This window comes from Cololabis saira, chromosome 10 (assembly GCF_033807715.1).
Source record: "Cololabis saira isolate AMF1-May2022 chromosome 10, fColSai1.1, whole genome shotgun sequence".
NCBI classification, from domain to species: domain Eukaryota; kingdom Metazoa; phylum Chordata; class Actinopteri; order Beloniformes; family Belonidae; genus Cololabis; species Cololabis saira.
This window is the reverse complement of record NC_084596.1, coordinates 2,882,032-2,944,531: the sequence shown is the minus strand read 5'-3', so window position 1 is coordinate 2,944,531 and position 62,500 is coordinate 2,882,032. Positions and strand designations below refer to the sequence as shown.

At 42.9% G+C, this 62,500-nt stretch overlaps 3 protein-coding genes and 5 non-coding genes across 8 annotated transcripts in view; 4 read left to right on the top strand and 4 right to left on the bottom strand.

Annotated features, from left to right (window-relative positions):
• The window catches only part of LOC133451747 (sickle tail protein homolog), a gene marked incomplete at its 3' end in the record, with an annotated part of 30,143 nt that extends 26,787 nt beyond the window's left edge, over positions 1-3,356 (bottom strand). The window contains exons 1-2 of the mRNA XM_061730888.1: positions 3,196-3,356; positions 631-838 (exon numbers count right to left, since the gene is read on the bottom strand). Coding sequence (XP_061586872.1) covers positions 631-838; positions 3,196-3,298 — 311 coding nt within the window. The remainder of the gene's footprint in view (positions 1-630; positions 839-3,195) is intronic.
• A 5,300-nt stretch (positions 3,357-8,656) lies between these two features.
• Positions 8,657-20,258, bottom strand: LOC133451746 (uncharacterized). The gene is made up of 2 exons (XM_061730887.1): positions 19,859-20,258; positions 8,657-9,132 (listed from the first exon to the last, which is right to left on the bottom strand). Exons 1-2 carry the CDS (start codon positions 20,160-20,162, stop codon positions 8,657-8,659), a joined length of 780 nt encoding a protein of 259 aa, XP_061586871.1. The 5' UTR covers positions 20,163-20,258.
• Positions 20,259-34,782: 14,524 nt separating this feature from the next.
• Positions 34,783-34,855, top strand: trnat-cgu (transfer RNA threonine (anticodon CGU)). The gene has a single exon. It is a non-coding gene; the product is annotated as a tRNA-Thr (tRNA).
• Positions 34,856-39,980: 5,125 nt separating this feature from the next.
• On the top strand, positions 39,981-40,062 carry trnas-uga (transfer RNA serine (anticodon UGA)). Its single transcript has one exon. It is a non-coding gene; the product is annotated as a tRNA-Ser (tRNA).
• A 2,361-nt stretch (positions 40,063-42,423) lies between these two features.
• Positions 42,424-42,505, top strand: trnas-uga (transfer RNA serine (anticodon UGA)). Its single transcript has one exon. It is a non-coding gene; the product is annotated as a tRNA-Ser (tRNA).
• A 1,819-nt stretch (positions 42,506-44,324) lies between these two features.
• On the bottom strand, positions 44,325-44,398 carry trnat-agu (transfer RNA threonine (anticodon AGU)). Its single transcript has one exon. It is a non-coding gene; the product is annotated as a tRNA-Thr (tRNA).
• A 261-nt stretch (positions 44,399-44,659) lies between these two features.
• On the top strand, positions 44,660-44,731 carry trnap-ugg (transfer RNA proline (anticodon UGG)). Its single transcript has one exon. It is a non-coding gene; the product is annotated as a tRNA-Pro (tRNA).
• Positions 44,732-51,207: 6,476 nt separating this feature from the next.
• Positions 51,208-54,727, bottom strand: LOC133451790 (C-C chemokine receptor type 3-like). The gene is made up of 2 exons (XM_061730935.1): positions 54,554-54,727; positions 51,208-52,478 (listed from the first exon to the last, which is right to left on the bottom strand). Exon 2 carries the CDS (start codon positions 52,463-52,465, stop codon positions 51,380-51,382), a length of 1,086 nt encoding a protein of 361 aa, XP_061586919.1. The 5' UTR covers positions 52,466-52,478; positions 54,554-54,727; the 3' UTR covers positions 51,208-51,379.
• Positions 54,728-62,500: the final 7,773 nt, after the last annotated feature.

The following is a 62,500-nucleotide window of genomic DNA, read 5'->3' as shown; positions in this document are numbered from 1 at the left end:
GGCCTCGTGGGAGGCTAATGTGAGCACGTTAGCGTCGCTGCAGGCCTGATTATTTCTGCTGCAGCGCAGCAGACCCTCCCTGTAGCTGCTGCTGCACAAACCCGGAAGACTCTCTAGCGTTTCATCAGCGTCCAAAGCTGCTGGAGTCAGAGTTAGTCTGTTAGTCTTTTACAGTCAGTTATGATCTTTTAGGCTGTATTATAAGAGGGAATGTGCATGACATCACAGCGGGTTTCGCCCACTGAGTGGCAGAAAGACTTTCTGCCAGAAATTCGTGATACATTTTTTAGTCCATACCGCCCATCCCTGATGCTCACCTGAGGTCGTCCAGGTCGTCCAGGTCGTAGTACAGGATTGCTCACCTGAGGTCGTCCAGGTCGTCCAGGTCGTAGTACAGGATTGCTCACCTGAGGTCGTCCAGGTCGTCCAGGTCGTAGTACAGGATTGCTCACCTGAGGTCGTCCAGGTCGTAGTACAGGATTTCCCTGATGCTCACCTGAGGTCGTCCAGGTCGTCCAGGTCGTAGTACAGGATTGCTCACCTGAGGTCGTCCAGGTCGTAGTACAGGATTTCCCTGATGCTCACCTGAGGTCGTCCAGGTCGTCCAGGTCGTAGTACAGGATTTCTCACCTGAGGTCGTCCAGGTCGTCCAGGTCGTAGTACAGGTGTCGGCCGGTGTCTCGGATGCAGATGGCCATGTTGGGCGACTGCAGCATCTTCATGGTGAGCTGATGGGGGAAGGCGAGGACGAACAGAGCCCTGACGGAATCCAGACTGCTGATTTCAGGAGGCATCTGGACCTGCATGGTCTCCTCTCCGTACTGCAGGTAGAGCACTCCTGAGATCACGAGAGGAAACAGAGTTAGAGTTAGAAACACAACCCTCACACGCTGAAGCATCATCACACCTGAGATCACGAGAGGAAACAGAGTTAGAGTTAGAAAACACAACCCTCACACGCTGAAGCATCATCACACCTGAGATCACGAGAGGAAACAGAGTTAGAGTTAGAAACACAACCCTCACACACAGAACCCAGAACAGGTCAGTAACATCATCATCTCACCTGAGATCACACACGCTCTTAAAGTGTTAACCAGTTCAAAAACAAATATTAAAAACATGATTTTTACAAGGTGCAAAGAGGAAGGGGTTTAGCGGCCATTAGGGACCATTAGGGGCCTTCAGGGGCCTTTAGGGACAACTAGGGACCATTAGGGACCATTAGGGGCAATTAGGGACAATTAGGGACCATTATGGACCTTCAGGGGACTTTAGGGGACTTTAGGGACCATTAGGGTCCAACACTCCCCCCAGCTCTTCTGGACGGAGTCTGAGGTCTCAGATTTGGAGGTGCTGGTTCTCATCCCAGCCGCTTCGCACTCGGCTGCAAACCGCCCCAGATGTTTTTTAATTCGGAATTAATTATTCCAAATTAAATAATTCCGAATTAAACTGTTTTCCTCTGCGTTTACATGGAAATAGTACCGGTAATTCCTAATTGAGGTTTACATGGAAAACACGTTTGATGGTCTTTCTCCAATTCCTCTCCAGGTCTGGGGGTTGGGAAGGTTCTGATTGGATAGGGGGGGGACCGGAAGTTAAACTATCCATCCATCCATCCATCCATTGTCCACCGCATTATCCGAGTCCGGGTCGCGGGGGCAGCAGTCGGAGCAGGGATCCCCAGACTTCCCTCTCCCCGGACACCTCCTCCAGCTCTTCCGGGGGGACTCCAAGGCGTTCCCAGGCCAGCCGAGCGACGTAGTCACTCCAGCGTGTCCTGGGTCTTCCCCGGGGTCTCCTCCCGGTGGGACATGCCCGGAACACCTCACGAGGGAGGCGTCCAGGGGGCATCCTATACAGATGCCCGAGCCACCTCAGCTGGCTCCTCTCGATGTGGAGGAGCAGCGGCTCTACTCCGAGCTCCTCCCGGGTGACAGAGCTCCTCACCCTTTCTCTAAGGGAGCGCCCAGCCACCCTGCGGAGGAAACTCATCTCGGCCGCTTGTATCCGGGATCCCGTTCTTTCGGTCATGACCCAGAGTTCATGACCATAGGTGAGGGTGGGAACGTAGATCGACCGGTAAACTGAGAGCTTTGCCTTTCGGCTCAGCTCCTTCTTCACCACGACGGACCGATACAATGACCGCATTACTGCGGCCGCCGCACCGATCCGCCTGTCGATCTCGCGCTCCGTTCTCCCCTCACTCGTGAACAAGACCCCAAGATACTTGAACTCCTCCACCTGAGGCAGGAACTCTCCCCCGACCTGGAGGGTGCAAGCCACCTTTTTCCGGTCGAGAACCATGGCCTCAGACTTAGAGGTGCTGATTCTCATCCCAGCTGCTTCACACTCGGCTGCAAACCGCCCCAGTGCATGCTGAAGGTCCTGGCTCGAGGGAGCCAACAAGACCACATCATCTGCAAAAAGCAGAGATGAAATCAAGTGGCTCCCGAACCGTACCCCCTCCGGCCCCTGGCTGCGCCTAGAAATTCTGTCCATAAAAATAATGAACAGAACCGGTGACAAAGGGCAGCCCTGCCGGAGTCCAACACGCACCGGGAACAGGTCTGACTTACTGCCGGCAATGCGAACCAAGCTCCTGCTCCGGTCATACAGGGACCGTACAGCCCTCAGCAGAGGGCCTCCGACCCCATACTCTCGGAGCACCCCCCACAGGAAAACAGGGGAAGTTAAACTACCGGAAGAAAAACAAACTTAGCCACTACAACTTTGAAAAGATCCCAATTTTGATGTTTCCTGTTTTCCATCTGTTCTTTTAATGATTTCTATTTCTTAAATAAATGGTCTCTGCTCTTGACCAGCGTTTACTGCTGCTGCATCTTGAAACTTTGTTTGGAAAATCAGCCCAGTGGAATATAAGATCATGGAGACAGACGGGGGAGGGAACGAGCAGAAAGAAAGACCGGAATTAATTCAAAGAGGAATGAGTGGATACATGGTCGCTGAATTATTCTATTCAGATTTAAAATCGGAATAAACCAGCCACTTCGGAATTGAGTTTAATTCGGAATGGCCATTTTCATTCGGAATGTAGGTGTTTACATGGTAATTTTGACTCGTATTAAATCGCATTTATTTTAATTCTGAATTAAAGAGGAATTAAAGTTCCCATGAAAACGCACTGAATGTGATGTCATCAATGGTACATGTGTGCATGTGTTTGCTTACCCAGCATCCTCTGGGTGTGACAGTGGGACTGGGCCCCTGGGAGACTGGCCCTGGCCCTGCAGCCCCTCAGGAAGGGCTGGAGCTGCAGATCTCCATCACACATGGTCTCCAGGTCCAGGTCTTCCTCAGAGCCCAGCAGCCCTGGACAGGGCTGGTTCTCGGACGACTGAACACACTTTACCTGGAAACAACAAACACCAACATCACATGACAGGAAGCAGATGGAAGCTTCTTCAACATCTAAACCAACACATGTAGGACACACATTCTATTTACTTGAGTAGGTTTTGGGAAATGTTGTACTTTTAGGAGTAGTTTTGAATCACTATACTTTTTACTTTTACTTGAGTAGATTTGTGAAGGAGAAACTGTTCCTCTTACTCCGCTACATTAGGCTACGTTGAGCTGTTACTTTTCTTTTATCCCTTTTATCCCTTTTATCCGCGTACGCGTCAATCTCATGACATCACTGGGTGATTCTTTGGGAGAAATGTTAGTTTTTGCATGTTTTGTCACATTTACACAGACTCAAACACACACAGAGTTTCTATGAGTTCATGTTTGTTCTAGTTCTGCCTGGTTAAAAAAGAAAAGTACAAAGGCTGGAAATTTTGTGCTACTTGTGCTTAATTTATTTTTCTATTCTGTTACTATTTTATTTATTTTATTATTTATTAAAGTACTTGAATTTACTTTAAGATTATTTTAATTTAAGCCTATTTTTTTATTTTTTATTAATTTTAATTTATTTTATTGATTTAATTTGCCTGAAGATGATTATTTTGTACTTTTGTCTGTTTGAATGGTTGTGTTAAAAAAATAAATCAGACGTTACTCAACAGTTATTCAGTACTTGAGTAGTTTTTTCACCAAGTACTTTTTTACTTTTACTCAAGTAATTATTTGGATGAATACTTTTTACTTCTAGTTGAGTCATATTATTCTGAAGTAACAGTACTTTTACTTGAGTACAATTTTTGGCTACTCTACCACCTCTGACTATCTATCACAACACAAGTTGTCCCTAAGCACTTTTCAGAGACCAGAGCATGACGCCCGATCAATTATTACATAATCAATAACTGGCTAAAACTCCCCTTTAGGGGGGAAGAAACCTGGACCAGGACCTGGATCATAAGGGGGTAGAAACCTGGACCAGGACCTGGATCATAAGGGGGGAGAAACCTGGACCAGGACCTGGATCATAAGGGGGGATTTATTTGAAATGAAACCAAACCAAAGTGCTGCTGAGCCGGATTAACAACAGAAACAAGAGTTTAAACGTGACGAAAATCCAAAATCTGCCAGATAGAGGGAGGAACGGTACAGTTAATTATTTATTAATGAGAATTAAAAGCTAATTTAAGATTATTGTTGTCAACAGCCATATGAATGTTAAAGTCACCCACTATGAAGAATTTATCTGTACTGATCAATAAACCAGAAATAGATAAGCACCAGCAGGGGGCCGGTACACTACCACTAACACAACTGGTACCAGCAGGGGGCCGGTACAGTACCACTAACAGAACTGGTACCAGCAGGGGGCCGGTACACTACCACTAACAGAACTGATACCAGCAGGGGGCCGGTACACTACCACTAACAGAACTGGTATCAGCAGGGGGCCGGCACACTACCACTAACAGAACTGATACCAGCAGGGGGCCGATACACTACCACTAACAGAACTGGTACCAGCAGGGGGGCCGGTACACTACCACTAACAGAACTGGTATCAGCAGGGGGCCGGTACACTACCACTAACACAACTGGTACCAGCAGGGGGCCGGTACACTACCACTAACACAACTGGTACCAGCAGGGGGCCGGTACACTACCACTAACACAACTGGTACCAGCAGGGGGCCGGTACACTACCACTAACACAACTGGTACCAGCAGGGGGCCGGTACACTACCACTAACACAACTGGTACCAGCAGGGGGCCGGTACACAACCACTAACATAACTGGTACCAACAGGGGGCTGGTTCACCACCACTAACAGAACTGGTACCAGCAGGGGGCCGGTACACTACAACTAACATAACTGGTACCAGCAGGGGGCCGGTACACAACCACTAACAGAACTGGTACCAGCAGGGGGCCGGTACACTACCACTAACACAACTGGTACCAGCAGGGGGCCGGTACACTACCACTAACAGAACTGGTACCAGCAGGGGGCCGGTACACTACCACCAACAGAACTGGCACCAGGAGGCCTGTAGTCATTGAGAAATGTTATATGTAAACCTCCATGCTTAATTAAACATGGAGGTTTAAACTAACTCACTAACAAATATACACTCTCTCTCACACACACACACGTATACACACTCTCACACACACACACACACACACACACGTATACACACTCACACTCAAACACACACACACACGTACACACACACACACACACTCAAACACACACACGTACACACACACACACACACACACACACACACACACACACACACACACACACACACACACACACAACAAGACTCACATTTGAACTTTCTGGATTAAAACAGACCTTTCACAGTTAAATACCTGTTTTTTACTGCGACTAGCAGCTTTCCTGAACAGATTTTAGTACTTCTGTTATTTAGCAGACGCCCTTTCCCCAAAACGTTTCCTTTAAATATGTAACTTGTGACTTAAATAAGCAGAAAGTGTTTGTTTGGTTCAGTCAGGTGTGTAAATACGGAGCCCTGAAGGTGGCTGTGAAGGAACTGACATGGAGTCACTAATACCGGTTTACCTGCTGCCTGACATGGATAGGCAGCAGCGACGCAGGTGCAGGTGAGGCCAGTTACAGGTGAGGCCAGGTACAGGTGTGTTCATGGTGCTTACCTGCAGGGGGGGGTCAGCTCTGAGGAGGGTGGCTCAAATCCAGGGCTGCAATCCTGCTTCAGTGTCCACTCGAGACTCTGGACATGTTTGTGTCAGAAGCCAGTTTGCTTGCCTGAACGAGGCCCCGCCCCCTCCCTCAGGTGGTGTGACAGGCCCCGCCCACTCTGTCACCTTCAGCTCCAGAGCTGCCAGTCAATCCAGCTTTACCAGTCTGACGGGACGAAGCTTTACTGCAGCGAGTTGGGACGCATCCTGTCACCCGTCCACAAAGACACTGGAACCCCGCAGCAGCCCCCCCCCCCCCCCCCCCCCCCCCAGCCCTCAGGATACGCCCCCCCCAGCACCTGGAGAAGTGGCAGACCTCAGGAACAACATGGATGGATTTATGGATGGATGGTTTCAGTCCTGCACAGATTCAGTTTGTCTTGTTGTTCAGAAACTCTGTTGGAAGCAACAGTTCCTTACTGGTGCCATTCATACGTTGTATTTTGTCTTGAATATTCAGCAGACTAACCATAGAGGCCTCTGCCCAGCCATGGGTTAGGGTTAGGGTTAGGTTAGGGTTAGGTTAGGTAAGGGTTTAGCTTTAGGTTAGGTTAGGGTTAGGGTTAGGTTATGGTTAGCTTCAGATTAGGTTAGGTTAGGGTTGGGTTAGGGTTAGGGTTAGGTAAGGGTTTAGCTTTAGGTTAGGTTAGGTTAGGTTAGGGTTAGGTTATGGTTAGTTTTAGATTAGGTTAGGTTAGGTTAGGGTTAGGGTTAGGGTTAGCTTTAGATTAGGTTAGATTAGGTTAGGGTTAGTTTTAGATTAGGTTAGGTTAGGGTTATTCTAGGTTAGGGGTAGTTTTAGATTACATTAGGTTAGGGTTAGGTTAGGTTAGGTTAGGTTAGGGTTAGGGTTAGGTTATGGTTAGTTTTAGATTAGGTTAGATTAGGTTAGGGTTAGTTTTAGATTAGGTTAGGTTAGGGTTAGGTTAGGTTATGTTAGGTTATGTTATGTTAGGTTAGGTTAGGTTTAGGGTTAGGTTAAGGTTAGATACTCCATCACTCCCAACCGGGGTAGAACATTTCTGACTGAGAATCATGATCTCAGTTTGTCTCGGTTCACTTTAAATCATAATTCAGTGTGGTAAAACTCCACGTTGTTATTATTAGGGCCTGAGCACTTACAGTGCGAAAGCGCTATTGTATCTGTAGGAATTTTTTCTTTCTTTCTTTCTTTCTTCTTTCTTTATTCTTTCTTTTGACGAAAGGGTTTTTTTTTCCCTAAACGTGCCCCAAAAGTCACCAAATTTTGCACGCAAGCCAGGTCTGGCAAAAAAATTGATATTTAATGGTTTGCATTAATGGGTGTGTAAAAATGGCTCAACAGCGCCCCCTAGAAAACTTTGTGCCTCAAGCCCCACAATATGGTTTGACGTACATGCACGAAAATCGGTACACACCTGCATCATGGCACAACATAAAGAAAAGTCTCTACGTGCCATGGCCGAAACTGAACAGGAAGTCGGCCGTTTTTAATTAATCGTGTAATTTTGGCAAAATTTATGCCATTTCTTCAGCCGCTTCAGAGCCCGAACCGTAACGTGCACCCAGGTGTGTTATACATCAAAATGTGTGTCTCCATCCTGCGACAACGCGCATTACTTTTATCAGTTAAAAGTGTTACCGTGGCGACGCTAGACTCCAAAAAACGCGCCCACCCTTCATCTGGTTGGTTCAGACAGAAAAAACTTTGTGCCTCAAGCCCCACAATACGGTTTGACGTACATGTACGAAAATCACTACACACCTGTATCATGTCACAACTTAAAGAAAAATCTCTTGGCGCCATGGCCGAAACCGAACAGGAAGTCGGCCATTTTGAACAATTTGAATTAATTGCGTAATTTTGGCGCAATTTATGCCATTCTTTTGGCAGTTAATACGGCCCGAATCGTAACGTGCACCCAGGTGTGTTATACATCAAAATGTGCGTCTCCATCCTGCAACGACACGCATTACTTTTCTAAGTCAAAAGCGTTACCGTGGCGACGCTAGATGCCAAAAAGGCCACCCTCCCATCATCTGATTGGTCCATATTTGATAGTTCTCCAAAAGTCACCAAATTTTGCATGCAAGCCAGACCTGGTGATAAATTTGATATTTCATGGTTTGCATTAATGGGCGTGGCCTAACGGCTCAACAGCGCCCCCTAGAATACTTTGAACGGGTTGTGATAGACATGTGGGTGGTGTCATCGGACTCGGTATTGAGTCCTTGACCTTCATTGGCCTGAATTAGCCCCGCCCCTTCTTCTGATTGGTTGATATGTGATACTTCTGATTTTCTGCAATAACTTTTGAATGGTTTGACATAAAGACTCGTGGGTGGTGTCATCCGCTAAATGTCCAGACCTGAAGAATCTACATGCAAGTCATACAAGCTTCCACTGCAGCCTGAACGTGCACAAGGGTGGAGGACCGTTCATCGCTGCTTGCAGCTTTAATTTATATTGTTTTTACAAATATATGTCTTTTTTTTTAACACCGCTCACTTCATGTATCACCTTATCCTTCAAGAGCTGCATGTTTGGTGAAGGAACGCGATTGAAAACCACCAATCTAAGGCTGGTGATACAGGTGAGCAGGGCAGCAGCCCAGTCCAGGTGCATGCTGGGTACCGCAGGTGTGTCTCACCTGGTTCTTCATGAGCTGAGATCCCGACAGCAAGCTGGTATGATGGGGGCTTTGTTCCCTCAGGTGTTCCAGGACCGCCTGCTTCTTCCTCACCACATCACACTGCTGCAGGATCAGCTTCTCCAGGTTCTCCTCGTCATCCCTGCCGGCGCCAGACGAACATGGAGCCGGACCACCACCAACGCCAGACGAACATGGAGCCGGACCACCACCAACGCCAGACGAACATGGAGCCGGACCACCACCAACGCCAGACGAACATGGAGCCGGACTACCACCAAAGGAGGAGTCAGAGTTACCCTGAAGACCGAGGTTGGAGATCTGCTTCTTCAGCTGGGGGTCTGATCTGAGGTCCTCTGGAGCCGAGGCAGAGGAGGAAGATTCTGAGATAATTCCTTCATCTGTGGGGATGGGAGGAAGGAGAAATGAGGCCAAACAGATACATGAAAAAGGCGTATCTACAGTGAACGAGGACAGAAACAACACCTTTGGATAGGACGACAAAGGACTCGTCAAATTCAGCTAACAGGACACATCTGAGCCTGATCCGGGTTACTTGTGGCACAGATTTGATTTGATTTGAAGATTTTATTTCGAACATATATATATACTGGTTCGAGTCACGAATTACCTTCTTATGGCCTCAGATAAGGGATTAGTATCCATACTGGTTCTACTGGACCTCAGTGCTGCTTTTGACACTGTAGATTATGGCATTTTACTGCACAGGTTAGAGCATGTTGTTAGGATTAAAGGGACAGCTCTATGTTGGTTTAAATCATATCTATCTGACAGGTTCCAGTTTGTTCATGTACATGAGGTTTCTTCAGAACAGTCAAGGGTCTGTTATGGTGTTCCACAGGGTTCAGTGCTAGGGCCAATCTTGTTCAGTCTATACATGCAGCCGTTGGGAAGTATAATCCAGAATCACGGCATACACTTTCATTGTTATGCTGATGATACGCAGCTCTATTTGTCTATGAAGCCGGATGAAACAGAACCGTTAGTTAAACTTCAGGCATGTCTTAGGGACATCAAGGACTGGATGTCCAGAAATTTCCTGCTTCTAAATTCAGATAAAACAGAGGTTATCATTCTTGGTCCAGAGCATCTTAGGAAGGGACTAGATGGTGTTGCAATGGCTTCCAGTGCAACTGTGAGAAACCTTGGTGTTGTTTTCGATCAGGATTTGTCGTTTAAACCATATGTCAATCAGGTTTGTAAAATAGCATTTTTCCATCTCCGTAATATTGCAAAAATTAGGAAAATCCTCTCGCAGAGTGATGCAGAAAAACTAGTTCATGCGTTTGTATCTTCTAGACTGGATTACTGTAATGTGTTGTTAGCAGGATGTCCAAGTAATTTGCTGAATAGGCTCCAGCTGATCCAAAATGCAGCAGCACGAGTGCTGACAGGAATCAGCAGGAGAAACCACGTCTCTCCAGTGTTAGCGTCGCTCCATTGGCTACCTGTAAAATTCATAATCCAATTTAAAATTTTATTACTTGCATATAAAGCCCCAAACGTCTTAGCTCCGCAGTATTTACAAGATTTGATAGTGCCTTATGTTCCTGGCAGAGCTCTCCGCTCCCAGGGTGCAGGTTTACTCGTAGTTCCTAGAGTATCTAAATGTAGATTTGGAGGGCGGGCGTTCTGCTATCAGGCACCATTACTTTGGAACCAACTTCCAATCTGGGTTAAGGAGGCTGACACCACCTCCACCTTTAAAACTAAACTTAAAACATTTCTGTTTAGTAAAGCCTATAGTTAGTGTTTAGTAAACCTCTAGCTGGTGTTGGTAAATCTCTAGGTAGTGTAAACTCTAGTGTGTTAGAGTCAGTAGTCATAGTTGCAGCTATAGAACAAGACTATAATAGTTAGTCTCAAATATAGCTTGGTGGTAGATATGCTGCTATAGGCTTATGCTGCAGGGGGGACCGACATGATCCACTGGGCGGTGCCTCTTACCCTTCTTCTCCTCTCCTTTTCCCTTCCTCTCTTCTCCATTTCCATTTTTATTCATTATAAATATCTCATAGCTATCATTTTTGTCCATCGCTCCTGTAGTTTCTCTTGCCGGCCCCCCTTTTTTCTCTTTTGTGCATGTTTGCAGGCTGGAGCCTCGGGAGCTGCGTTCTGGCCTGCGGTCCCGGTTCCCCCTCCCATCCCCGGTCATCCCGTTGCTGCTTCCACCTGCCTACGTGGTTCTTGGTAACTGTACCAAATATTAATGTCCATGGACCACTGGTTCTTGGTAACTGTACCAAATATTAATGTCCATGGACCACTGGTTCTTGGTAACTGTACCAAATATTAATGTCCATGGACCACTGGTTCTTGGTAACTGTACCAAATATTAATGTCCATGGACCACTGGTTCGTGGTAACTGTACCAAATATTAATGTCCATGGTCCACTGTTTCCTGGTAACTCTACCAAAGATTAATGTCCATGGACCACTGGTTCCTGGTAACTGTACCAAATATTAATGTCCATGGACCACTGGTTCTTGGGGTAACTGTACCAAATATTAATGTCCATGGACCACTGGTTCTTGGTAATTGTACCAAATATTAATGTCCATGGACCACTGGTTCTTGGTAACTGTACCAAATATTAATGTCCATGGACCACTGGTTCTTGGTAACTGTACCAAATATTAATGTCCATGGACCACTGGTTCTTGGTAACTGTACCAAATATTAATGTCAATGGGCCACTGGTTCTTGGGGTAACTGTACCAAATATTAATGTCCATGGACCACTGGTTCTTGGGGTAACTGTACCAAATATTAATGTCCATGGACCACTGGTTCTTGGGGTAACTGTACCAAATATTAATGTCAATGGGCTACTGGTTCTTGGTAACTGTACCAAATATTAATGTCCATGGACCACTGGTTCTTGGTAACTGTACCAAATATTAATGTCCATGGACCACTGGTTCTTGGTAACTGTACCAAATATTAATGTCCATGGACCACTGGTTCTTGGGGTAACTGTACGGGTCACTGTCAAGTCCAACTGCCTTTAATTTAAGCCCAGAATCAGCTGTTATTGCGTCTTCTTCATTAGTTGCCGACATTTTTTCCCTCAGTGTGAGTAAGGGGGCGTGGTCCAGTGGGGAAGTGACGTCAATGCAAACCCTCTATAATGTACAGGGACAGGTGACGGATGGTCAAGAGGAAATCCCCCCATCCATTTCAACCCTCAATCTGTCCCTCCATACATCCACCCATCCCTCCATCCCTCCATCCCTCCATCCCTCCCTCCCTCCCTCCCTCCATCCCTCCATCCCTCCCTCCATCCCTCCCTCCCTCCCTCCCTCCCTCCATCCATCCCTCCATCCCTCCATCCTCTCATCCAGATTAGCGTGAGGGGGTTAACGGGTTCAGTCCTTCCTCTCTCCTCTCAGTCTGACGAATAAAAAAGTGGATTCCTTCACTTGATTTTGGAGCAAAGTGGCTGAACTCCTCGGTTGTTATTTACAGAATATTACCCAGCATGCCCTGATCCTGTCAGCTGATATAAATCCGTGCAGATGTGTTTGTCGTGACTCATTGAGCCTTCAGCAGATTATCAGAGTATCTGAGGACATTTCCATGATTCTTCATAATGAGGCTTCATCACTGAGTCATGCAGAGATGCAGAGTTCCTGCACGAGTTCCTGCATGAGTTCCTGCATGAGTTCCTGCATGAGTTCCTGCATGAGTTCCTGCATGAGTTCCTGTATGAGTTCCTGCATGAGTTCCTGCATGAGTTCCTGCATGAGTTCCTGCATGAAGGGACGGACGAGGACGACGTGTTTCTGAGATACGAGGAGCAGCTAACGCCTGAGAAAATGACAGTCAGGTGAATGTCACTGAGTTTAATGAGTTTTGTGCTCAATGTAATGTAACAGCTAAGCAATTAACCAAAACAAGTCCAAAGTGAGAATAGCTTTGAAAAAGAGTGATGTTAAAAAGCTGTAGACATTTAGTGTGTGTGTGTGTGTGCGTGCGTTGCGTGCGTGCGTGCGTGCGTGCGTGCGTGCGTGCGTGCGTGCGTGCGTGCGTGCGTGCGTGCGTGCGTGCGTGCGTGCGTGCGTGCGTGTGTGTGTTTGTGTGTGTGTGTAAATAATATAATGAATGTAAATAAATAAATTAAGAATATTAATTTGAAAAATAAGTATCATATAGAGTGATATAATATAAAGTAATATATGTAAAACTATAATAGCATATAATAATATAATATCCTAATATACCATAATCATTTTTATAATATTATAACATATAACAAAATGATATCACCATACTATAAAATTTAACAATATAATAATACTATAATATAACATCCCACATGATCTCATAACATAATGTAAAAATACAGTATAAAACAATATATCATGATAATGCCAAGAATAATTTTTAGAATTAGAATTGGTAATACATATACAGTATGTATATATATATATATATATATATATATATATATATATATATATATATATATATATATATATATATATATATATATATATATATATATAAACTGTATGTAGAAACTGTATTTTACATAATCCCCACATTTACTTGTGCGAGCGGCTACAGCGCTGAACAGAAACCTGGGTCACTCTCTCTCAGTTATAAACAGTTCTGGCTTCGTGAACAGTTTTATATTTACTACCAGACTTTATTTCCAGAATAAGTGAGGTTCTTACGGAAGAGTATTAGGGCAATGCAGGAGAAAAAATATTTGAGAAGGGAACTTTTATTTTTATTGTGCACTTCGAGAAAAGAGTCGAAAGGTCGAGAAAAAAGTTGAAATGTCGAGATTAATGTTGAAATACATTTTCAAGAAAAAAGTCGAAATTTCATGAATAAAGTTGAAATTTCGCACATTTCAACTTTTTTATCGAAATTGTACTTCAACATTAATCTCAACATTTCAACTTTTTCTCGACATTTCCACTTGGAAATGTGACGGCCTGTCCAAAGCAACAAAACACAATACACCAAACAGCCAATATCCACGATCACATCAGCAACAACAACCAGTGACAGCACAGCAGGATACTTCATCCCCAATACTTCCTGGTTCATAGTTTACAATAGTTCATGGCAAGATAACTCCAAGACTCATTGTGCATTTAGCAGCCTTATGGCAGATGGAATTAAAGAATTTGCATAGCGGTTTGTTTTCCGCACAGGCACATACATTTTGGTACCATCAGTAGTATTTTGGTAGTATTTTGGTACCATCAGTAGTATTATGGTAGTATCTTGGTACCATCAGTAGTATTTGGGTAGTATTTTGGTACCATCAGTAGTATTTTGGTAGTATTTTGGTACCATCAGTAGTATTTTGGTACCATCAGTAGTATTTTGGTAGTATTTTGGTACCCTCAGTAGTATTTTGGTACCATCAGTAGTATTTGGGTAGTATTTTGGTACCATCAGTAGTATTTGGGTAGTATTTTGGTACCATCAGTAGTATTTTGGTAGTATTTTGGTACCCTCAGTAGTATTTTGGTACCATCAGTAGTATTTGGGTAGTATTTTGGTACCATCAGTAGTATTTGGGTAGTATTTTGGTACCATCAGTAGTATTTTGCTAGTATTTTGGTACCATCAGTAGTATTTTGGTAGTATTTTGGTACCATCAGTAGTATTTGGGTAGTATTTTGGTACCATCAGTAGTATTTTGGTAGTATCTTGGTACCATCAGTAGTATTTTGGTACCATCAGTAGTATTTGGGTAGTATTTTGGTACCATCAGTAGTATTTTGGTAGTATTTTGGTACCATCAGTAGTATTTTGGTAGTATTTTGGTACCATCAGTAGTATTTTGGTAGTATTTTGGTACCATCAGTAGTATTTTGGTAGTATCTTGGTACCATCAGTAGTATTTTGGTAATATTTTGGTACCATCAGTAGTATCTTGGTACCATCAGTAGTATTTTGGTACCATCAGTAGTATTTTGGTAGTATCTTGGTACCATCAGTAGTATTTTGGTACCATCAGTAGTATTTTGGTAGTATCTTGGTACCATCAGTAATATTTTGGTACCATCAGTAGTATTTTGGTACCATCAGTAGTATTTTGGTAGTATCTTGGTACCATCAGTAATATTTTGGTAGTATTTTGGTACCATCAGTAGTATTTTGGTACCATCAGTAGTATTTTGGTAGTATTTTGGTACCATCAGTAGTATTTGGTAGTATTTTGGTACCATCAGTAGTATTTTGGTAGTATTTTGGTACCATCAGTAGTATTTGGTAGTATTTTGGTACCATCAGTAATATTTTGGTACCATCAGTAGTATTTTGGTAGTATTTTGGTACCATCAGTAGTATTTTGGTAGTATTTTGGTACCATCAGTAGTATTATGGTAGTATCTTGGTACCATCAGTAGTATTTGGGTAGTATTTTGGTACCATCAGTAGTATTTTGGTAGTATTTTGGTACCATCAGTAGTATTTTGGTACCATCAGTAGTATTTTGGTAGTATTTTGGTACCCTCAGTAGTATTTTGGTACCATCAGTAGTATTTGGGTAGTATTTTGGTACCATCAGTAGTATTTTGGTAGTATTTTGGTACCCTCAGTAGTATTTTGGTACCATCAGTAGTATTTGGGTAGTATTTTGGTACCATCAGTAGTATTTGGGTAGTATTTTGGTACCATCAGTAGTATTTGGGTAGTATTTTGGTACCATCAGTAGTATTTTGGTAGTATTTTGGTACCATCAGTAGTATTTTGGTAGTATTTTGGTACCATCAGTAGTATTTGGGTAGTATTTTGGTACCATCAGTAGTATTTTGGTAGTATCTTGGTACCATCAGTAGTATTTTGGTACCATCAGTAGTATTTGGGTAGTATTTTGGTACCATCAGTAGTATTTGGGTAGTATTTTGGTACCATCAGTAGTATTTTGGTAGTATTTTGGTACCATCAGTAGTATTTTGGTAGTATTTTGGTACCATCAGTAGTATTTTGGTAGTATCTTGGTACCATCAGTAGTATTTTGGTAATATTTTGGTACCATCAGTAGTATCTTGGTACCATCAGTAGTATTTTGGTACCATCAGTAGTATTTTGGTAGTATCTTGGTACCATCAGTAGTATTTTGGTACCATCAGTAGTATTTTGGTAGTATCTTGGTACCATCAGTAATATTTTGGTACCATCAGTAGTATTTTGGTACCATCAGTAGTATTTTGGTAGTATCTTGGTACCATCAGTAATATTTTGGTAGTATTTTGGTACCATCAGTAGTATTTTGGTACCATCAGTAGTATTTTGGTAGTATTTTGGTACCATCAGTAGTATTTGGTAGTATTTTGGTACCATCAGTAGTATTTTGGTAGTATTTTGGTACCATCAGTAGTATTTGGTAGTATTTTGGTACCATCAGTAGTATTTTGGTAGTATTTTGGTACCATCAGTAGTATTTGCTAGTATTTTGGCACCATCAGTAGTATTTTGGTAGTATTTTGGTACCATCAGTAGTATTTTGGTAGTATTTTGGTACCATCAGTAGTATTTTGGTACCATCAGTAGTATTTTGGTAGTATTTTGGTACCATCAGTAATATTTTGGTAGTATTTTGGTACCATCAGTAGTATTTTGGTAGTATTTTGGTACCATCAGTAGTATTTTGGTAGTATTTTGGTACCATCAGTAGTATTTTGGTAGTATTTTGGTACCATCAGTAATATTTTGGTAGTATTTTGGTACCATCAGTAGTATTTTGGTACCATCAGTAGTATTTTGGTAGTATTTTGGTACCATCAGTAATATTTTGGTAGTATTTTGGTACCATCAGTAGTATTTTGGTAGTATTTTGGTACCATCAGTAGTATTTTGGTACCATCAGTAGTATTTTGGTAGTATTTTGGTACCATCAGTAATATTTTGGTAGTATTTTGGTACCATCAGTAGTATTTTGGTACCATCAGTAATATTTTGGTAGTAACTTGGTACCATCAGTAATATTTTGGTACCATCAGTAGTATTTTGGTAGTATCTTGGTACCATCAGTAATATTTTGGTACCATCAGTAGTATTTTGGTAGTATCTTGGTACCATCAGTAGTATTTTGGTAGTATTTTGGTACCATCAGTAATATTTTGGTAGTATTTTGGTACCATCAGTAGTATTTTGGTAGTATTTTGGTACCATCAGTAGTATTTTGGTAGTATTTTGGTACCATCAGTAATATTTTGGTAGTATTTTGGTACCATCAGTAGTATTTTGGTACCATCAGTAGTATTTTGGTAGTATCTTGGTACCATCAGTAATATTTTGGTACCATCAGTAGTATTTTGGTAGTATTTTGGTACCATCAGTAGTATTTTGGTAGTATCTTGGTACCATCAGTAGTATTTTGGTAGTATTTTGGTACCATCAGTAATATTTTGGTAGTATTTTGGTACCATCAGTAGTATTTTGGTAGTATTTTGGTACCATCAGTAGTATTTTGGTACCATCAGTAATATTTTGGTAGTATTTTGGTACCATCAGTAGTATTTTGGTAGTATTTTGGTACCATCAGTAGTATTTTGGTACCATCAGTAATATTTTGGTAGTATTTTGGTACCATCAGTAGTATTTTGGTACCATCAGTAGTATTTTGGTAGTATCTTGGTACCATCAGTAGTATTTTGGTACCATCAGTAGTATTTTGGTAGTATCTTGCTACCATCAGTAGTATTTTGCTAGTATTTTGGTACCATCAGTAGTATTTTGGTAGTATCTTGGTACCATCAGTAGTATTTTGTAGTATTTTGGTACCATCAGTAGTATTTGCTAGTATTTTTGTACCATCAGTAGTATTTTGCTAGTATTTTGGTACCATCAGTAGTATTTTGCTAGTATTTTGGTACCATCAGTAGTATTTTGGTAGTATTTTGGTACCATCAGTAGTATTTTGGTAGTATCTTGGTACCATCAGTAGTATTTTGGTACCATCAGTAGTATTTTGGTAGTATCTTGCTACCATCAGTAGTATTTTGCTAGTATTTTGGTACCATCAGTAGTATTTTGCTAGTATTTTGGTACCATCAGTAGTATTTTGCTAGTATTTTGGTACCATCAGTAGTATTTTGGTACCATCAGTAGGAAAGTTTCCTGTCTGCTTTCTGCACCACCCGAGCTTTCCAGAGAGAGCAGAGTCTTTAAACTGGACTCCAGTCATTTTAGAGCAAACTCTGATAATGTCGTTCAGACACTTCTTGTCTTTCGACGACCACCAAACCAACATCTAAAAGAAAATGTTAAAAGACTCTCTTTTGGGCCGCTCGGTGGCGCAGTGGGTTAAGCAGCGGCTCATATACTGAGGCTACAGTCCTCCTCCTGCAGCGGTCGCAGGTTCAAATCCAGCCCGCGCACCTTTGCTGCGTTTCCCCCCCGTTCTCTCTCTCTACCCCTTTCCAGTCTGCATCTCCAATAAAGGGCCACTAGAGCCCAAAAAAATCTTTAAAAAAAAAGACTCTCAATAAAAGTTTGATAAAAGGTACACAAGATGTTTCTGCTGATACCAAAAGAGTTTCCTCAGCAGGGGCCTCATTTAAAATGGAGTGCGTTGGATTCATACTAAAAGTGCACGTACTCTCAAAAGCCGAAAATGCCGTGCGCAAAAAAGAATCCGGATCAATAAAACCATGTGCACGCAGATTTTCCACGCAGTCCAGCTGGAAGGTTGCGTAGCTGAATCCGCCTCCTATCACGCCCAGAAATGCATATGGATGAGCCTGCTGAGCATGCGCAGTGGCTTTCTGCAGCCTGTTTGGCGCAGATCCATGGTTTGGCGTCAGAATGAATGAGAAGTAGCAGCCACCGTGACACTGACTTTCACGGAGACCTAGATATGATGTGGAGGACAGGAAAACCACATTATTTGGTGGTCACAGTAAAAGTTAGAATAAGTATATAAATAGTAGGCTATACAATAAAATAAAGCGAGTGAGTGGCAGCACGCCGTTGCTGCGCTAAACGCCGTGAGTTCCCCGGCGCAACAGGGGGGACATGTCCCCCCGTCTTTTCAAAATGATGTATTTGTCCCCCCCACTTTTTACAGTTTAAAAACTAACGGTAGGATCAGCAAATCATCAAGACACTCGGGACGGCGGCCCGGCGGCCCCCGCTCCCCCTCCTCCCTCCCGTCTCCCCTCAGAGCTGCTCTAGGCTGATTTATGGTTCCGCGTTACACCAACGCAGAGCCTACGGCGTAGGGTACGCGGCGACGCGCACCATACGCCGGACCCTACGGCGTAGGCTCTGCGTTGGTGTGACGCAGAACCATTATTCCGGCTGTAACAACATGAGCGCACGTACCCGTGCATGACAGGCAGACACACACGGGGAGAAGGGACTATTTCTTTAATTTTTATTTTTTTTTAAAACTTTATCCTTATGAACGCAATTGTTATATAGTCCAACTTTCCTTATTTTAATCAGAACACTTTCTTTTTTCCTCTTCAGCGTGGAGTAGTGGGTTCGGAGCGGCAGCCATCCTCCTCCCCCCCCCGCCAGTTCCCCGTGTCTTAAGTAAATTCTTACGGGAGGGTCCGGGTTGCCGTAAAGATACGCAGATTTTTCGGTTAGTTTTTTCTTTTTAGATCCGAGACTTTGCGTAGAAGGCGGCTTCCGCAACTTTCAGGCGCTTTTTCTGCGCAAGCAAGCTTTATAGATGAGGCCCCAGATCATCCTCTGGTTTGTTCGCTTTACAATGCCGTCAGTGTTTTCATTGAATTTCAAATGCGAGTCAAACACAGTGCCCAAGTATTTGTACGTTTGGACTATTTGTACCTCTTCATTGTGAATAGTGCTTGGTTTGGGGTCGACACAGGATTTCCTGAAATCTATGATCATTTATTTGGTTTTTGATACATTTAGGTCGAGGGAGCTACAGTATCTTCACACCATTTGATAAATTCAGGGAGGGCACAACCGTGATTTGATTGGTGGCCCTGAAGAAGAGACAGTATGACTGTGTCACCTGAAAACTTGACAAGACGGCTGTTTTCTTGAGAGGATCTGCAACTGTCTGTGTAAAGAATAAGAAGCAGGGGGGAAAGGACACAGCCCTGGGGGAGCCTGTGTTTGACGGTAGGGCAGAGACATGTAAAGCAGGTTCCCTCACCTGTGCTGGAGTTCTGCCTCCTGCTCTCCCCGGCCCGGTTCTGCAGGTCCAGGTCCGGGGGGAATCCGTTGGCTGCTCTTGGTGCTGGAGATGCCGCCGCCGGGCCGTGGTGGGTCCTGGCGGGTTTCTGGACCGGGTTCCCGGCGGGTTTCTGGACCAGGTTCCCCTCACTGCCGGCCCTCATCAGCCGCTCTCCGATCCTCAACATGCAGGAATGGTCGTTGATCGGCTCTCTCCTGGAACCGGAGCCGTTTCTACATCCGGCGGATCCGGGTCGCCCGGGACGGGGGGAGGACCTGGACATGTTTCCAGAAACCTAGGCACTATTCCGGAAACCTAGGCACTATTCCGGAAACCTAGGAACTATTCCAGAAACCTAGGAACTATTCCAGAAACCTAGGAACTATTCCAGAAACCTAGGGACTATTCCAGAAACCTAGGAACTATTCCAGAAACCTAGGGACTATTCCTGACCTTCTAGGAGTCCGCTGGCGGTTCCTTTCACTTGTTTTCTCTTTGCAGGTGCAGAAAGAAAGAATAAGTTTGGTGTTTTCAAAGATCCTGCTTCATAAAACAACTGTCTTTGTCTTTTTCCTCTGTGCTTTTCCTCCGTTCGTTCCTCCTTCTGCCTCCGGGACGTTTCCGAGGAGCTGAAGACGTCGCCGTTCGCCACTTTGTCCCGAACTCAGAATGAATCTTGATTATCTCTTGTGGTTTTGCTCTCCTCCTCCATCGTTCCCAGCCCTTCTCTGGTCTCTGACCTCTTTCGTCTCTGCGATCTTCTCCTCTGGAAGCTTTTTCAGTTTCCCTCCATCCCTCTCTTTCTCCCTCTCTCCTTCCACTCTCTCTCCACTCGGCTGAGTTTGCTGTTGGCTCTGTTTTGTCACTTTCAATCATCACATTAGCCCAGAAACTCCCGTCCTCCATTTGTCCTGACACTCCTTCTTTTCGTCATCTTCTTCTACCAACGTTACCTTCCAATATGTCTGTAACGCTCCTCTTTCATGAAGTTAAAGGCTCTACAGCAGGACTAGGGATGTTACGCTGTTAACGTCCAAATATTTACACCAAGCATGTCCTAACAAGACTCTCTGAGGTTTCTGCACTAAAACTAGACTCTCCAGAAAAATGCAGGTTAAAATCCTCGATTATGCAGGTTAAAATCCTCGATTATGTGGGTTAAAATCCTTGATTATGCAGGTTAAAAATCCTTGATTATGTGGGCTAAAATCCTTGATTATACAGGCTAAAATCCTTGATTATGTGGGCTAAAATCCTTGATTATGTGGGTTAAAATCCTTGATTATGTGGGCTAAAATCCTTGATTATGCAGGCTAAAATCCTTGATTATGTGGGTTAAAATCCTTGATTATGTGTGCTAAAATCCTTGATTATGTGGGTTAAAATCCTTGATTATGTGTGTTAAAATCCTTGATTATGTGGGTTAAAATCCTTGATTATGTGTGTTAAAATCCTTGATTATGTGGGTTAAAATCCTTGATAATGTGGGTTAAAATCCTTGATAATGTGGGCTAAAATCCTTGATTATGTGGGTTAGAATCCTTGATTATGTGGGTTAAAATCCTTGATTATACAGGCTAAAATCCTTGATTATGCGGGTTAAAATCCTTGATTATGCAGGTTAAAAATCCTTGATTATGTGGGTTAAAATCCTTGATTAAGTGGGTTAAAATCCTTGATTATGTGGGTTAAAATCCTTGATTATGTGGGTTAAAAAAAGGACTAGGGATGTTACGCTGTTAACGTCCAAATATTTACACCAAGCATGTCCTAACAAGACTCTCTGAGGTTTCTGCACTAAAACTAGACTCTCCAGAAAAATGCAGGTTAAAATCCTCGATTATGCAGGTTAAAATCCTCGATTATGTGGGTTAAAATCCTTGATTATGTGGGTTAAAATCCTTGATTATGCAGGTTAAAAATCCTTGATTATGTGGGCTAAAATCCTTGATTATACAGGCTAAAATCCTTGATTATGTGGGTTAAAATCCTTGATTATGTGTGTTAAAATCCTTGATTATGTGGGTTAAAATCCTTGATAATGTGGGTTAAAATCCTTGATTATACAGGCTAAAATCCTTGATTATGCGGGTTAAAATCCTTGATTATGCAGGTTAAAAATCCTTGATTATGTGGGTTAAAATCCTTGATTAAGTGGGTTAAAATCCTTGATTATGTTGGTTAAAATCCTTGATTATGTGGGTTAAAATCCTTGATTATGCGGGCTAAAATCCTTGATTATGTGTGTTAAAATCCTTGATTATGTGAGTTAAAATCCTTGATTATACAGGCTAAAATCCTTGATTATCCAGGCTAAAATCCTTGATTATGTGTATTAAAATCCTTGATTATGTGAGTTAAAATCCTTGATTATACAGGCTAAAATCCTTGATTATACAGGCTAAAATCCTTGATTATACAGGCTAAAATCCTTGATTATACAGGCTAAAATCCTTGATAATGCGGGTTAAAATCTTTGATAATGCGGGCTAAAATCTTAGATAATGCGGGCTAAAATCTTTGATTATGCGGGCTAAAATCATTGATTATACGATGAAATATGCCGGGTTTTTGTATGATTTTATGCGGTGAAATTGCGGGAAGTTGCCAAATATGCGGAAAGTTGTGAAATATGCAAAGTTGCAGATTATACAGGAAATGTAATAAATGATTCTTCCTGTTCTAACTGGGCTATTACTGAATAAAATATATTTTAGTGACTTCCTATAATAAACAAGCATGCTAGAAACAAGCTGCATCACAGACAGTGCACATTTTTAGTTATTTTTTAGTGTCTCAACTTAAGCATGGCTTAAACATTCCTGAGTCATAAAATTGAATAATTGCTTCCTGCTTTATAAAAGTGAGGTAGAACAAAATCTGTAATGCTACAATACGCTGCTAACCCAGGAAGCAAGAACACATGGAGGCCTCACGTCGAGCACTGGAAATCTGCAACAAAAACCACAAATGAAACACGAAACCAACACGGAACCGACCAAAACACGAGCAGCAACTGTCCCAAATCTCAAGATCCGATCACAATCTGAGCTAAGCTACCGCGACGTACGAAGGTATGGTTATATTTCAGTAAAAAAGACGACAACAGGCTAACTTGCAACACTTGCTAAGTGGATATTTCATCAAAGGGAGGAACCAACATGCAAAAATATTTGCGCACACAGTAGCAATAATGATCAAGGAATGTTGCGTTTTCCAGCAGCACCAGCAACGTGATGAGGCATTGTGACACCGTGGCTGACCTGAAAGTCAGTTTTCTTCCCCCTGCAGGGGCGACACCTTGGAACTAGCTTCAACAAAGACTTGAACCACGGGAATGCCATATGACGAAGTTCCTGACTGACTGATATGTTAATACCAACTCATTTGGCCACAGATTTGAACCATGAGAACACCCTATGAGGTAATCTAGAACGTAGTGACAGTCATGCCATATGCCCGATAATGGCATTTGGCCACAGATCACATCTGACTGTAAATTGTTTTTGTCTCTCACTTGACTCGTTTATTCTTGCCTTTTGTGCTTTGAACTTACTGTATAAAAAGTCACGATTCCAACCACTCTGGGTCAGCACACCAACTCAAACCTGATCTGCGTAGGTCTGCTCACCTCCGGCTTACTGAATAAAACTCACTACAACACAGCGGATTTCTCAACTGGTTTTGATAATATTCTTCAACAATTTGGTGCTGTGACCCGGATGACAATAGTTCCTGACTGACTATGGGGTAGTTTCCAACTGAATGATCACATCTGACTGTAAATACCCTTTAATTGCTTTTTGTTTTTCACCTTTGGTTTGTTGATTCTTGCCGTTTGTGCTTTGAACTTACTGTATAAAAGTCCTGTTGTCAAACCATTCGGGGTCAGCACACCAACCCAGCCATGTACCGCGTAGGTCCGCTCACCGCCGGCTACGGAATAAAACTCTCTACACAACAGTGCATTTCTGAACTGGATTTTATATTATTCCTCAACAAACGTTAGCATGTCTTTGGCTAATAATACTGCAGGTAACTAATGAACTAGTGAACACTTCCTATCAGATTAGCGCCATTTGCCTCATTGTTGTCCTATTTTTCCAAATGGGAAGCGATAAGGGAATTGTTACAGAAATGAATCGGTAAGCAGTATCGAATGGAATTGGAATCGTAAAAGTCGTGTTAATTCCCATCTCTAACCCGGACCGAGACTGGTGGAGGATAAAGATTCTATGTTTGAAGACGACCTGGACTCTGTGAGATGATTCAGAAATACATCAGACTAATGTGGTTAATTTAATGCTGATAACCCTAATAAGTGGAAAAAAGGACCAGTAAGAAGACCAGTATGAGGTCTAACGGGACCAGTATAGACACCAGTCTGGGGTCTAATGGGACCAGTATAGACACCAGTATGAGGTCTAACGGGACCAGTATAGACACCAGTCTGGGGTCTAATGGGACCAGTATAGACACCAGTATGAGGTCTAACAGGACCAGTATAGACACCAGTCTGGGGTCTAATGGGACCAGTATAGACACCAGTATAAGGTCTAATGGGACCAGTATAGACACCAGTATAGACACCAGTCTGGTGTTTGAGGGGACCAGTATAGACACCAGTATGAGGTCTAATGGGACCAGTATAGACACCAGTATAGACACCAGTCTGGGGTCTAATGGGACCAGTATAGACCCCAGTATGAGGTCTAATGGGACCAGTATAGACACCAGTATGAGGTCTAATGGGACCAGTATAGACACCAGTATGAGGTCTAATGGGACCAGTATAGACACCAGTATGAGGTCTAATGGGACCAGTTTAGACACCAGTATAAGGTCTAATGGGACCAGTATAGACACCAGTATAAGGTCTAATGGGACCAGTATAGACACCAGTATAGACACCAGTATGAGGTCTAATGGGACCAGTATAGACACCAGTCTGGGGTCTAATGGGACCAGTATAGACCCCAGTATGAGGTCTAATGGGACCAGTATAGACACCAGTATAAGGTCTAATGGGACCAGTATAGACACCAGTATAAGGTCTAATGGGACCAGTACAGACACCAGTATGAGGTCTAATGGGACCAGTACAGACACCAGTTTGAGGTGTAATGGGACCAGTACAGACACCAGTATAGACACCAGTATAAGGTCTAATGGGACCAGTATAGACACCAGTATAGACACCAGTATAAGGTATAATGGGACCAGTACAGACTTCCGTCCACTAAAGGATGATTGGGAGTGAGACGCCTGGGGAACAACGTGTTCACTCATGAAGGAATCCAGACGTGAGTAAGTTGGTATTTACATTTTTGTTCTTTTCCTCCATAAATGTCAGTCCTGATGCTTCCAGGACGTTCCTGCTTCATTAATGTGGTGGAACAAAAATACATCTATGCAACAACATGTCACTGCAGATATGTGAGTAACGGTTATTCATGGTGGTCTAGCCCACCCCCCCAACCCCCCCTCAGCTGAACACACTCCAACACACACGTATGTGGCATCAGAGAAAGGAAATTGTCATGGTTTCTCAGTTTGATATGTTTTTTACTTGTTAACTCACTCTCCTGTCGTTCCAGATCCTGCCACCCTCATCAGCCAGAAATCCACTCATTCCCTTCACCTGTGCTTCCCCACCCAGCTCCACACCTGGTTTCCCTCATCAGCAGTTCCCCTCACATACTGGCCCATTTCCACCTTTCTGTTGCCAGATTGTTGAGTGTTTGTGCCTCACTTTCCAGCGTTCCCGATTTCTGATCAGTTTTCTGCCTGCCTGCCTGTCTGTCTGCGACCCTGCCCGATTCCGGTTTTTGGATTTTTGCCTACCCCCTTGGATTGTTTGCCTGATCTGCCTGACTACCCGGTTTTGACCCCTGCCTGCCTTTGATCCTGATTAAAGCCTCTTGGACTCTGATTCTGTTTGGTGTCGTGCTTTTGGGTTCTCTGTCTTTGAGCCGTGACAGAAATGGTGATCTGGGGCAAGGACAGACGAAGAGTCCGAGGGAGAGGGGGAGACATCAGTGGAAGTGGAGATGAGAAGGTAAGAGGTCAGGAAGGAGGTTGAAACAGCATGTTAGGAGGTTAGGGGGTTAGGAGTTTAGGAGGCATGCTGGGTTAGGGTCTGAGAAAGCTAGGATACAAGTGGACATGATGGGTTAGAGCAGTGTTTCTCAATCCTGGTCCTCGAGTACCACTGTCCTGCATGTTTTAGATGTTTCCCTGCTTCAGCACACCGTGATAAAAGTACCTGTGTCATCAACAGAACTGTGCAGACCTTGGTGACAAGCTAATGAGGACCTTTAATTAGAATCAGGTGTGTTGGTGCAGGGAAACATCTAAAACATGCAGGACAGTGGTACTCGAGGACCAGGATTGAGAAGCACTGGGTTAGAGGTTAGGAAGGAAGTGATAATGATGGGTTAGGGGTTAGAGGTTAGGAAGGAAGTGATAATGATGGGTTAGGGGTTAGGGGTTAGGAAGGAAGTGATAATGATGGGTTAGAGGTTAGAGGTTAGGAAGGAAGTGATAATGATGGGTTAGGGGTTAGGGGTTAGGAAGGAAGTGATAATGATGGGTTAGGGGTTAGAGGTTAGGAAGTAAGTGATAATGATGGGTTAGGGGTTAGGAAGGAAGTGATAATGATGGGTTAGAGGTTAGAGGTTAGGAAGGAAGTGATAATGATGGGTTAGGGGTTAGGGGTTAGGAAGGAAGTGATAATGATGGGTTAGGGGTTAGGAAGGAAGTGATAATGATGGGTTAGGGGTTAGGAAGGAAGTGATAATGATGGGTTAGGGGTTGGAGGTTAGGAAGGAAGTGATAATGATGGGTTAGGGGTTAGGAAGGAAGTGATAATGATGGGTTAGGGGTTAGGAAGGAAGTGATAATGATGGGTTAGGGGTTAGGGGTTAGGAAGGAAGTGATAATGATGGGTTAGGGGTTAGGGGTTAGGAAGGAAGTGATAATGATGGGTTAGGGGTTAGAGGTTAGGAAGTAAGTGATAATGATGGGTTAGGGGTTAGGAAGGAAGTGATAATGATGGGTTAGAGGTTAGAGGTTAGGAAGGAAGTGATAATGATGGGTTAGGGGTTAGAGGTTAGGAAGGAAGTGATAATGATGGGTTAGGGGTTAGGAAGGAAGTGATAATGATGGGTTAGGGGTTAGGAAGGAAGTGATAATGATGGGTTAGGGGTTAGGAAGGAAGTGATAATGATGGGTTAGGGGTTAGGAAGGAAGTGATAATGATGGGTTAGGGGTTAGGGGTTAGGAAGGAAGTGATAATGATGGGTTAGGGGTTAGAGGTTAGGAAGGAAGTGATAATGATGGGTTAGGGGTTAGGAAGGAAGTGATAATGATGGGTTAGGGGTTAGGAAGGAAGTGATAATGATGGGTTAGGGGTTAGGAAGGAAGTGATAATGATGGGTTAGGGGTTAGGAAGGAAGTGATAATGATGGGTTAGGGGTTAGGAAGGAAGTGAACTTGACGGGTTAGAGGTTAGGAAGGAAGTGATAATGATGGGTTAGGGGTTAGGAAGGAAGTGATAATGATGGGTTAGGGGTTAGGAAGGAAGTGAACTTGACGGGTTAGAGGTTAGGAAGGAAGTGATAATGATGGGTTAGAGGTTAGGAAGGAAGTGATAATGATGGGTTAGGGGTTAGGAAGGAAGTGATAATGATGGGTTAGGGGTTAGGAAGGAAGTGAACTTGACGGGTTAGAGGTTAGGAAGGAAGTGATAATGATGGGTTAGGGGTTAGGAAGGAAGTGATAATGATGGGTTAGAGGTTAAGAAGGAAGTGATAATGATGGGTTAGGGGTTAGGAAGGAAGTGATAATGATGGGTTAGGGGTTAGGAAGGAAGTGAACTTGACGGGTTAGAGGTTAGGAAGGAAGTGATAATGATGGGTTAGGGGTTAGGAAGAAAGTGATAATGATGGGTTAGAGGTTAGGAAGGAAGTGATAATGATGGGTTAGGGGTTAGGAAGGAAGTGATAATGATGGGTTAGGGGTTAGGAAGGAAGTGAACTTGACGGGTTAGAGGTTAGGAAGGAAGTGATAATGATGGGTTAGGGGTTAGGAAGGAAGTGATAATGATGGGTTAGAGGTTAAGAAGGAAGTGATAATGATGGGTTAGGGGTTAGGAAGGAAGTGATAATGATGGGTTAGGGGTTAGGAAGGAAGTGATAATGATGGGTTAGGGGTTAGGAAGGAAGTGAACTTGACGGGTTAGAGGTTAGGAAGGAAGTGATAATGATGGGTTAGGGGTTAGGAAGGAAGTGATAATGATGGGTTAGGGGTTAGGAAGGAAGTGATAATGATGGGTTAGGGGTTAGGACGGAAGTGATAATGATGGGTTAGGGGTTAGGAAGGAAGTGATAATGATGGGTTAGAGGTTAGGAAGGAAGTGAACTTGACGGGTTAGAGGTTAGGAAGAAAGTGAACTTGACGGGTTAGAGGTTAGGAAGAAAGTGAACTTGACGGGTTAGAGGTTAGGAAGGAAGTGATAATGATGGGTTAGGGGTTAGAGGTTAGGAAGGAAGTGATAATGATGGGTTAGGGGTTAGGACGGAAGTGATAATGATGGGTTAGAGGTTAGGAAGAAAGTGATAATGATGGGTTAGAGGTTAGGAAGGAAGTGATAATGATGGGTTAGGGGTTAGGGGTTAGGAAGGAAGTGATAATGATGGGTTAGGGGTTAGGAAGGAAGTGATAATGATGGGTTAGAGGTTAGGAAGGAAGTGATAATGATGGGTTAGGGGTTAGGAAGGAAGTGATAATGATGGGTTAGGGGTTAGGAAGGAAGTGATAATGATGGGTTAGGGGTTAGGAAGGAAGTGATAATGATGGGTTAGGGGTTAGGAAGGAAGTGATAATGATGGGTTAGGGGTTAGGAAGGAAGTGATAATGATGGGTTAGGGGTTAGGAAGGAAGTGATAATGATGGGTTAGGGGTTAGGAAGGAAGTGATAATGATGGGTTAGGGGTTAGGAAGGAAGTGATAATGATGGGTTAGAGGTTAGGAAGGAAGTGATAATGATGGGTTAGGGGTTAGGAAGGAAGTGATAATGATGGGTTAGAGGTTAGGAAGGAAGTGAACTTGACGGGTTAGAGGTTAGGAAGGAAGTGATAATGATGGGTTAGAGGTTAGGAAGGAAGTGATAATGATGGGTTAGGGGTTAGGAAGGAAGTGATAATGATGGGTTAGGGGTTAGGGGTTAGGAAGGAAGTGATAATGATGGGTTAGGGGTTAGGGGTTAGGAAGGAAGTGATAATGATGGGTTAGGGGTTAGGGGTTAGGAAGGAAGTGATAATGATGGGTTAGAGGCTAGGGCAGGAGTCGGCAACCAAGTATTGGACCAAAAACACAAAAAACGAATATGTTTGGAGCCGCAAAGAATGAAAAGTCTTGTATCAGCCTTAGAATGAAGACACATGCTGCATTATTCTATATTAGTTATAACTGGGGGAAGATTTTTTTTTTTATTATGCACTTCGAGAAAAAAGTCGAAATGTTGAGAAAAAAGTCAAAATTTCGAGAAACAAGTCGAAATGTCGGGATTAATAATGAAGTACAATTTCGAGAAAGAAGTCGAAATGTTGAGAAAAAAGTTGAAATGTTGAGAAAAAAGTCGAAATGTCGAGGAAATAGTCAAAATTTCGTGAAAATTGTCGAGAAAACTGTCAAGATTTCGAGAAAAAAGTCGAAATGTTGTAAAAAAGTCAAAATTTCGAGAAAAAAGTTGAAATGTCAAGATTAAAAAGGAAAGGAATAAGGAAGAAAAAAGGAAAAAAAAAACAAGAAAAAAAGAAGAAAGGAGAAGAAAAAGAAAAAAAAGAAAAAAAGAAGAAAAAAGGAAAAAAAAGGTCAAACATTTTTGAAAAATCTCCAGGAGCCACTAGGGGGGCACTAAAGAGCCGCATGTGGCTCTAGAGCCGCGGGTTGCCGACCCCTGGTCTAGGGGTTAGGAAGGAAGTGAACTTGATTGGCTAAGGCAGTTAGGGGTTAGGAAGGAAGTAGAGATGATATGTTAGAGGTTAGGGGTTAGGGGTTATTAATGTTATTAATGTGGTTACCATATTAATGGTTAATACCATGCTGGTCAGAACCTAAGGCATATATATGTGCATTGTTAATATATTTATGTCATTAATATATGCTTTTTCTGGAGGAATTAGCTCAAATGGGAGAGCGCTCGCTTAGCATGTGAGAGGTAGTGGGATCAACGCCCACATTCTCCACTTTCAGCTCTTTATGTTTCATTAGTGAAAAGTTGAAAGAGCAACAGTTGCCCGTTGGTTTGAAACTGCTCTTCATTAACAGTCACTGCAGGCTAGCTGTATTAGCTTAGCATAGCTCATGGTAGCATCTGAAAGGATCTAATGTGACTTGACAATCACTTTTGTTGAAACTACCCTCATTTCAGATGTTGCTACAGAAACAACACAAACTAAGCATAAAGACTTTAGCAGAGGTGCTGTTATCAAACTCACACAGGAAACAGATAAGACATCAAAATATCGTTCCATGCAAAAAAAAACTTCTGCCATTCATTTAGTAGTAGAAGTAATTCAGTCCTAAAATGATAGCATAAAGATGTTTTCGTTTTTTGGTTAAAACGATAAATGAATAAAATGAATAATAAACATAACTGAGCAGATGAAATAACAAGTGTAATCATGGCAGTTAGCCCGTTAGCTGTCAGAATTATGCTGATTGGCACATTGAGGAAGACACTTGATCAATGATTGGTGTGTTGAGTCTCAATCTGCTCAACAACGCTCAACCATTGGTCACTGTAGGGACTTTGAGGAGAGATCACATGCTGCAGGATCATGACCCCCCAAGTCCCGATCCTGGTGTGAGCGATCTTGGTTGATCTGCCTGGGAGCGAGGCAACATTGTCATGTAGCAGGTCCATCCCCGGATCTTCAACTACGCTGCATGTAGTGAAATACATCTGTCAAAGGACCAAAGTTTATCTAGCCAATGTGGAGAAAGTAGATGATATGAATGTTTACATCACAATCAACAAATATTCCATAAAACAAAGATTATTTCATTTTAGCATCATGTTACCAGCAGCAGCAAAGTTTTTTTTTTGCATGGAACGATATTTTGATGTCTTATCTGTTTCCTGTGTGAGTTTGATAACAGCACCTCTGCTAAAGTCTTTATGCTTAGTTTGTGTTGTTTCTGTAGCAACATCTGAAATGAGGGTAGTTTCAACAAAAGTGATTGTCAAGTCACATTAGATCCTTTCAGATGCTACCATGAGCTATGCTAAGCTAATACAGCTAGCCTGCAGTGACTGTTAATGATGAGCAGTTTCAAACCAACGCACAACTGTTGCTCTTTCAAATTTTCACTAATGAAACATAAAGAACTGAAAGTGGAGAATGTGGGCGTTGATCCCACTACCTCTCACATGCTAAGCGAGCCCTCTCCCATTTGAGCTAATTCCCCTAGAAAAAGCATATATTAATGACATAAATATATTAACAATGCACATGCCTTAGGTTCTTACTTAAGGCATATATATCTTCATCAGCATAATTCCGACAGCTAACGGGCTAACTGCCATGATTACACTTGTTATTTCATCTGCTCAGTTATGTTTATTATCCATTTTATTTAGTTAGTTTACCTGCTTGAAATCTGCAAAGAGATTTAAAATCAGATGTATAATTGGGGTTCCTGGTTTCTATCTAGTTTTTTACTTGCTTTTCCTAGGGGAATTAGCTCAAATGGTAGAGCGCTCGCTTAGCATGTGAGAGGTAGTGGGATCAACGCCCACATTCTCCACTTTCTGCTCTTTATAATTCATTAGTGACAAGTTTAGTTTCTGTAGCAACATCTGAAATGAAGGTAGTTTCAACAAAAGTAATTGTCAAGTCACATTAGATCCTTTCAGATGCTACCATGAGCTATGCTAAGCTAATACAGCTAGCCTGCAGTGACTGTTAATGATATAGCAGTTTCAAACCAACAGGCAACTGTTGCTCTTTCAACTTTTCACTAATGTAGAATAGATTTTGAAATAAAAAGTCAGTGCATGATGCAGGTTCAGGAAGAAAGTTGGTTTTGTTGACACATGACTTTGTCAGTTGGGTTCCGGTGGTGATCGTCTATGACGCTGTGCTTCTCTATGCTTTTATTGAGCAAAGCTGTTCCCTCTTTCTTTTCTGTCTCTCCATTTTCTTTGAATGTTCAGGCTCAGAAGGCTCGAATGCTCAGATACCTGAGATTATGTTGCTTTTTGCATGTGGACTACACTGCAGAATGTTAAGCAAAATGTTTATGTTTCAATAGAAACAGCAGAGGGCGGTGTTGCTAACTTTGGTAACGTGCACATGTTATCATGGCCATCGGCAAATCAATTACATGCACCAGATACATTGTCATCACCAGTGGCGGCTGGTGATAAAAAGATTTGGGGGCACTGGTGAGTGGGGATTACAACACAACTATAAACTCTACTGGAACATACATTGTCTTTGTTATTTTTTATTACATATTACTACATAGGGCAAACTCGACCTCAGGGGAACTGCAATGTTTGACACAACAACAGTTAGAACAAATGCAAAGGGAAGATGTATTTCTGTTTTAGGAGTAAAACTGTGGAACTCATTAGAAAATGACCTTAAACTAGCAAATTCAATAAAAGCATACAAGATACTATTCAAAGCAAAGGTAATGGACACATATATAGAAACACAATAAGCAAACAAAGAAGAATGCACACATGCATGAGATAAAATGACAACGTACATTGGTTTTGCCGTTTTTTTTACCATCTTTTCACTTTCTGTTTTCAGAGCTATCATTATTATTATTATTATCATATTATTGCTATTATTATTATCATTATTATTATTACTATTATTATTATCATCATCATCATCATTGTTATTATTATTATTATTATTATTATTATTATTATTATTATTATTATTATTATTGTTATTGTTATTATTATTATTATTATTATTATTATTATTATTATTATTATTATTATTATTATTATTACTATTATTATTATTTTGTGTAGACTTATGATACTTCATTTGTTTTTTGTTTTTGTTTTTTTGTATACACTTTGTATACTTTGTATTCAGTTAAAAGGTGGGCAAGATAAGCTTTATGCTTCAAGCCCAGACCTTTTCGGTCAAATAATCACAATGTTCACCAGGGAAAAACCTGTGTTATCTTGTTTGTTGATTTTTAAAATATTAACTATTAACTAACATATACTAAATATACATATACATATTTTACATAAACATATTTTAAATTTTTCAAGTAACAAAATAACATATTTGAACCATTTTTCAGATTTTTTCAGTTATTATATATAGATATTGACAGATATTGTCTGAAAAATGGTTCAAATATGTTATTTTGTTATTTGAAAAATTTTAAATTTGTTTTGTTGATGAGAAAATATGTTTCTCTATTTTTCTTATTTTTGTGAGGGGGGATATATATAGTTTTTCGGCGCTACCTTGTTCTCTATAGCTGATATTACATGAATTACTCCTATGTGGGATCAATAAAGTTCTTATTTTTACCATCTGAGAAAATTAAATATCTTATATTTGGTGCCTAACTGTTTCCCAAGTATATTAGTGCATGTGTGAATGAATAAATGAGACGTAAAACGTACATTTCTTTGTAGAAAGGCGCTTTTATGAAAATAAGTCCATTTACTTGTATTAGTTTACAGTCTTGAACATCCAATATGGCGGCGACGTTAACGTATCGCAGCAGCGGGCAAAACCAAACAAACTTCATAAGTGAAGCCGGGCTTCGGATGTTAGTGCATAAAACAATCATCTAAAAGTGTCTGTAATGTGAGGTTTCATCAGTGTTTCAGAGTAAACCAGTTTTCTGTCTGGACTCCTCTGGACACCCAGACAGTTGAAGGACAACATGTGACTAGTATTTTCTAGTTTTACACAATTGTAAATGCTCACAAATTGGCTATTTCAGAGGTGTCAATGTTTTAGGAGTTGGTGCAGTTGGAAGCCAACTACCTGGTGATGATGTCACCTACTCTCGTCCACTTATGAGACAACTGGAGCATCTCAAGTTCAGCATGACTACGTTGGAATCTGTGTAGAGCTGGCGGTGATCAGACTGCTATGCTCCTCAAGCTAGCCTATAGCTAGCTAGTGCAAAGTGTCCCACTAGAAGTGCGGGGGCCAAAAAGTGTGTAAGTGTGTAAGTGTGTACGTGTGTGCGCGCTCCGCCGTCGTCCAGTTCCACCATCGTCCTGTTCAGCACCGCGGACAGCGCCGTGCTGCAACGCGGCGCTGTCCGGTGCTGAAAGGAGAAACCCTGGTAACACTTTACAATAAAGTACAACATTTAGAGTAACTAGTTACCAAAACCCTCATTAACATTAAGGCATTTGCTTTGCAAATATATGAATCTATTTAAACGAGATATTTGCAAAAACAATTTTCTGAACTGACAAGGAATGAAATAATAATAATGGGCATAAACTAATAATAATAAGCTTTATTATTAAAAAAAAAATCCTTAGTAAAGTAAGGAAATTTCACTAACAAAAAAGTAAAAACAAATGGATTTTTACTGAATTATGATTTTCTTATGTTTATGAATTTCTGTCTCCCGCCGGGTCTGCTCTACCTGGAAACAGGTAAAGGCCCGGCAGGTTTGTGATTGGCCGGCACACACATGCTCTCATTACCCGTTTTACCTAATAAGCAGGAATGATTTAAATGTCTTTTTACCGTAAGTGTTGCAGTATAGGGGCATTTGAGGAGTGGTTCATGTGAGAGGAGGGAAAAGTGGGAGGGCCAATGGCCCCCTGCCCCCCCTCACTTCCGGCGACATTGCTCTACATACTTGTTGGTTTAATGGAAGGCCCTGTGGCTTAGTGGTCAAAGCGCCTGTCTCGTAAACAGGAGATCCTGGGTTCAACTCCCAGCAGAGCCTTAATCTAAGGATGTAACTCATGTTAAGTCTAAAACCAAAGAATTTGTAGAGGATTTTTCCACATGTTTGGATCAAGTCTTCACCTTCTCCTCTCACAGGGTGATTGATTTCTCTGTGACTTACCACCATCCCAATGTGTTCAACTGCTGCTTTCCAGCCTCCGTCACATCCCAGTTTGTCTTCCCTTCATATGGAACTGATCAATATTTCTTGAGTGGTTATTAAATATTTAAATAATTTTTAGTGCATATGAAAATAGTAGTCAACAACAACTCTTTCAATTGTTCACTTACCAATGATTCACAAACTTGAGCTGGAACAGGAAATATTGATATGGACCTGGAATTATTCAAGTGTGTAGGATCACCGCCCTTGAAGAAAGGAGGAACTAAACATGAGTTTTAACCCGGCTCTGACGGTAAGATAAGGACTTTCATAAGTTTATAAAGTGAGGTAAGTTTATTTGTATACTTCTTTATATAACAATATTAAAAAAAACTGAGGATAAAAATATGTTTCAGTGATAAAGTATAAACATCCTGCTTTAAAAAAGGCTCTAAATCGTCTTGCTCTGCTGATTCACACACACCTGACAGGTGGTAGGTCCTAGAACCTCCTAACAAGGTCCTAACACATCCTAACAAGGTCCTAGAACATCCTGACAAGGTCCTAACATCCTAACAAGGTCCTAACATCCTAACAAGGTCCTAACATCCTAACAAGTCCTAACAAGGTCCTAACATCCTAACAAGGTCCTAACACATCCTAACAAGGTCCTAGAACATCCTGACAAGGTCCTAGAACATCCTAACAAGATCCTAACATCCTAACAAGGTCCTAACATCCTAACAAGATCCTAACATCCTAACAAGGTCCTAGAACATCCTAACAAGGTCCTAACACATCCTAACAAGGTCCTAGAACATCCTAACAAGGTCCTAACATCCTAACAAGGTCCTAACACATCCTAACAAGGTCCTAACATCCTGACAAGGTCCTAACATCCTAACAAGGTCCTAACACATCCTAACAAGGTCCTAACACATCCTAACAAGGTCCTAACATCCTAACAAGGTCCTTACATCCTAACAAGGTCCTAACATCCTAACAAGGTCCTAACATCCTAACAAGGACCTAACATCCTAACAAGGTCCTAACACATCCTAACAACGTCCTAACATCCTAACAAGGTCCTAACATCCTAACAAGGTCCTAACATCCTAACAAGGTCCTAGAACATCCTGACAAGGTCCTAACATCCTAACAAGGTCCTAGAACATCCTAACAAGGTCCTAGAACATCCTAACAAGGTCCTAACATCCTAACAAGGTCCTAGAACATCCTAACAAGGTCCTAACATCCTAACAAGGTCCTAACATCCTAACAAGGTCCTAACATCCTAACAAGGTCCTAACATCCTAACAAGGTCCTAACATCCTAACAAGGTCCTAACATCCTGACAAGGTCCTAACACATCCTAACAAGGTCCTAACATCCTAACAAGGTCCTAACATCCTAACAAGGTCCTAACATCCTGACAAGGTCGTAACATCCTAACAAGGTCCTAGAACATCCTAACAAGGTCCTAACATCCTAACAAGGTCGTAACATCCTAACAAGGTCCTAGAACATCCTAACAAGGTCCTAACATCCTAACAAGGTCCTAACATCCTGACAAGGTCCTAACATCCTAACAAGGTCCTAACATCCTGACAAGGTCGTAACATACTAACAAGGTCCTAACATCCTAACAAGGTCCTAACATCCTAACAAGGTCGTAACATCCTAACAAGGTCCTAGAACATCCTAACAAGGTCCTAACATCCTAACAAGGTCCTAACATCCTGACAAGGTCCTAACACATCCTAACAAGGTCCTAACATCCTAACAAGGTCCTAACATCCTAACAAGGTCCTAACATCCTAACAAGGTCCTAACATCCTAACAAGGTCCTAGAACATCCTAACAAGGTCCTAACATCCTAACAAGGTCCTAACATCCTAACAAGGTCCTAACATCCTAACAAGGTCGTAACATCCTAACAAGTCCTAACAAGGTCCTAACACATCCTAACAAGGTCCTAACATCCTAACAAGGTCCTAACATCCTGACAAGGTCCTAACACATCCTAACAAGGTCCTAGAACATCCTAACAAGGTCCTAACATCCTAACAAGGTCCTAACATCCTGACAAGGTCCTAACACATCCTAACAAGGTCCTAGAACATCCTAACAAGGTCCTAACATCCTAATAAGGTCCTAACATCCTAACAAGGTCCTAACATCCTAACAAGGTCCTAACATCCTAACAAGGTCCTAACATCCTAACAAGGTCCTAGAACATCCTAACAAGGTCCTAACATCCTAACAAGGTCCTAACATCCTAACAAGGTCCTAACATCCTAACAAGGTCCTAACATCCTAACAAGGTCCTAACATCCTAACAAGGTCCTAGAACATCCTAACAAGGTCCTAACATCCTAACAAGGTCCTAACATCCTGACAAGGTCCTAACACATCCTAACAAGGTCCTAACATCCTAACAAGGTCCTAACATCCTAACAAGGTCCTAACATCCTAACAAGGTCCTAACATCCTAACAAGGTCCTAGAACATCCTAACAAGGTCCTAACATCCTAACAAGGTCCTAACATCCTAACAAGGTCCTAACATCCTAACAAGGTCGTAACATCCTAACAAGGTCCTAACATCCTAACAAGGTCCTAACATCCTAACAAGGTCCTAACATCCTAACAAGGTCCTAACATCCTAACAAGGTCCTAACATCCTAACAAGGTCCTAGAACATCCTAACAAGGTCCTAACATCCTAACAAGGTCCTAACATCCTAACAAGGTCCTAACATCCTAACAAGGTCCTAACATCCTAACAAGGTCCTAACATCCTAACAAGGTCCTAACACATCCTAACAAGGTCCTAACATCCTAACAAGGTCCTAACATCCTAACAAGGTCCTAACATCCTAACAAGGTCCTAACACATCCTAACAAGGTCCTAACATCCTAACAAGGTCCTAACATCCTAACAAGGTCCTAACATCCTAACAAGGTCCTAACATCCTAACAAGGTCCTAACATCCTGACAAGGTCCTAACACATCCTAACAAGGTCCTAACATCCTAACAAGGTCCTAACATCCTAACAAGGTCCTAACACATCCTAACAAGGTCCTAACATCCTAACAAGGTCCTAACATCCTAACAAGGTCCTAACACATCCTAACAAGGTCCTAACATCCTAACAAGGTCCTAACATCCTAACAAGGTCCTAACATCCTAACAAGGTCCTAACACATCCTAACAAGGTCCTAACATCCTAACAAGGTCCTAACATCCTAACAAGGTCCTAACACATCCTAACAAGGTCCTAACACATCCTAACAAGGTCCTAACATCCTAACAAGGTCCTAACATCCTAACAAGGTCCTAACATCCTAACAAGGTCCTAACATCCTAACAAGGTCCTAACATCCTGACAAGGTCCTAACACATCCTAACAAGGTCCTAACATCCTAACAAGGTCCTAACATCCTAACAAGGTCCTAACACATCCTAACAAGGTCCTAACATCCTAACAAGGTCCTAACATCCTAACAAGGTCCTAACACATCCTAACAAGGTCCTAACATCCTAACAAGGTCCTAACATCCTGACAAGGTCCTAGAACATCCTAACAAGGTCCTAACATCCTAACAAGGTCCTAACATCCTAACAAGGTCCTAACAAGGTCCTAACATCCTAACAAGGTCCTAACATCCTAACAAGGTCCTAACATCCTAACAAGGTCCTAACATCCTAACAAGGTCCTAACATCCTAACAAGGTCCTAACATCCTAACAAGGTCCTAACACATCCTAACAAGGTCCGAACATCCTGACAAGGTCCTAGAACATCCTAACAAGGTCCTAACATCCTAACAAGGTCCTAACATCCTAACAAGGTCCTAACACATCCTGACAAGGTCCTAACATCCTAACAAGGTCCTAACATCCTAACACGGTCCTAACAAGGTCCTAACATCCTAACAAGGTCCTAACACATCCTAACAAGGTCCTAACATCCTAACAAGGTCCTAACATCCTAACAAGGTCCTAACATCCTAACAAGGTCCTAACATCCTAACAAGATCCTAGAACATCCTAACAAGATCCTAGAACATCCTAACAAGGTCCTAACATCCTAACAAGGTCCTAACAAGGTCCTAACATCCTAACAAGGTCCTAACATCCTAACACGGTCCTAACAAGGTCCTAACATCCTAACAAGGTCCTAACATCCTAACAAGGTCCTAACATCCTAACAAAGTCCTAACATCCTAACAAGGTCCTAACATCCTAACAAGGTCCTAACATCCTAACAAGGTCCTAACATCCTAACAAGGTCCTAACATCCTAACAAGGTCCTAACAAGTCCTAACAAGGTCCTAACATCCTAACAAGGTCCTTACATCCTAACAAGGTCCTAACATCCTAACAAGGTCCTAGAACATCCTAACAATGTCCTAACAAGTCCTAACAAGGTCCTAACATCCTAACAAGGTCCTAACATCCTAACAAGGTCCTAACATCCTAACAAGGTCCTAACAAGTCCTAACAAGGTCCTAACATCCTAACAAGGTCCTAACATCCTAACAAGGTCCTAACATCCTAACAAGATCCTAACACATCCTAACAATGTCCTAACATCCTAACAAGGTCCTAACATCCTGACAAGGTCCTAACATCCTAACAAGGTCCTAACATCCTAACAAGGTCCTAACATCCTAACAAGGTCCTTACATCCTAACAAGGTCCTAACACATCCTAACAAGGTCCTAACATCCTAACAAGGTCCTAACACATCCTAACAAGGTCCTAACATCCTAACAAGGTCCTAACACATCCTAACAAGGTCCTAACATCCTAACAAGGTCCTAACATCCTAACAAGGTCCTAACACATCCTAACAAGGTCCTAACATCCTAACAAGGTCCTAACACATCCTAACAAGGTCCTAACATCCTAACAAGGTCCTAACACATCCTAATCAGTTCTGAACACATTCCTAACAAGATCACAGAGTTTCAAGCAAACGTCATGAATAAGCCGAATGTTCAAGCATGTGACAGGTTGTTGTGGCCGAGTGGTTAAGGCGATGGACTTGAAATCCATTGGGGATTCCCCGCGCAGGTTCAAATCCTGCCAACAACGGGAAATGTTTCAGATTGCAGAACACTGACTAACTTGTGGTTTTTAACCACACCCCAAACTTCCTTTCAAGACTAATCAGTTGGATTCCTTTGTGTCTTCTATTGGGAAATGTTGGTATAACATTGTTTTTTGCCTTGTATGCTTTAACACTAATGCACAAATCCTGTTTTCAAGTGAACATTCCCATGGCGAGGCCATGTTCCTTTGACACAGGCTGTTTCCGAATTTGCATACTGTACTACTAGTGTACACTGATTTGGCCAAAATGTAGTAAGTAGTATGTAAGTAGTATGCTGTATGTGAACAGAAGGAAATCTGCACTGTGCGAAAAATACCTGGATGTTTTACTGACAACTACTAATACTACTTACTAACAAGGTCCTAACATCCTAACAAGGTCCTAACACATCCTAACAAGGTCCTAACATCCTAACAAGGTCCGAACATCCTAACAAGGTCCTAACATCCTAACAAGGCCCTAACATCCTAACAAGGTCCTAACATCCTAACAAGGTCCTAACATCCTAACAAGGCCCTAACATCCTAACAAGGTCCTAACATCCTAACAAGGTCCTAACATCCTAACAAGGTCCTAACATCCTAACAAGGTCCTAACACATCCTAACAAGGTCCTAACATCCTAACAAGGTCCTAACATCCTAACAAGGTCCTAACATCCTAACAAGGTCCTAACATCCTAACAAGGTCCTTACATCCTAACAAGGTCCTAACATCCTAACAAGGTCCTAACATCCTAACAAGGTCCTAACACATCCTAACAAGGTCCTAACATCCTAACAAGGTCCTTACATCCTAACAAGGTCCTAACACATCCTAACAAGGTCCTAACATCCTAACAAGGTCCTAACATCCCAACAAGGTCCTAACATCCTAACAAGGTCCTAACATCCTGACAAGGTCCTAACATCCTAACAAGGTCCTAGCATCCTAACAAGGTCCTAACATCCTGACAAGGTCCTAACATCCTAACAAGGTCCTAACATCCTAACAAGGTCCTAGCATCCTAACAAGGTCCTGACATCCTAACAAGGTCCTAACATCCTAACAAGGTCCTAACATCCTAACAAGGTCCTAACACATCCTAACAAGGTCCTAACATCCTAACAAGGTCCTAACACATCCTAACAAGGTCCTAACATCCTGACAAGGTCCTTACATCCTAACAAGGTCCTAACATCCTAACAAGGTCCTAACACATCCTAACAAGGTCCTAACATCCTAACAAGGTCCTAACACATCCTAACAAGGTCCTAACATCCTAACAAGGTCCTAACATCCTAACAAGGTCCTAACATCCTAACAAGGTCCTAACACATCCTAACAAGGTCCTAACATCCTAACAAGGTCCTAACACATCCTAACAAGGTCCTAACATCCTGACAAGGTCCTAACATCCTAACAAGGTCCTAACATCCTAACAAGGTCCTAACATCCTAACAAGGTCCTTACATCCTAACAAGGTCCTAACATCCTAACAAGGTCCTAACACATCCTAACAAGGTCCTAACATCCTAAAAAGGTCCTAACATCCTAACAAGGTCCTAACATCCTAACAAGGTCCTAACACATCCTAACAAGGTCCTAACATCCTAACAAGGTCCTAACATCCTAACAAGGTCCCAACATCCTAACAAGGTCCTAACACATCCTAACAAGGTCATAACACATCCTAACAAGGTCCTTACATCCTAACAAGGTCCTAGAACATCCTGACAAGGTCCTAACATCCTAACAAGGTCCTAACATCCTAACAAGGTCCTAGAACATCCTGACAAGGTCCTAACATCCTAACAAGGTCCTAACACATCCTAACAAGGTCCTAACATCCTAACAAGGTCCTAACATCCTAACAAGGTCCTAACATCCTAACAAGGTCCTAGAACATCCTGACAAGGTCCTAGAACATCCTGACAAGGTCCTAACATCCTAACAAGGTCCTAACACATCCTAACAAGGTCCTAACATCCTAACAAGGTCCTAACATCCTAACAAGGTCCTAAGACATCCTAACAAGGTCCTAACACATCCTAACAAGGTCCTAACATCCTGACAAGGTCCTAACACATCCTAACAAGGTCCTAACATCCTGACAAGGTCCTAACACATCCTAACAAGGTCCTAACATCCTAACAAGGTCCTAACATCCTAATCAGTTCTGAACACATTCCTAACAAGATCACAGAGTTTCAAGCAAGGTCCGAACACAGGTCCTAACAACTCTGAACAAGCACGCAGGTCACGTGGTGTTGGAGGGGGCCTGGCTATCGCTTGAAAGTGTTGGCCATTTTTCAAAACTTGAGTAAAAGTCATGAATAAGCCGAATGTTCAAGCATGTGACAGGTTGTTGTGGCCGAGTGGTTAAGGCGATGGACTTGAAATCCATTGGGGGTTCCCCGCGCAGGTTCAAATCCTGCCAACAACGGGAAATGTTTCAGATTGCAGAACACTGACTAACTTGTGGTTTTTAACCACACCCCAAACTTCCTTTCAAGACTAATCAGTTGGATTCCTTTGTGTCTTGTATTGTTTTTTGCCTTGTTTATGCTTTAACACTAATGCACAAATCCTGTTTTCAAGTGAACATTCCGATGGCGAGCCCATGTTCCTTTGTCACAGGCTGTTTCCGAATTTGCATACTGTACTACTAGTGTACACTGATTTGGCCAAAATGTAGTAAGTAGTATGTAAGTAGTATGCTGTATGTGAACAGAAGGAAATCTGCAGTGTGCGAAAAATACCCGGATGTTTTACTGATTTGGAAAAAAAAAAATCTTTTTTTTCTCAAAGCTTTATTGAGAAAACACAAGTGCAGTACAAACAGCGGTGACCACCCTGGAGAGGGAGGAGGAATACAAATGTAAGTAACATTATTATATAACTTTTTCATTCAATTTAGTGTAAGGACAACGATTAAAAATTGTGACAAAGCTACATTGCCCATTTGTAATGAATATAGAACTTGGCATATTTGTCCTAATAACGTTAATACAAAGCAATAACGTAACGTTTTTAATAGTATGTTAGGTTTTTGTTAGTTATCTTAGCGTGCTTGCTAGGTAAATTAAAGTGATTTAAGTGTTATGACAACGTTATATATCGGTAGTTCGTTGTATTTTCATGTAATAACTACTTTTTATTGCTGTGTTTTGACAGAGAATTTGTCCGGGAGCTGATATAAATAGATGCAGAGAGAGGGTTTGGACAAGGAGGAGAAGATGGAGAGAGAGCGACTCGACAGAGAGGAGAAGAACTTTGTTAATAATAAAATAAAATGAAATTCAATAGACTGATATGTTCATTTCAATACATTTATTAAAATCCCTTTCCATCCATTATGTCATTTCATCAATGAATGTGGTTTTACTGCTATTTCAACATTTAAGATAAGATAATCCTTTATTAGTCCCACATCGGGGAAATTTGCAAAAGATGGCCCGACTGGAATCGAACCCGCATTCGCTGTACGTAAGTCGCCTACTCAACCCGTCGAGCTATACGGAGGCGATCACGTTTGTCGCCCCGGCCGTGAGCTGCTGCTGTTACCATGGTAACAGCTGCTGCTGCCCGGGGCCGGCGGCTCTTCTGATCCCCGAAACATCGGATCAAATTTCTTAACAGGCGTTATTTGGATAAACTGAGCCCAGGGTGGGGATCTTAACGGTTACTTTTATGCCTGAAAAGATGTTAAAACGTAATAAAGTGGCATATTAACAGCGCTACAGCTGAAATTACAACAGCTTCTAGTCTGCTTTTAAATCTCATCTTTCGCTGACGTTTTGGTGCGAGATGCATTCTGGGATACACTGTAGCACACTGCTGTGTGAATGGTCTGCTGGAGCAGCGTACTGAATCCTTCATTTAGTAGGCAGTATTCAGTGCATACTTTGCTGTATGTAGCATATAGTGCGGTAGTGTCCGAATTCGGAAACGGCCACAGAGTCTAGCACGGTTGCCAGGGTGATATTTTGTCTAGTTGTTCCCAGCCTGGCCATTATAAGATAGCGTGTGCTTAAACATTGCAAGGGCATTTACTGGCTGACTGTTCGTCTGATCAGATCGGCATTGTGTGACCCTCCATTCATGAATGTTTTTCTCTTTTCATTAAAACTCCAAAAAGACAGCTGAGTGTGTCCTGACATTCATTTTTGAACACCTTTATTGAACGAACATCAATTTTTGCCACCACAGTCTCCTCCAGTCTCCTCCAATCTTTCTCTCATCCAAAAATGAGTTGAGTTTAAAGGCTCTGCTGGGATTTGAACCCAGGATCTCCTGTTTACTAGACAGGTGCTTTGACCAACTAAGCCACAGGGCCTCCTTAACCTCCCACTTACCTCGTCTCCATGGTGATTTCTCTTACCGAAACATTCGGGGCCTCGATACTAACGTTGCATAACCCCCCCCCCCCCCAAATAAAGAACACACCATGTTCCACACATGTCAGGATGTAGTAAAAAAAACGCTTTTATACACCAATTGGCTGGGAATCAAACTTGTCATTAGATTAGATGGAATCTGCTGAGTAAAAAGAAAAAACAACAAAATACCAAACAGAATTCTATCCAAGCCAGCTCATGGCTCGTTGGTCTAGTAGTATGATTCTCGCTTTGGGTGCGAGAGGTCCCGGGTTCAATTCCCGGATGAGCCCCAGAGATTTATGCAATTTGTGATTTTTCTCCTCCAAGTAGCAAAGTTTCAAGACTGTAGTACAATGCTTTACCTGAAGACCAACATTGGCATGATGTGTGAATGCTGAAAACCTACATCTTGCTTCTCTTTCATGCCAAGAGGTCAGCCGGTAAGGCGTAGTCCGTAAACCCTTTCCCCTTTCTTTAATTGGGCTCCTTTTTTGATTTATTGCCCCAACCAATGTGCCTTTTTTAAATAATAAAATATTGTGTGTATTATTGAACTCCGTCCCCTTTCTCCCTCCCTGAGTTTGGAACATGAGGCCCCAGGTCTACCACGCCAGACTAGACCCCAGATACAACAGAGACCAGGTTTACCTCAACAAACATGGGTCTTGACGTGCCAATCCGTGGTAATCCCAAGTGACAGCAGCATTGAGACTATTCAGGTTGTCCAATCAGACGCAGTTCTTTCACTCAGCCAGCAGATGTCACTCCTCTGAGCATATCAAATGCAAAAGCAGTGTGTCATTTTTTATTTTCTCCAAGTGTTTCAACGCTCCATAAGGGTTCAGTTTCACCATCACCAAAGACCGGTTGATTGACAAATAATGAAATATAAATTGTCAATATTTCGTGCTACTTTTAGGTTCCTCCTCAACCTCTCCCAAACCATGACAAAATCAAACATTATTGCCAAATAGGTTCTCGACACCACTGTTACCATCTTACACAGCCAAATGTGTCCTGTTCAGAGATGATACACGTACACTGTTGTGGAATTTCATAAATTGCACAAAGTAAAGTACAGGAGCCTCATTTATAAAAGGATTCATACTAAAAGTGCACGTGCGCTCAAAAGCCAAAAATGCCGTGCGCACAAAAAAAAATCCTGATTTATAAAACCGTGTGCATGCACACTTGCACGCAATGTTCGCTTTATAACTTTACTTGGCTTAACTTTATTTATTTCTCAGGACAATGCACATTGATGAACATATATACATATGTAAATGTGCTAGATTGTAGCACAAGGCTAGTTTCCATCTGTAGTCCAGTATAGGCAGGTAAGGTGTTACAAGCAGAAAAGGTAAAAATGCAATAAGAAAATGAAAACAGAAACAAAGACAAGTACAATTAGTAAAATGATAATGATCACAAAAAGTTAGTAGGTAAGAGGAGACCCAAACACACATTAGGTGTGTGTACACATTTGTTGACCTCTGAGCCACATTTTTATCTGGTTTTTAAAAGTTGTTAAAGAGGGGCATTCCCTTATGTGTACAGGTATAGAATTCCTTTATGGATAGTGCGTTATGGCTAAAAGCAGTTTTTCTGAACGGAACCTCTACGTCTCTGTTGGACACTGCTCAGTGACCCGCGACTGTCGGTATTTAAAAGATTCCTGGGGGCGGTGGTGCCAGGCCATGTAGGGTTTTATACATTAGACAACTGTATGAGAATTTGCAGAAGTTGTCAAAGCTTAATAGATTGTATTTGTCCAAGATGTTGCAATGATGGTATGAGAGAGTTTTTTTATCCAGGATTTTGAGTGTGGTCGGCCCCACCATGGTCCAGGTTGTGATGCAGTAGCTTAAATGTGAGAAAATCATAGCATGTAAAAATGTTAGGGCAGCAGTGTTTGACATGGCACATCTAATGTGCTTAAAATTATAAAGATTGAACTTTATTTTTTTAGTGATCATTTTTATATGTTTTTTAAAAGAGAAATTTGAGTCTAGAAAAACACCTAAGTATTTAAAGTATGTTACCACTTCTAACTTTTCAGTGCCTAAGCTGACCCCGGGTTGAGAACGCGTAGGGGAGGGTTGCTTTGGAAAGTATAAGCATACGGTTTTTTTAGCGTTTAATACAAGACATGATCTGTGGAGCCACGTTTGTATGTGTGTAAGAGCTGTAGAGAGTACACAAGCTGCTTCCTCAGGGTCTTTAGCTTTGGTGAATAAGACTGTGTCATCTGCGTAGAGTTGGACGTCCACATGTGGGCAGTGTTCAGGCAAGTCATTAATGTAAAGTGAAAATAAAATGGGCCCCAGTATGGACCCCTGGGGGACCCCTACTGGACAGCTCATAAAGCTGGACCTACAGCAGTACATTGTTGTGTGACAAGTATGACCAGAACTACATCATGGATTGAACAGAAAAATTAAAATCAATGAGTTTTGATAGCAGTACATTATGCCATAAGTCACGTGAATTCGCCTCATATCCCGCCCTCTACACGCCCACTTTTTATGGGTAATGCAAACTACTTGGTGACTGTATTTGCATATAAATGAGCCTGCTGAGCATGCGCAGCGCCACCTGCAGTCTGTTTCTGCTGCGTCAGGATGAATGAGACGTGTCGAGCAACCGTGCCACTAAATTTCACGGAGACTGAGATGGAGATGTTGAGGATGAGGTGGAGGCAGGAAAACCACATCATTTGGTGGTCACAGTAATGGCATCACTAACAAAAAAAAAGCGAGTGAGTTGCCTGCCAGAATGTGATTTCTGTCCGCTGGAGCGCACACAGCAGCCCGTTGAGCGAGAGCGCTGAAACGTCAGATTTTCAGATTATGAAGCTCAAGAATGAGATCAAGTCATATTTAGGTAGAAACAACCTTTCATTAACTGTATTTGGCCTTCAATCAATTTTTGGCAGGTGAAAAGACCCATTTTAAGGGGAGAAATCAGATTCTGGCAGACAATCACTTTTTGGCACGACACCTGCCCAGCGTGTCCTGCACCGCGGACACGCCGGGCCGGTAGGATGATTTGACAGATGAAAATACCCCGTCAGATCACGCTTCCACATAGACATCAACATTTATCTATGTGGAAGCGTGATCTGACGGGGTATTTTCATCTGTCAAATCATCCTACCTGCCAATATCTATGTGGAAGCGTGATTTGACGTTTTTTTTTCTTGCGCCGAAGCGTCGTACACATGGATCTATGTGGAAGCACATTCTGACTTCCTGCTGTTAAATCGTCTATTTGCATGAAAAAGCCTTTAAAAAAAAGAAACTGAGATAAAAGAAACAGGGATGGTACGGTAATATTTTCTGCCGAGGTCGGACACCTTGGCAGAACACCGGCTTGGGTGTACATGGATCTATAAGTCTGATATGTGATGACATTAAAAGTATGACATGAATCTGCTTCATTTCACCACCTCACCACCTGCGTCGCCAGTTCCCCAGATCTTCAAAATGTTCGTGCGCGAGGGTCAGGGTTGACGTAAAGATATGCACATTTTTCCGTTAGTTTTTTTTTTTTTTAATCCCAACCTTCGCGTAGAAGGTGGCGTGCGCATCTTTCAAGCCCTGTTTTGTGCGCAAGCGAGCTTTATAAATGAGGTCCCAGATCCTTAACAAACTACAACATTGGTGAACTCGAGACAACCTGATCTCAGAAAAATCCGTGAAATGCCCACGACCTCTCACCACTATTTTCCGTGGTACCAACACGGAAAGTGGTATAATTACGTGTGAGCACCACGGATATAATACTATGCAAAGTCAAGGGGATCCGTGGTCGTGATATATACACGGATTATGACATTATTATAATTTATATATTATTCTTTGTTATAGCGGCTAAATTATGCGTTTTTGTCGCGTAAGGTACTGATTTTTACTGTCAGTTTGTAAAAGCATGTTTTTAACGCTGTTTTAGCAGTGTTTTATTGAGGTTTTAATGGGAGCACCACGGATATAGTACTATGCAAAGTCAATGGGATCCGTGGTCGTGATATATACACGGATTATGACATTATTATTATTTACATATTATTCTTTGTTTTGGTAGATAAATTATGAGTTTTTGTCACGCAAGGTACTGTTTGTTACTGTCAGTTTGTAAAAGCATGTTTTTAACGCTGTTTTAGCAGTATTTTATTGAGGTTTTAATGGGAGCACCACGGATATTGTACAATGCGAATCAATAGATACCGTTGTCTTGATATATAGACGGATATGACATTATTATTATCTATATATTATTCTTTGTTATAGTGGCTAAATTATAAAAAAGGGAGGTGAGGTATGAGCTTCATAACAAAACTATATAGTACTATGCAAAGTCAATGGGATCCGTCACCCGATTTGACTGCTGTAATACCATTGAATGAAGGACAAAACAATAACAATCATCCCATAGATATGGGCCAGTAGGGCCCTACTCTACCTACTAGTAGGCGCAGGAGGCTGTTATCGCCCCTTTCTATGGCTAACCCCATGTTATTAATGCTCAGTAGGCACAGAAGTTTTGTTATGAAGCTCATACCTCACCTCCCTTTTTTATAATTTAGCCACTATAACAAAGAATAATATATAGATAATAATAATGTCATATCCGTCTATATATCACGACAACGGTATCTATTGATTCGCATTGTACAATATCTGTGGTGCTCCCATTAAAACCTCAATAAAATACTGCTAAAACAGCGTTAAAAACATGCTTTTACAAACTGACAGTAACAAACAGTACCTTGCGCGACAAAAACTCATAATTTATCTACCAAAACAAAGAATAATATGTAAATAATAATAATGTCATAATCCGTGTATATATCACGACCACGGATCCCATTGACTTTGCATGGTATTATATCCGTGGTGCTCACACGTAATTATACCACTTTCCGTGTTGGTACCACGGAAAATACTGGTGAGAGGTCGTGGGCATTTCACGGAATTTTGTGAGATCAGGTTGACTCGAGATTACCAAAGTTTATTTTAACTGATGCGCAATCTGGAGAGTCAAAATGCAGCAGGCTGGACAGTTGAGCCTGAGGCAACATGTTGTTTGACACCTGTTATACGGGAATGGGTCGGACCTGAAAGAGCATTGGAAGCATTGGAAGTTCTCTTAGAGAAAGGCATACATTAAAAAAGAGATGCAGCATTTTCATCTGCATCTACATCTTCTATACCCCCCTCTTCTAATTCCTTTCTCGCAGCTGGAGTTTTGTTGGTATTTTGCATTTATACAGTTGTTAACCCCCCCCCCCCCCCCCCCCCCCACTCTCCTGCTCCCCACAACTGTGTATTATAAAGTACACCATGTTTGAATTTTTTCCACGACAACGTCTTATTATTATTATTATTTCTTTTATTTGGGTCATTGTTTAAGCGCTACATTCATTTTATTTTCACCATATTTTGATGATACATTAAAATGACAAAAAGGCTGGCAAACATATGTTACAGAGTATCCGGACACAAGAAATTGAACACCGGATGTCCAGATGTTCGGGTGTGGGGCTCCTGCCCTAAATGGTTCCCTGTTATCCGTCCCACATTTGTAGGTTGTTAGGAAACAACATTCAGACGCTCAGAGCCATAAAATATCTTATGTACAGCATATGCAATAGTAGAATCTGCTACTCCAAACGTTTAGAAACAAAACTCCTCACAATTAGGGTCAAATCCACAAAGAATAGAGTGCGCCCGCAAATGGCGCCGCATTTGCACCCGCAATTTGCCCCGCTTTGAGGTCCTATTCACAAAAGATTTTGCTCTAATGATATGCCGGCGCAAACACGCCCATAAAGTTTTGCAGTAACTTCATTAACACCGGATTGGGATCAGATCAGGATCTGACGGTAATTCATGTGCTGTGTTTTGCTACACACACCTACAGGTCAGCTGTTAAACACACACATTCTAGATTTATATGTTTATATGGTGGAATTGTTTGTAATAAAGCAGCCCCTACTGTATGGATGAATCCTGAGCTCCGTCCTGTTATTTTTATTTTTAAATCCGAGATAAGTCCACAACCCCACTTGATCTGACTGTGTACAGTCATGTCTAACTGTAGATTTCACCCTTAATATCATTCAGTATCACACAGGCTTGAATGATATTGAAGAGAGAGAGAAACAGAGACAGAGAGGGAGTGAAGCCTGAATTATGGTTCTGCGTTAAATCGACGCAGAGCCTACGCCGTAATCTCTACGTTGGTGTAACGTGGAACCATAAATCAGCCTTGAGGAGTGAGTTTGCGCGCAGTTAATACACGTTTCGAAAAGACGGTATTTGCTCCACTATTTTTGCGTGTGGCAAATAGCGCTGGCCTTTGTGAATTAGTCGGTTTTTGCAATGAGGCTTATTTGCATAGAAAGGGGGCAATTTTGCGCCGAATGTATGAATATTACCTAATTTACATGTATGCAAATGGCACATGCGCACCATGACACTATTTGCTTGGCAGCAATGTGGTGCAATTCCCCCTTTGCGGGTGCTTTGTGAATTAGACGCTCTCTTTTTGTCTCATTTGCACCGGTTTAGCGGCCGCAAAAGCCGCGCAATCCTTTTGTGGATTTGGCCCTTACTGCGACATTTGTAAGCATTTACAACATTTACATGGGCAGGATATGTCTTACAGGATATGCAGATGACTCCACTCTTCTTTTGATTTTCATTTTGTCCATATCAGGAAAGCACGTATGAAAATCCAGCAGAAAGACAACATTAGGTACACATATCAGTTAACTGACACATTTCAGGTGTTTTTAAAGAGGAATTATGGGTACATTTAATTATATCTGCACTGTGTGGAGTACCACAAGGCTTCATCTTGGGCCAACTATAATTTGCTTTGCTTAAGGTCGTACTAGGTTCCACCACAAGGCTGGATCGTCAGACATGGTGTGTTCAGTACTCGTGAACAGAATACGGGGTCTTCTGGGATGTGGACCTGGTGGTCTGGCTGTCCCAACTGAGATGTCTCCTCAGATAGGGAATCTTCTTGGCCATCAGTCTTTTGAAGTGACTCTGGAACTTGTTTCCTACAAATGTGTAAAACACAGGACTGATGCAGCAGTACAAGTAGGCGATGTTCCGGGTCACATACAGGGCGTAGTCTAGACTGTCATCACATGGGTCTTCTTCTGGGCTGGATTGGGAGATCTTGATACCTTGAAGGAGGGCAACGATATTGAAGGGCGTCCAGCAGACAAAGAAGGTGAAGATGATGACAAATATGAGCTTAATGGCGCGACACCTCTCCTTCAGGCGGGTGGTTTGGATACGTACAGTGATGCAGATGTAGCAGTACATCACCATGATGAGAGGAAAGAGGAAGAAGAGCAGGAACTGTTGATAGGAACTGACCAGGCGCCAGTTGTCCATGGTGCTCTTCGCGTACCCCATCTCCTCGCACATGAGTCCGGCTAAAGGGTTCTTAGAAACATTCTGAAGAACCAGCTCCTTCACACTTGCGAGAATGCTGATGCACCAAACCACGACCGACGCGATGATGGCGTACACTCGCTTCCTGTTCTTGGCAGCCGCCACCGCGTGCACCACGGCCAGGTACCGGTCAAAGGTCATGAGTGTGAGGAAGAGGATGGAGCTGTAGAACCCAATGAAATAGGCGCTACTGACCATCTTACAGAGAGCAGCACCGAAGATCCACTCGGACAGATGATACCAGGCCCAGAAAGGCAGACTGGAGGCAAACAGGATGTTGGAGAGGACCAGATTCAAGAGGAAGATGTTTGTCACCGTGTTGAGCTTCTCGTACTTGTGGATGATGAAGAGGACAAGCCCGTTACCGAGGTAACTCAAGGCGAAGTTGACGTAGTAGAAGACTGGGATGAATCTTGCTCCAAACTCGTTGACATTGTTCTTCGCACAGACCTGGACGGTTTCACTGACCACGTAGTTTGGGTCGGTCATGTTCATGGTTTCGTTGAACAGTTTCAGGAAGAGATCGTACTGGTCTTCGTCGTCGTCCATGGTGGCGCTTGTCCTGTGGCAAAACAAACACAAGAAAAAATCCACGTTAGATGACACATAACCAGACATTTGTAGAAGGACACACTATATTTCTAAAAGGTCCAGATCAGAGACAAGCAGGAGGTGTTCAGGAGAAAGATGGAGAACAAGTTCCAACAGAACAACCAAGAGAGGTTCTTGTAGTTTGTCGTGCTGGTCTGCCCGCCTCCTTTTCTCTTTTGTGTATGTTTGCAGGCCAGAGCTTCAGGAGCTGCAGGCTGACCTGCAGCCCCCCCTCTGATCAGATTCAGATTCAGATTCAGAAAACTTTATTCATCCCCGAGGGGCAATTGCAGGACAACTGAGCAGCAAGACGTTGAAAATCTCAAATAGAACAAGAAATAAAGTAGAATAAAAATGAACAGGGCATATCTCCTTATGTACAAAAAAATATATAAATATACGAATGTCAGAAAAACTCTACAGAAAAAATCTACAGCAGAGTGACTGTAGTGGTATAAGTAAAAATATAAAGTATAAAGTGTCAATGCAAAGTGTCGACAGTGGATGTTAACAGTCCAACGGGAGTATATAGTAGTCCGGGGGGGGGAGGAGTTTAGCAGCTAGAATTAAAAAGCAGGGTAGCTTTGGGGACAAAAGTGTCCCTCCTCCTCTCAGTCCTGCAGGCGACGCAGCGCAGGCGCCTCCTGGAGGGGAGCCACTGGAATGCAGGATGGAGTATGTGGGAGGGGTCCTTCATGATTTTGTCTGCCTGGCTGAGGGCCTGCTGGTTGAAAACCACAGACAGAGTTCTGACCGGCAGGCCGATGATTTTCGAGCACAGTGATGCTCTGCAGTCTGTTCCTGTTCTGGATGCTGAGGGAGTGGAACCAGCAGGTCATTGAGAAGGTCATGATGCTTTCCAGGAAGGCGTAGTAGAAAGTCATCATGATGTGTGTGCTGACTCTAAAGCAGTTGAGTTTCCTGAGGAGGTACAGCCGTTTGATGACACTTCCTGAGAATCTCCACTGTGGAGGGGAGTTTTTACCTGCCATTGTTTATGTAATAATTGCTTGGGGGTTTATGTTCATGTTCTGGGTCTCTCGAAAGATCCCAGAGACAACTTCTGCTGTAATAGACGCTATATAAATAAAATTGAATTGAATTGAATATAATTGAATAGATGTGTGGTCAGGGATGAAGGAGAGCACAGGCTTCAAGCAGAAGGAGGACCAGCTATGTGGGATCCTGCAGCATCCCTCTTCAACCTCAGCCTGAACCAGGGCTGTGGAAGACCTCCTGCCTCATTCCAAGACCAAAACGATCTCTTCCATCTTCTCCTAATTACCACAGACCTGTAGCCCCAACATCGCACACCATGAAACTCCTGGAGAGACTTCTATTGTTCCACCTGAATATGCAATCAAACACCTTCCAAGACCCACTCCAGTTATATTATCATCGTGGGGGTGGAGGTGGAGACACCATCATTCACCTGCTTGAACCAACCCACAGTCATCTGGACAAAAGCAGCAGCAGCGTGAGGATCATGTTCTCTGGTTTCTCCAGTTCTTCTAACTCCATCTAGCTTGCAAAACTGAGTCAGAACCTCCAGGAGACACAGGTGGAGCTTCCAGGAGACACAGGTGGAGCCTCCAGGAGACACAGGTGGAGCCTCCAGGAGACACAGGTGGAGCTCCCAGGAGACACAGGTGGAGCTCCCAGGAGACACAGGTGGAGCTCCCAGGAGACACAGGTGGATCCCCCAGGAGACACAGGTGGATTCCCCAGGAGACACGTGTGGAGCCTCCACACTCACCTGGATTACTGAAAACCTGACAAACACCTGACTACCTGGTTGTGTGTCTGAGCCTGGTGGACCGTTTTGTGGCATGGTGGCAACAATCATCTAATCTTGAAGGTGAACAAGACAAAGGACATGATTGTGGATTTTAGGAGAACCAGGATTAAGTCAGATATTTCCCCATCATGGGAGAAGAGGTGGAGGTGGTGGAGGAGTATAAACACCTTGCTGTTCACCTGGACGGCAGACTGGACCGGAGATACAACACTGATGCCGTTTATCAGAAAGGAAACAGCAGACTTTACCTCTAGATGAAGTTCAGGTCCTTCAGGGTTTGCGGTAAGAGGTTGAAGATCTTCAATCAGTCTGTTGTGGAGAGTTCAGTCACATCTGCAGTCGTCTGTTGGGGAGCAGCACCAGAACCAGAGACTTCAAGAGACTGAACACACTGAAAAAGAAAGCTGGTTCTGTTCTGGAGACGGTTCTGGACCTTCAGTCAGAGGTTCTTCAGATCTGCTGCAACACAGAAGGGACAGGAGACATTGTTCCACTGAGCTGATCAAAGCAAGCTGTGTAACACTTGGTTAGAGCTCTTTAAAGGTGTTGCTGAGCTGGTTTCAAACATAGAAGCTGGGAGGATGTGGCTTTGCATGAACTGGCAGTTAAATCCCCTGACATCCAACACCTCTGTCACTGTTTTCAGTTGCCGTTTAAAATATATTTCCTGCTGAAAAAACAAGAAGAGAAACTGCTGACAGAAGCAGTGTGACTGGTCCAGCTGTTGAGTAATGTTTTCTCTCAGAAATGACGCGTGTCAGCTGCTGGGGTCGGCCATCACCGCTCACAAATGGTGGATAATACTCTGGGAAATGGTCAGGAATCGTAGACGTGGTTGAAAATGGTCAAAAAAAGAGTTGAAAAGTTAGGAAAATAAATAGAAATTGGTGCAATCAGTGAATCAGAACAATAACGTGCCAAAGTCTTAGACAGCTGTTTAGTTGTTTTTGTCAAAAGGGATGTCAAAGACTCTGATCCAAAAGGAAACACCACCTCCACCTTTAAGAGCAACTTAATTAGTGTTTAGTAAACCTCTAGTTAGTGTTTAGTAAACCTAGTTAGTGTTTACTAAACATCTAGTTAGTGTTAGTAAAGCCTCTAGTTAGTGTTTAGTAAACCTCTAGTTACTTTCGTGGGGGCGGGTGCACCTGCCCATGTCGGCGGCCGGGGCGGCTCTGTCTCTCCGGGCAGGCTGGCCCCCTGCCGGATGGGGGTCGTTGGCCTGGAGGGTGAGGGCCTCCTTGCCACGTGTCCGTCCCGGACCGGGTGGCCGGGGATTGCCTGGGTCGCGGTCCGCCGCCGCGGGATCCCTGGCTGCTTCTTCCCGCGCGGTGGGGGCCCCGCCCGCGGGCCCCCTCGGCCGCCGCCGGGGGGGGGGGGGGGGGGCTTGCAGGCGGTGGGTTGCCTCCCTCCTACTTCTCCCCTCCGTGGGGTTGCTGGTGGCCTGGGTTCCGGGCTCTTCCGTGTCGGCCTCTGATCTCGCGGGTGGCGGGGTTGCTCCCCCCCCTCCCCCACTATAGCTACACTTCAGGTGGAGCTTTGTTTGGTTTATTACACACACATACACACACACACACACACACACACACACACACACACACACACACACACACACACACACACACACACACGCATGATCATATACATACACGTATACACACACATAGACATACACACTGGCTCGTTCACCTGCATGCTTGCTCTGTAGTTTTTGGGGTTAGGTAGCGGTAGCGCTAGCTTAGCTCAGACTGCGATCAGATCTCAAGATTTGGGTCGATTGCTGCTCGTGTTTTGGTTGGCTCCGTGCCGGTTTTGTGTTTTGTATGTCGTTTTTTGTTGCAGATTTCGTGACGTGTGTCTCCGTGTGTTCCTGCTTCCTGGATTGGCAGTGGATGTCTAGTTAGTGTTTAATAAACCTCTAGTTAGTGTTAGTAAACCTCTAGTTAGTGTTTAGTAAACCTCTAGTTAGTGTTAGTAAACCTCTAGTTAGTGTTTAGTAAACCTCTAGTTAGTGTTTAGTAAACCTCTAGTTAGTGTTTAGTAAACCTCTAGTTAGTGTTTAATAAACCTCTAGTTAGTGTTTAGTAAACCTCTAGTTAGTGTTAGTAAACCTCTAGTTAGTGTTAGTAAACCTCTAGTTAGTGTTTAGTAAACCTCTAGTTAGTGTTTAGTAAACCTCTAGTTAGTGTTAGTAAACCTAGTCAGTGTTTAGTACACCAACTAACCAGGTATTAGTCATATAGAACTCTTAGTTGTCCAGTTAACGATCATTAATACTAATAAATCTGCTCTTCTGGACCTTTGACAACATATCTGTGTCTCTTTGTTCTTCGTCGTCTCTTTCCTGTAATTCTTTATTTTTAAAAAGGGACAGTGTACATTGCAACGTTTCCTTGCAGAAAGTAAATGTACCCGAGTTAGCCGAAAGGCTAATTTTTATCAGCAGTCCCTTCACCAGATGTTAGAAGACATTTTTAAAAAATAAAATAAAAAGTGCACAATAGACATAAACACAAATACAGCGTGCATGACATATCACAACAAAGACAGATACAGTGCAAATATCTCTCTTTTCCTGCTCTACCTGGCTGGTCTTCAGCAGGACGGCCCCCCTTATGATCCAGGTTTCTTCCCTCTTAACGGGGAGATTTTAGCTGTTGACTACGTAATAATTGATCGGGGCTCATATTCTGATTTCTGGAAAGATTGTTGTACACAGTACTTGAGTTGTATTGATTGATTTGAATTGATTGATTTTATTGATTACAAATAATATAATATATTACAAATAATAGCAGTGACCAAAACAGCTGCAGAAATACTGCAGGAATGACATAGCAGCAGTTAAATGCAGCCTTCTGTAAGCTTTAAATATCCACTGGGCTTACATCAAATACATCAAAACACAACAATAAAAAACACTTTTCTGAACTTATCAATATGACTCTGTCCTTCACAGGATAAGTAAAATGGATCACTGCAAAAACTCACAATCTTAACAAGAATATTTGTCTTATTTCTAGTTAAAACGTCTCATTTTAGTAAAAAAATCTCATTACACTTAAAACAAGACTCATCACTGGAAAAAACAACAATTTTCACCTGTTTCAAGTAGATTTTCACTTGAAATAAGTAGAAAAATCTGCCAGTGGAACAAGATTTTTTTGCTTGTAATAAGAAGATAAATCTTGTCACACTGGCAGATTTTCCTACTTATTTCAAGTGAAAATTTACTTGAAACAGGTGAAAATTGTCAAATAAGTTATTTTTCTGGTGTTATTTTTCTGGTGATGACTCTAAATGTTGAAATAGCAGTAAAACCACATTCATTGATGAAATGACATAAGGGATGGAAAGGAGGGATGACAGTTTTACAGGGGGGATGATTTGGACCGTTTTTATTTCAGGGGGGATGATTTGGACCGTTTTTATTTCAGGGGGGATGATTTGGACCGTTGGACCGTGTTTAAATAAAACTGAACTAAATTGACTTGTTTAATGGCGTCCGGATTGTTAGAGAACTGCCAATAATCAACACATTAGTGCATCTGCCCGTGATAATATCAATCCAACGTGATTTTGAAGGTTTGTAAGCAGAAATGAGGTTTGAGGGTGTAGGGAGCAGGAGGAGGCTGAGCCCGTTTAAAGCAGTGTGATGTGGATCAGAGGTGGACTCACCAGTGCAGCTCCGTGGAGGTCTGTAGTTCCCCAGCGAGTGCTCAGCTCTGCTGACGGATGGAGGGAAGTCCTGCAACACGCTGCAGCGTGGATGTGGGTGTGTTTCTACGTGGAAGTCAGATAACAGGAAGGAGGGACGACACATCTGGAGACGCTGCTGGACGTCGGTCCACATGTGACACACCCGACCTGCAGGAAAAGCCAGAAAATGGTAGAAAATGGTCTAAACTGCTCAGCAATGATAGGAAATAACTCATTATTAACGCATTACAAGAACAGGCTGCATGCTGTTTTGAAATGGTGGAAGAATTAACCACAGTTTCCTATTTGTTTAAAAGACTCGTGCAACATCTTGAACAAGACTATACAGTGCCTTGCGAAAGTATTTGGCCCCTTGAACTTTGTGACCTTTTGCCACATGTCAGGCTTCAAACATTAAGATAAAAAAATGTATCTTTTTGTGAAGAATCAACAACAAGTGGGACACAATCATGAAGTGGAACGAAATTTATTGGATATTTCAAACTTTTTTAACAAATAAAAAACTGAAAAATTGGGCGTGCAAAATTATTCAGCCCCGTAAGTTAATACTTTGTAGTGCCACCTTTTGCTGCGATTACAGCTGTAAGTCTCTTGGGGTTTGTCTCTATCAGTTTTGCACATGGAGAGAATTTTTTGCCCATTCCTCCTTCAAAACAGCTGGAGCTCAGTGAGGTTGGATGGAGAGCGTTTGTGAACAGCAGTTTTCAGTTCTTTCCACAAATTTCGACATTTCGACTTTTTTCTCGACATTTTTACTTTTTTCTCAACATTTCGACTTTTTTTAATCAACTTTTTCCTCGAAATTTTGACTTTTTTCTCAACATTTTTACCTTTTTGTCGACATTTCGACTTTTTTCTCGACATTTCGACTTTTTTTCTCTCGAAATTTTGACTTTTTTTCGACATTTCAACTTTTTTCTCAACATTTCGACTTTTTTCACGAAATTTTGACTTTTTTTGACATTTCAACTTTTTTCTCGACATTTCGACTTTTTTTCTCTCGAAATTTTGACTTTTTTTCGACATTTCAACTTTTTTCTCGACATTTCGACTTTTTTTCTCTCGAAATTTTGACTTTTTTTGACATTTCAACTTTTTTCTCGACATTTCGACTTTTTTTCTCTCGAAATTTTGACTTTTTTCTCAACATTTCGACTTTTTTCTTCAACATTAATCTTGACATTTCAACTTTTTTCTCGAAATGTCAACTTTTTTCTCGACATTTTGACTTTTTTCTCGAAGTGCATAATGAAATAAAAATCTTCCTCCTCTAAAATATTAGTTTTATTTTTCTCCTGCCTGGCCCTAACACTCCTCCGTAGAAAACTGGCCCTTTGTTTCCTGAGTTTTGGATCGTAAACCTCACAAGGGAATGATCTTTAACCCTTGTTCTGTCTTTGGGTCAAAATGACCCAATTCTTCCTTCCTTCTTTCCTCCTCCCATGCTCTCTCCTTCCTTCTTCCTTTCCTCTTTTCCTCTTTTTTTACCCTCCTTTACTCCTTTTTCTTCCTACCTCCCTTTCATCATCCGTTCCTTTATTACCCTCTTTGCTTTTCCTTCCTTCTTTCCTTATTTTATCCATTCCTTCCTTCATTCCCTCCCTACTTTCTTTCCTTTTCTCCATTCCTTCTTCCCTCCCTTCTTTCCCTTTCTCCCTTCCTTCCATCTTTTCTCCCTTCCTTACTCCCTTTCCTACTTCCTTCCATCTTTTCTCCCTTCTTTCCTCCCTTCCATCTTCCTTCCTTACTCCCTTTCCTACTTCCTTCCTTCTTTTCTCCTTTCTTCCTTACTTCCTTCCATCTTTTCTGTGTTTAGTAAACCTCTAGCTGGTGTTGGTAAATCTCTAGGTAGTGAAAACTCTAGTGTGTTAGAGTCGCTCCTGTAGTTTCTTGTGCTGGCCCCCCCTTCTCCTCCCTTTTCTTCTCTTTCTTCTCTTTTGTACATGGTGCAGCATCATCTGCCGGTGGTGAAGAGCATCTCTGAATGCAAAACACCGGATCCTGCAGCGTGGGAGTGAGAGGGGCAGGCTAACGGCCCGGTCAGGGTAACGGCCCAGTCAGGGTAACGGCCCGGTCAGGGTAACGGCCCGGTCAGGCGGGGGAGAGGTTTGTCCGTCAAGACTCCTCTCCCTGGCCCTGCCCCTTCTCAACCTTTCCCCGACCCTGCACCCCAACCTGGGACTTGCTGATTGGGCCGGAGCTTCGGGAGCTGGTGCTGGCCTGCGGTCCCCACCCCTGGTCATCCCGTTGCTGCTTCCACCTGCCTGCTGTGCTGCTGACGTCCCTGACCCAAAGACAGCACAATGGTTAACTGTTGATGTTAGAGCGGTTGATCGTCAGCTGAAGCATCGTCATGTTAGCCCCGCCCACTGGCCTCTGTCGTCATGCTAGCCCCGCCCACTGGCCTCTGTCGTCATGTTAGCCCCGCCCACTGGCCTCTGTCGTCATGTTAGCCCCGCCCACTGACCTCTGTCGTCATGTTAGCCCCGCCCACTGGTCTCTGTCGTCATGTTAGCCCCGCCCACTGACCTCTGTCGTCATGTTAGCCCCGCCCACTGGCCTCTGTCGTCATGTTAGCCCCGCCCACTGGCCTCTGTCATCATGTTAGCCCCGCCCACTGACCTCTGTCATCATGTTAGCCCAACCCACTGACCTCTGTCGTCATGTTAGCCCAACCCACTGGCCTCTGTCGTCATGTTAGCCCCGCCCACTGGCCTCTGTCGTCATGTTAGCCCCGCCCACTGACTGATCTGATTGGCTCTCCAGGACTTTGGTTGAATCCTTGATGAATCAGAGCAACGTGGTGTCGTATTTGGCAACAGAACTGACTCAGACATTGTGACAGAGAAGAAGATGATGGAACATTGTTGAACATTAGGAGTTAAAGCTTTAATTTAGTTCATCAGTTCTCTGCACAAAATCAATAACCGAAGCGCATTAATGTTTGTGGCCAGGGGTGGAGCAGTGATTTTAAAAGTGTGGGTGTTCTAGGGGCGGCACATGAGCACCGCATCATGGCTGCCAAAATATACATTATAGCACCCTTTATTCCAAGATATGTAGCTACTAATGTTTAACATAAATAATACCATGCTCCCAGACTGTATTCAGAGGCTCTTCCAACAGAGAGTCAGTCATTATGAACTGAGAGGAACATGCGTTTTTATGAAAACAAAGACAAGGTTTAATTGGCAATAACACAGTTTTCACATTACAAAAAGCGTAGTGTCAGAAATAACAAAAGGTGTCATTGCCCCTTAAAAAAACAATTATGGGGTGAAATCTGACAATGAACACAGAACTTTTTTTGTTACCAAAAGAGAAATAATCCTGTGACTCGTCAGATTTGTTTTGGATGTTTCTGATATAATAGTTTTCAGAAACCACAAAGTAATCCAGCTGTTATCTGGGTAATTTACACACTTTCAGATAAAGCTGAAGTGAAGATAGCGGAGCTGTTTTATGGTTCCGCATTAAATCGCCGCAGAGCCTACGGCGTAGGTTAGGCGGCGGCGCGCGCCGTACGCCGTACCCTACGCCGTACCGTACGCCGTAGCCTACGCCGTACCCTACGCCGTACCGTACGCCGTACCGTACGCCGTACCGTACGCCGTACCGTACGCCGTACCGTACGCCGTACCGTACGCCGTAGCCTACGCCGTACCGTACGCCGTACCGTACGCCGTAGCCTACGCCGTACCCTACGCCGTACCGTACGCCGTACCGTACGCCGTACCGTACGCCGTACCGTACGCCGTACCGCACGCCGTACCCTACGCCGTACCGTACGCCGTACCGCACGCCGTACCCTACGCCGTACCGTACGCCGTACCGTACGCCGTAGCCTACGCCGTACCGTACGCCGTACCGTACGCCGTAGCCTACGCCGTACCGTACGCCGTACCCTACGCCGTAGCCTACGCCGTACCGTACGCCGTAGCCTACGCCGTACCGTACGCCGTACCGTACGCCGTACCCTACGCCGTACCGTACGCCGTACCCTACGCCGTACCCTACGCCGTACCGTACGCCGTACCGTACGCCGTACCGTACGCCGTACCGTACGCCGTACCGTACGCCGTACCGTACGCCGTACCGTACGCCGTACCGTACGCCGTACCGTACGCCGTACCCTACGCCGTAGCCTACGCCGTACCGTACGCCGTAGCCTACGCCGTACCGTACGCCGTACCGTACGCCGTACCCTACGCCGTACCGTACGCCGTACCCTACGCCGTACCGTACGCCGTACCGTACGCCGTACCGTACGCCGTACCGTACGCCGTACCGTACGCCGTACCGTACGCCGTACCGTACGCCGTACCGTACGCCGTAGCCTACGCCGTACCGTACGCCGTACCGTACGCCGTAGCCTACGCCGTACCGTACGCCGTACCGTACGCCGTACCGTACGCCGTACCCTACGCCGTACCGTACGCCGTACCGTACGCCGTACCGTACGCCGTACCCTACGC

What these genes read in the sequence shown, in the direction of transcription:
- LOC133451746 (XM_061730887.1), bottom strand. Translation starts at nt 20,162, where the DNA reads ATGTCCAGGTCCTCCCCCCGTCCCGGGCGACCCGGATCCGCCGGATGT. An exon ending in GAGGCAGAACTCCAGCACAG is followed by an intron (nt 9,133 to 19,858) that starts GTGAGGGAACCT and finishes CCATCCCCACAG; the next exon opens with ATGAAGGAATTATCTCAGAA.
- LOC133451790 (XM_061730935.1), bottom strand. Translation starts at nt 52,465, where the DNA reads ATGGACGACGACGAAGACCAGTACGATCTCTTCCTGAAACTGTTCAAC.